Here is a 72,089-nt window from a genome sequence, read left to right on the forward strand (position 1 = left end):
ACCTTACGCTTTCCCACTTCCTAGAGATAGCATATTTATTCGCGTAATTAGTTATTTTAGTTGTAGTTCAATTCAAATAATTATTTCGTATAATAAAAAGTAGCTCCTGACACGTGATTATTGACGGCACGTTTTTGAAGGATGCTGCCGTTCCCTGTCAATGAGGCTTCATGTGCTTTCACAACAATACAACCGCTAATGGCTATCAGACACCATGGACCTCCCCCCAACAACCATGGGCATGTCAAAAGAAAGAACTACAGCAGCTCTGAATACTGAATAATGTAAGATAGCGGTCAAACTACTTGCTACCGAAGCACAGTGCATTCAGGAAGAACTGGCTCATCAGAATAGCAGACCGATGCAATAGCTCCGGCGCAGGAAAGAAAACTACGGCTCTCTGCTTTATTTCAGAGGCTAGAAAGGTGGATAAGAAATCAAAGATCACACTGAAGGTATCCAGATTCCCATACAGCTCACGTCGAAGATATTCGTAATGATGGCACCAATGCTTTTCTTACCAAAAGATGTTCACACTACAGCAATCGGACGTACAAATGTCGCAACAGACGCAACAGAATATGCATCACTGTTTACTACATACGAGCTACATGCTGTTATTAAATATACGACCCGAAAAACCACTAAGGATTCGTGGGGTTTATACGACCGCCTGGTTTATCTTTATGGAGGAAAAAGACAGCCTTTGATAACTTCAAACAAAAAGCTGTCGGTGTCTTTGGGCACGTAAATAGGGCACGGAAAATGGCCGAGCCATTTGCTCGAAGCTCTGCGCCTTGGTCGGGATACGAAAGGCTGGAAAATTGGCTTCCACCAGAATACAAAGATAAGAGCCTATTTCAATAAAATCCACGATTTGTCAATTTGGGGAACATACTTCGCACGTTCTCATCGTGGAGGCTAGAAAATCAGTAATATGTCATCCAGCAGTCACCTGTTTTGTTCCATCAAAAATAAGCCATTAGTACTCTGCTCGCTGCATATTATGAGGTCATATTTAATATTTCTCCTCTTAGCCATGTTGTAAGATCGGTAGTGCTTACGGACGCCGTGCCGGCACATGTGTGTCACACCCAATGTTTTCGAGAATGTAGATGAGGCCATTCGCATCCATATTATTTACGTAGTATTTATCTTCACCTTGGGTCGGTCTTCTATATCTCCTTCAATTAGAAAAAAAATTCCAAATGCACCCGAAATAGTAAAATATCATATTATTCAATTTAGATGATATCTTATTTAGCCTTCATCTCGTTTCTGACCACATTAGAAAAATATAGAATATGAACTTGCCTTGTTTTGCGTAGAGGCTGCTCGCAAACAGCCGCTGCTACATATTTAGAGATGCGACACTATCGTTCGCAAAAAGGCTTGCATGCACTCAAAAAGGATGCACGCGAAACAGTACTGAAATTGTTTGCTGTAAAAGTACCACTACAGTTTCTTGGATTTAAAAATAAGAAGTTATTTAACATGAAATATTTAAATTATTTTGTTAAATAACATTTAGCGTAGGAGAATAATCTTATCATCGATGAGCGTAAAGAGCAATTATAGAATAATTATTTAGCATCTAAATTCTAACTAAAACACTAGAAAGGGATTTTGCTGCTCTAGCAGTTGGGCTGTACATTTTGTTTTTTAAAGGCTTGGTTTTGAGCAAAAAAAGTTTTAAAAGTCTGCGACATCGCTAAGGAAAAGCCTTTGTTTCAGCTCACTGAAATTGTTAGGTTAGCTTATGTATCCTAAGAGGACAATGCGGTAGCATTGCGTACTGGATTCATAACCTACAGATGAATGTTAATAAGAGATTGAGATTCAAAAAAGAGCGCAACAAATTTTCAGATATATACGCAAAAAGTCTGGCGACGTCGTTTTTTAAAAAAGCCTTTTAACATATTTCCTCATGGTACGGCTAATTGCTGATTCCTTACACTTAAGCACCAACTAGAAAGGTTCGAAAGTTGTCTTTATGCGATTTTTTTTAAGTGACTGATAACACCAATTTTTTTTGTAGCACATGTTTTCTACGTCACATTGTAGCTTCTTTATAACAGAGATAGACAAATTGGCAACAGAATCCTTGCTTCCTGTGTCGCTGTATTGGCAGAGTTGTCGAGGGCAACTTGCCACAATGACAAAAGTATTTTGTAACTCGATAAATAGTATTGCATACCACGCACCAGAAAACTCGCGTGTCTAAAATTGCACACCTAAACTGAATTTAATGCATAGCTTGACACTGATGAGATCATTGTTTCTTTTGGACGCCAAATTCTCGCCTGCTAATACGCCGCATAATATAGATCGTTATTTATTCTGCGTTGTGACTCGTTCTTCTTTTTCGGAACTATAACACAAATACAGGCCTTAGAAAATCTCATAAAAACACAGCTTTACCCCTTAAGAATATATATTTTGCGGTTTTAGATAGTTATGTACTGCCGGTACTATTCAGTCTCTGCAAGGGCGGTATGATCCACCAACAAGCTTGCGTTACCGCAGTAATTATAGAAATTTGCTGTCAAAGAGGACAAGGCTGGGGCACGCAGCAGCCTCTGCGCTACGCGAGGAAAATTGTGTCACTGCCTGGTTTGCCTTGATATGTGCGCCCCAGATATATTGCATTACGATATACTGTATTGTATTTTGTACATCCAGCATTGTAGCAATGTGGAATAGTATTCTGCAGCCCGGTAATTTCAGGCGCGTTGCAATATTTGCGAACGTTGTAATGACCTGATGAGCGAAGCTAGTCTGTACACGCCACCACTGGCTCAAAGCTCATTAAGGGTGGATGGAGTGTTGTTTTAATTTATATTAGCGTTAGCTAAGGCTTTTCATCGTCCTGTAAATAGAGGCTAAGGAGTACACGATCATCGGTAAAATCAGTGAACTCGGTTTCTGATTCCCTGTCAAAAACTACGCAAAATAGCCAGGTTAAAATTGGCTAATCGATGAATCATGGCTGCAGTGTTGCACACTAAAATGCAAACGAAAGCAATTGGCAAGTTTGTCACTTACAAAAGGGGAAACCACATACCACAACAAGTACAACAGCTGTGTTTCCTTGTGATCAGGCGGACAAAAGCTTACTAAAGACGTTTAGTCTGCATACGGGTACCCGGAAAATTTAAAGCCGCATTGTTTCCTGAATGTTACGTGCAAATGTCTCGCAAGTAGTTTCAGTTTCATCATCTTTATTTCAAGGATCTATGGCAAGCGCAGTTACATTTTTGCACTTTATCATCCGGAAGCAGTGACAAGTATTATCAGGCTTATATTTACCACATGTCTATATCCTGTTATGTGCTTATGAGCAATACAAGCTGATGTCTTAAGCACAATATTATAAAAGATAGCAAGAAACATAGCTTATAGAACTAGAAGAAAAATCTAAGTGCGAAATTCATGATAGAGCACTAAATACTTACAGTTAAGAAATTTGTGCTAAATATTACACTGCACAAGCGAACTGTTTTCTTCATATTGTTACTTAGCGGTACTGGCTGATCGTGCGGCCGAGGATGACAAAGTGAAACCGACTGCCAGAAGACGACGACGCTGAGGGAGGTCGTCAACGTTAGTGGTGCGGACAGCTATCGGATTGTGGACCTTTCCCGTAACATTTTTTGGTGGAACTGAATGCATTTCAGCCCCTGTGACAAGCTGGATCTCTGTAGCGGCCGGAACGTCGGTACCACCTCAATGACTACAGACGCCGCACCCTCTACGGCCGCTGCAGCTGCTGTCGTCATGGCCCACCCCCGTGACCCCGGAACCTTCTGTGGGACGGACGATGTTGATGTATACGACCGGCTGGCCCTATAAGAACGCGTCAGCAAGCACCACAGGTGGGATCCGACACTTATGCTTGCGAATACCATCTTTTATGTGACTCGGACCATGCGGGTGTGGTTTGAAACTAATGAAGATGACCTGATATCTTGAGATATCGGCAAGCAAAAGCTCCATGACCTGTTTGAAAAGCCTGTAACCCACCACCTCGCCGCAAAGAGAGCGCTCGCCTCTCGCGCCCAAACATCTACAGAGTCGTACCTCATTTACATCCAGGACGTCCTATCTCTGTTCCGCAAAGTCGACCAAGCCATGCCTGAGGCGGATAAAGTCGTCCACATAGTAACAGGCATTGCCGACGATGACTTCAGCCTGCTGTTGTGCAGGGATGATTCCACTGTATACTTTGTACTGCAGAATAGCCGACGTTTTGATCAAGTGAAACAGAGGCGCATATCTCACCGTTTCGACCGGCTGCAAAACACGGCTGCTAGCTCCTCCTGTGTCGATCTTCTTGCTCATCTACCGTTTGCTAACATCACTTTGGCCCGCATCGTCCGTCATGAGGTTAAGGCACTATCTCCCGCAGCGTCAGTATCGCATACGCTCGAAAACACACTAGCAAGTATATCACTAATTCAGGCTATTGTTCGGAAGAGTTGCAAGTATGGGCCTCCCTTCTGCCACTGTCGCTGAGATTGTAGTTTCCGGACCTGTCCCTCCAGTGACTCCTTCTGCCTCATCCATCGCCCGTTTCTCAACCTGATATCGCTACCGCAATCCGAATTAATAGCGTACCCACGACAATCTCCCCATCTGCTTTAATTCAAGCGTTGGTCACATTCCCCGTCACTACCGTAGTCGTTGGTACACGTCATCTGGTCAGTTCACCTACGGAGGCTATGCCCTTCTTTATTCCTCGCCTCGGCCCGACAACCCGTGTTGAAACCGGCGCCACAATTCGCGTTGCCAGCCATATACCACCTCCTCAAACCCGACTCTAGCGTTCTCCTCTTCCTCGCCGCAGTTCGTCACAGTCCTATTCCGCCCACTTATTGGGCAACTAGAAAATGCAGCACCGGGAGCTGACGCTGCATTTGCGACCCGGACCGAAAAGCCTCTGCTGATACCTCACCTACAAAATAACCGCATCAACGTCCTTGTGGATGGAGTTCCCGTTTCTGCCCTCATCGGTACCGGCGCCCAACTGTCCGTTCTCAGCTCCTCATTTCACCTTCGCCTCAAGATACTCCTTACGCCAGACGTCTCGTCCACAGTTCAGTCGCCAATGGAAGCCCTGCTGCCATGGTTGGCAAGTGTACAGCGCGACTTACCATTGCTGGCCGTCATGCCCCAGTATTGCTCACTGTCCTACACGAATGCCCTTACGACGTTATTCTTGGCATTTAATTTTTAGCAGCCCACTCTGCCATCATTGACTGCTCTACCAGTATACTTCGCTTGGACCTTCCGCTCTGCTCTGATGACCCCTCCTGGTGACTCCACCGTCGATCAGCAAAATTTTGTTGCTTTCCTCCTGAGACTGCCATTTGCATCCCTATGTCACCATTGCCACACGTCCCAGACGGTGACTACCTTGCGTGTCCCACTCCTGAGAGATTCTGTGTATACTACCGCCATTTGAATAAGATAACCACAACAATGTCTATCCTGTTCCACGTATCGACGACGTGCTTGGTAGATTGCACAGAGCCAGCTACTATTCGTTCATCGACCTTCGTTCCGGCTACTGGCAGATCTCTGTCGCCGGGAGATATTGAGAAAAACCCGCGTTAATTAACCCTGACGGCCTCTATCAATTTAAGTCATGTCTTTTGGTCTTTGAAATTCCCCAGCAACATTTCAACACATGATGGACGTTTTTCTCCGAGGCTTCAAGTGGACAACTTGTTTGTGTTATCTTGACGTCGCAATTGGTTGGACCTCTACATTGGCCAGCCATCTCCTTCGCCTTTCTACAATTCTTGCGCTTTATCGCCGCTTCAACTTAACTCCAAGGGCCGCTTCGGTAAACGAGAAATCAACGTCCTTGGTCACTTGGTTAATGCTGCCGGCATGCAGCCTGACCTTGACAAGATTCGGGCCGTCAGATATTTTCCCATTCCATGTTCATCCAGCGATGTTCGAAGCTCTGCCTGTTATGTTCTTGTTTTCGATGAATCGTCCCGAAGCCCTTGCTGCGTCCTCTCACCCATCTATTCAAGAAAGGCGTTTTATTCTTTTGGGAGCCTGAAAACGTTGCAGCATTCTCGGAGCTTATTTCCGCTGTACTACTCCACCCGTCTTGGCAAATTTCAACCCATCCGCCAATACTCAACTCCGCACCGATGCAAGTGGCCATGGAATTGGAGGTATACTCGCTCTGTGACAACACAGCTGCACAAGGGTAATTTCGTATGACAGCCGCCTCCTATCTACGTCCGAAAAAAATTATTCTATCACTGCGCGAGAGTGCCTAGCGCGTTGCTATTAAGAAATTCCGTCAATTTGTTTGGCCGCGCTTTTACTGTTATAACAGATCATCATCCCTTGCGTTTGCTTTGCTCCCTCAAAGATTCTACTGGCCGTTTGGGACGATGAGCGCTATGACTGCAAGAATATTCCTTTTCAGTCATCTATAAGTCATGTCGGCTTCACCAAGTTGCGTTGCAGATTGCTTGCTCCGTCATTCCGTCCACTCCCCTAGTCTTACCGACTCTTCCGATGCATGTGACTTGTTTATTGGGGCCTTTTTTAACATTGCCGAAGAACAGCAATTGGATCCTTCGCTGCATTCCCTTATCATTCATCTTTCCTCAGACCGCCCTGACCTATTCCTCGCCCTATTTGTACCGCACGACTGCATCCTATACCGAGGTAATAAGCGACCAAAAGGCGCAGATCGTTTGCTCGTCGTCCCTCAACATCTACGTTCTACCATCATTGAACAGTTCCATGATGCTCCCACGGCTGGCCCCCTGGGTGTCTCTTGCCCATACGACATCCTGCGCCGACATTTTTATCGGCCGGGGCTCTACCGCTCCGTCCAGCAGTACATTTCCTCATGTGAACTGTCAGCGTCGGATTAAACCCACAATTGTGCCTTCAGGTCATTTCCAACCGATTTCTATACCCACTGACCCATTTAACCATGTAGGCGTTGACCTTTGGCCATTCCTCGTTTTCGCCTTCGGAAACAAATGGATCGCCGTCGCCACCGATTAAGCTACGCGGTACGCTATTACCCGAGCCGTCCCGACCAGGCGAGCCACAGTTGTCGCTGTCTTCCTTTTAAAAAACGTGATTCTCCATCATGGCGCCCCTAGTAAACTACTAACTGACCGTGGTCGCTGCTTCCTGTCGCGAGTGGTTGACGAAATTCTCCATTCGTGCTGCGTCCGCCGCAAATTCACCACCGCCTATCACCTCCAGACTATCGGCCTCACTGAACGTCTGCACCGCACACTCAGAGATATGCTGTTCATGTATGTGTCTGACGACCACCGCGATTGGGACGTTGATTTATCCCTTGTGACATTCGTCTACAACTCATCGGTCCATTCTACCGCTGGATACTCTCCATTTTATCTGTTATTTGGTCGACACCCGTTACTGCCCTTCGACACCTAACTACCCCCGGCAAACGCCACCTGCAGTTACGCCAGTGATGCTGTCGCCCGTGCTCATGATACCCGTCGAATTACTCGTGCCAGGCTCTCCATCTCCCAAGACACCTAAAGATGTGCCGCATTACACAAGTATTTATCGTGTTTTTCGGCCCGTGACCGACGATGCATACGAGGTTGAATCTGTGCATCTGAAGTCCTCGTCCACAGCGCCACCCTCCGAATTTGTGAAGTAATGCCTTGGTATACCTTACTAAGTCTCGACCAGAATTGAGTCATCTGAGGACGCACAGTCTCTTTGTTGTTTTGCGTTTCCTGTTTACTCCTGCTCTTGACATTGGGGAGGATGAATTATTCTATAAGACCAAAACATCATATTTCCATTCTACTTCGCAAGTGTATATGACCGGATGCGAAGTGAGAGTGGATGTTTTAGTGCTTCACCGAGAAACTCGATAAGTGAAGTCACTTTGACTTTTTTGAGGGACTGCAGGTGTCCACAGATACAAGTGTGACAGATGCTGTGCCTTTCTTGTTTTGTAAGCCACTTATAAACGCTGGTGGACATTGATGCGTTCAACGGAACTCACATTGCGTTCGAAAAGGGCGCCTGATGTACCCTGTGCAACAACAACGTTCAAGCTATCGGATTTCTGCACTTCAGATGGCTTCCTGATTAACGTAGCAAAATAACATTTAATAACTGAGACACAGCAAATACAATCCTGTAATAACTGAGTTAAGCCATCTGTATTTTCCCTGCTGCATACAGTACTCTGATCTTTCATCTTTTAGACTAGCTATTGCACAACGCTGATTGCCATACAAGCATTCAGGTGTTACATACTAACGAACACGGAAATTAGGCTTTTCATTACGTTTCGGGGCTATGCATTTTCGTGCGCATGTGTTTTTAATGCCAGAAGGCTAGTACTAAATTGCTACTTCATTCTTGTGTCCATATTCACTTGGTATCCAGGATAGAATGACATTAGGAGGATAGGTGTACAAAGTAAAGGGAGACTGAACAGGGGTTGAGCGGTAGCCTCAATCCATTAACCAACTTTCCAACAAGGGGAGTTGCCATCGTCTAAAGCAGATAAGCACTAAAAACAAACTGTCTTGCTACACATCACTGAACTGTGTAATCGAGCAAAATAAGCCTTTATTGCGAGTGGGCATCGTTTTAAATTTTATCCTTTCACACTCGTTGATATAGATTCTGCTTTTACGGATTGCCTATCATACAGAGGGTTTGGTGTGACCACAGGGGTCAAGGTTGCTGGAGGTGTTCAGGTCGTGAACGTTTGACATAACAGCTGGTCATTGCAAAGGAGCGCTTGAAGTCAGCAGGCATCAATCAAAAATAAATAAGGACTAAGTATTTTGTTTCGTCCCGATGTTTCATACCGTGGCAGTTGTTTCTTAACTTATGACAGCATTTCCCTCGTCAACAATATGAAACCTAACCTCAGAATGTGTCGCAATATGCTGTGCTAGTTTCACCAGATGCTACAGGTAGGTTGTGTCAAAGCACCAGCCCAGGAACAAGAGGGCCTTAACACGAACACATTTACGCCCGCACAGCTGCAACAACAAGGCCACACAAATTTAGACACACCACATGAACACAACAGGACGAACACACTGCCCTGAGCACAACAAACCGTACATACGAGATCGGGCACACTAGAACCATGAATGAATTTCCGCTCGGGTAAAAGCACCAGCTTGGGCTCGTGGATTTTTGTAAAAGCGCAAAATTTTAAACCTTCTTGAAAAGATCCTTTGTTGTTACACCGCATTGCCTAAATCAATATATCCGAACAGCACACCTCGGGACGAATGTAGTTTTTAGCTATTGTCAAAAGTAAAATTGCTAGTTTTCATTGGCTGTCAGAACTACAATAAAAGATGCTGCTGGCTAGTTGTTGATTTAGCAGTTTTAAAATGGCCACGAAACAATTTCACACAGCAGAGAAGACGAGACGACACAAAGAACCCTTCTTTGTGTCGTGACGTCCGCACTCATGCGTTCACCGTTTTTGTGCTGGCTTCTTTAAAAGACATAACCACGCCTTAAGAGCACAAGACAAGGGTAAGGAAAAAATGTTGCTATGTGTCGCATAGCGGACCGTTGTTTTCAACATATTCTGTAACAGTATCCCACAATATCGTATGCTGGGCTCACAATAACCGTCCTGAGCAAACCCCCCTTGCGCTGTGTGGCAGAGACGTGTGGCGCCATCGGGGGGAAAAGGTCCGAATTATTGTCCCTGCCTATTATTATTTCCTTGAAGGCATCGTAGCAGACTTGCAATAAAAGTTGCGTCAAAGAATTATACACTTCTAGGCAGCAGAGTATAAACAGCCAGAATGCTAAAAAGCGTTATAAGATTTAGAAGCGTTAATAGCAAAATACTTGGACCCTCATATACAGGTTTTATATGCGTGAAGGGCTTTATTTCGTGGCATGTAAAAATTCCGTATACTCAATGTTAACTGGTGAAAATGAAATAAGTTTGAGATTATATTGTTTACCAGGCAGTCTTTAAATCCTTGTGCTGATGCATTTCCCACCGTTTATAGACAAGAGGTGTGTGACTGAATGATTTCAACAGGAAACTGGACTGTCTTAGTGTATGAAAGAAAAGCTGACTAATTTAGCTTCGGACCCTAACGCCCAGACTGCACAATGGGAAACTACTATAGACCTTGTATACCAATGAGACCTTACCAAATCGTGATTTACACAGTGTCTGTAGATTTTACCCAGACATTTATGGCTAAAATGTATGTCTTTTCTCTACAAACACTTACTAAGTCGGTTAGGTAATACGTGCAGTGCCTATATAATGTTAATAGGCCGTTGTCTTGTTTAAAATAAAAGACGTTTGTTTGTTCTCGCATCAACTTTTTTACCGGAGAACGTTTATTATTCATCACCTCGCTAGGTAGTCCAGTTGAAAATTTTCTTATGTTTCTCAGTGCAGTCTCGACCATGAAAAATAGGATATTCTTGTTGGTTCAAGTGCATGGAGGTGAAAGGGAACGATAGCACGAAACCATAGATATCAATTTCATTCTCGTTTATTGACGTCCAATAGAGGATAGAGAAGGCAAACAATAAATAGAATCGAATATCACATGCTGCCACAATTTTGTCCTAATTTGTTAAGCAGCTATCATATAGACCGGCAGCTTCACACAATTCACAGTTCCACTTTGTTTTTCGCAAACTCCATTCACGCAAGTTCCAAGAGGGCAGCTGTACGTTAGATAGTTCTCCATCCGCTTAACGACATCAGGTTCAATAACCTGGAAAAAGATGAGAGGTTAGGAAGTAGAAATCAAACAATTAGCTCCAAAAATTACACCCGATTCCAAGCTTAAATATGCACCTTTTTTATCTCACCGCAGTAGGGTAGTAGTTAAGCAGTCGACAGCTGTACTGAAGGATGCAGGGTCGAGCCGTAGCAGCAGTGGAAATGAAAAGCAAGGTGGCCCTATACTGTGTGATGTCCGTGCATGTGAAAGAACACCAAAAAGTAGAAACTTCTTGCGTCCCTCAAAGCCTCAGTCGGTTTTCAACGTTAAACCCTAGAAGCCAAACCGAGCTACTTCTTTTAAGCTTTCGTCATTGCGTCTTGTGGCGTGCGGGTAAAGTAAGCTAAAAGCCGTAATATTAACCGCTTTGACCTCGCACCTTGCCTTCCTCAAGCTGACAAGCGCTTTAAGACATATATGTTGCGCTCGTACTCTGAGACACACTTACGGTGACTGTCACTGCGACTGGTCACAAAAGTGTCTTCCAGATGACACAGCAAGTCAGACAACAAAAATTGTATAAAGAAATTCATATCGTAATATCCTTTCCCATTACCGAGTCATCGCCCACACCAAAAGAATTGTAATTCACAGGTCTCACAATTTTCGAAAAACACCCCCACCCTCCCAACCTTTGAGAAAACAAAACAAAAGAAATACAAGGCGGTTTGGTTCACGCATCCCCTCGAATTTCCGATGGTTGGCTAAACACACGCATTCTTTATTTGTAGTGTACGGATGTCTCTTTGCCAAAATAGGTTAGAGGCGTTCCCTATTTCTCTTCAGTGTGATATGCACCACCAATACAGACGTTGCCGGAATCCGATTTCCTGGCCACCCTTTCATAGTTTTGTAGGATCTGGTTATGTAGGACTTGTATACAAAAGTGACGCTTTCTTTCGAAGGGGTTCTATTGATATTGCAGTTTTGTTATTCCTACCGCATCGTCTCGGTATCGGCCAGTGGTGTTGCTGACTACTTGTACGCAATCTGGAACAGCTCATGTGGAGCTGCCCTTGCATGATGCAAGCAGTAGATTTATTGGGATACACAAAACATTGTTGATGAGTCTTGCGAGCGATGTGACATCTTGTGATTAAGGATGAGGATATCTCATGTCAAACCAAGCAAGCAAAATAAACGTCTTATAGCGTTTATTTTTTCTTTTAGCCAACGCGACATAGTCCGCTCCAGTTTTTACGAATATCAGACGGCTAGAGGGAGGCCAAGGACTGAGATGTTATTTCCTTTTTTTTCCACACACACTCGCCTTATATCTGTTATTCACCGGATTCTACACATTGTTTTTAATATAACAGTTTCAAGGCGGAAGTGTTGCTGCGGGGCGAGTGCTGCGGCTACTGGGTCGGCGTCCATAGGGGACCACGTCAACAGACTGAGGCCAGTGCGGAGGACGTGACCAAGGCTTCGTTCAGCGTGGAGGGAAGAAAACACGCGGACAACCAACAGCCCAGCCGTTATCATCGCTCAGTGAGGAGGGCTTAACGATGGCAGAATATAATATTCCCGTCGTGAGCGACGAGGGTCTTCAGTTAAGGAATTAGGTATTAGAAGAACGGAACGCTGTGAGGACCCTGTGAATAATTCGCCAACCTAGAAAGGGGCGGATTTCACTGAGGAAAACCATATTACGCGATTCGCGGCCATTTAATAACTGCAACATCAGCTCTGACTCTCCGTCGATTGATGCCCGTCTGGATGCCCTAACAGAAGAGAACGGTATACATTCATTTCCAATGCTGCCAGATTGGTGACATGAGTTAAGGCCAGTTGCACCCCTCCTACATGAATAAAACGCGTTTTAATGACCTGCTAGGGCGGTACATAGAATGTGATCTCTTGTTTACTTCCAAATACAAGATTCTACAAGACGACAACAGCGTCGTGCGAAGATTAAAACACTCTGCTCTAGAGACATGCGCTCTATAAAATGATCTAAGAATTGTCCTTGGACTGGCAAAACAAGCACTTCACGAAACTATCTCCGCTCTATTGCAGATTTCAGCTGTTTGGCCATGTGGGTGAGGCTTGAACAAAACATCGATGTGTATAGGGCGGCGAAGCTAGTTATTTCAAGCATGCAAAGCCGACATTTATTGTGCTATCTGCATTGGATATCTTCCCGTGCGTTTCGCTGGCTACCCATCATGTGTTAGAGCAGTATACACCATCGATAGTCCCTAATCATTGGTTCCAGAGCCCCACTTGCTGTGCGGATTCAAGCCTGAAGGGACCGATTCCCTGCTTTGGAGACATGCGTTCGCGTCCCAAAAATAAAAATCGCTATTGAGCGATCTGATCCTAGTCTGTTGTTCGAGCTGCTTAAGCGAAACTCTGCATGTACCGTAGTGCCCACTTCGCAGCAAGATTAGATGCTAAGGAGGACTTTGCCATACCTCAAACCACACAAACAAATCAACTACCGCGACTAACCGAGCTAACCAACTGCTTTCCATTTTTCACCTTTTGCTGGCATTGTGCGTCCGTCGATTTCGCGAAATAAGCGGCTAAAATAGAAGATTATATATATCTTTTTGTGCTATTTTATTTCTCCTTCCTACATTTACATTTCTCAGCGATTCCACCTCATACTCTGTAAAATTTCATTCGCCTGTTGTCTCTCATCATTAAACTTTTCTGAGCAAAACTGTCGTCCTTCTGAATTTCGATTATTTACCTCACCGATCGTAAAACCATCACATACTCCCCCTTATAATCAATGAAATATAACTGCGATATTATTAAATGTCAACTGGGAGAACAAAAATTATTCCACACAAGGTATTTCGTGCTACGAATTTAATAACCTCGCTACGCAACCTCAAGAGCGTGTCAGGTTGATGAGGACAGAAATATCAAGACGTATAACTACTACAAGATGGATAGTGCGGAGGTAAATGCGAAGCTCTGTGAAAGATCCGACATATGCATTTTTCGGCTAAAAACTACACGTCGTGTGGGTTACCGAAAGCGTGAGAGGTGCGCGGAATCCTACTAGATGCAAGGCGCGGCGAGGCTTCAAGACATTACAGTGTACCGTTCTCTTCAATGAAGGAATGTAAGTGTTGGTATCGATGCATGAAGTCGTAGCTGCCCTTCATTTTGGTGGTTGTTTACACATCATGAGGTAACATTTCGCTAAGCTCCATTCACAATGCTTACTTTCAACGGCAAACTCTACGAAGGTGTTTTCATTGCCCGTGTTGTGTGCTAAAAATACAAAACATTGCATGTGCAGGTAATAATGCATTGCACTGCTCTGTTGGTGAGTAGTCTGATCCATCAATTACAGCAGCGCAAAAAACAAACGCGGAAATAGGGCGCATTCGGCACAAGCTACCAGCTTTTGTACCTGTTTGAGCCACGCATTGAGTTGGGAATCGAAATCGATGGCATCAAATTCCGAGGCAGATACGTGGCTTACACAAAACATGGCCCATTAGTATGATTTGGCTCAAGCGTGGCCTTGACGATTGTCTAAGATGTTTTAGGTTGTTGTTCCGACTCTAAGAAGACGGGAAACCAATGCACAGGCCTGCTACTGGCTCCGTAGCTGAGCCACCTCCGCTGCCTCGTGCGGACAGAGAAAATAGAGAAGAAGAGGGAGAAAAAGACGTGCATAAGCAAAAGCTGTTGTCCACCACTGAAACGGTTGCGGGTGAAATGAAGGCTCCCCGCCGTTTACGGCGGGTGCCTACCATTCCCAGTCCTGTATGGCCAGGAGCAGTCACCTACTCCCGTGGTAGCTTACGACTGCGTAAGAAACGGGTGTAAGAAACGAACACAACATAATTGACTAGTGACCGGCTCGGTTTATAGCATCTAACTCACCAAGTCGACTTAAGCTAGAACGGACGCATTTCGGCCAAACATGTACCTTATCATGAAGTGGCAGTTTTCATTTTTCTACCATCGAAAACCGGCTGCCGTCACTGTGATCAAACCTGATTTCCTCACGTCTGTAATTAAGCACCTTAACCAGTCATTAACCACTGCGGGCGAGTGACTATGCACAGGCATGGAAAGAGGAGTCCTGGTCAGAAGCTGTACATACAAGTGGTTAACCCATAAATGTATAAAAAGAGAGCCGTCATTTTCTTTCAAATAATGGTGGCTTCCAGCTAGGTGTTAAAGGTCCTGTTAGGCGGCCCGTGTACAGCTCTTTCGCGCACTGTTTACTCTCTGTATGCTGCCTACGCTACGCCAGTTTTTCAAAATATATTCTTTAAGGCTGAAGAACCTACAATTCCGCTGGTTCTTTTATGCCTATGGTACTCTTGTGCGACTTTATCCACACGGTTTCTTGGATTGATGGTGTTTTCTTACACATTTATTAAATATATAAACATATTAAGTACAGCTTCTAACCAATTGATCCTTCTAACATTGTCTTGCAAGTTGTACAGCATCTGTGCGTTCCCAATTAGGAAAAGCACTAAATCTTGTCATTTGTGACATGAACACCAACTTTCACGCTTTGGAGTGGCGCAGATTTCAACACATAGGTAATTGATAAATATCTTGTAATGACTATGAATGAACAAGCCCAGCTCGAAGTTTTGCTAATAAACATCTGAAACTGTTACTCATTAGCGTCCATTCGAGCGCGGTCAAGCAGCTACATAAGAAAGCTACACAGCTTTCACAGAAGATTCCACGTTTAAAAAAAAAAAAAGATTCTTGCTTGTCATCCATTGAAATCCTGGGTATTCGCCTGTCCGGGCAGTCGCGTTTTAAACTGACCTAATCCGGACGCCCAACAAATCAGATGATAAGGTGAGAGCAAAGTGATTAACACTTGGAAGTATAGGAATGGCGTTTCTTCAAAATTTTGTATCCCATCCTCCAAGCTAGAGTAAATGAACAATAATTAGGTATTTACTCAGCTTCCAGCCTAGCTCAGCCAAACGGCTATGAAATAAAGATGTACAGCTTTTTGTAAAAGTTCAAAAAAAGATAAATTCCTACTTGTGTGGGGTCGGAGAAAAGTTTTGCTTTACTACGAAGTTTTTTTGAAAAGAGTGTAGCTTTTCTTTGTAGCCCTACGGCTGCACTAGGAGGGACATTAATGTTGAATTACTCCCTAACACAAATGTAGTCCAACGTCGTAGATTCGCCTAAATTATTTGGTGTTCACAAATGCGCAATATACAAGACATACGCTCACAGAGTGAATAATATTTTAAGCGATAATGTATACAGCTTGTTTAGTCGCAAACTCGTCGCCGTGACATTGCATCATTCCGAACGTGTGGGAGAAATATGGACATGATTTATGATCACAATTTTGGCGCAACTATTTTGTGCGCAGCGCTCCAAATAATGTAATTCTATTTCGTTTCTTATTTAGCATGACTAGTTGAAGACATGAATTCGAACTGACTCCATATAAACCTCCAATTCTTCAGCATTGGTTGCAAGTACAAGTGTCCATCGAGGAGACAAATACAGTGCTTTTTACTTCTCAACAGTCACAACAAATAAGCTGTCTGACAATTTTACACCGTCTGTGATAGTATCGCAATGCACGCTATGTCAACCAAATTTTTCGCAAGTCAGATTTTGCTAAAACGCAGGTAAATTCCACCTAACTTTAATGTGACGCTGCAAAGCTTGAATATCCATCGTTAGCTCATGTTCTTTAGCAATTATGGCGTAGTGATCTCGTACCTGGGCCAGGGAAGCTTATATGTTGCTTGTGGCGCTGGCTAGGAACACAGCTTTAGCCCTTACTACCTTATATTTTCAAGGTCGCGCGTGTCTGATGCGAAGATCAAACTGAGGCGAGATGACAAAATATATTTCACGTGATGATTCTAACGCATAGCGTCACTGAGCGCTCGGATCTTCGGCTGATAGCCATACCTTCTATTTGTTTTATATTGCCACGGGCTAGGCTTGATCTATCGAATCGGTAAGCTGTGTCGAAGACGAAGTGGTCTCGTTTGCATGGCGAGTACTCAAGCTGCCTGTGGTCTCTGTGAATAAACCTCGCCGTTATATGATCTCCCTCGACGTTCACGACTGCGCTTCGTCTCGCCTATGACATCTGCTGGAGGTTGCTTGAGTATTCTAAGCTGATACTCCATCCTTCCTCGGACAACCATAGCACAAGCCCGGTGCCTCTTGTGAGAACCTCCATATACCGTGTCAGCCGCCGCCTCCACGGCTTTTCTCCGAAATTTAAACTTCTGCATAAAGAAAGCGCACCCATTGCTGTGCCCACGACAGCAAGCTCAGACGGCGTCCCTTGCATTCCTGCTTCTTTTGTGAGTCTGGAAAATCCCTGGATCCCAAAACCCTCGCACGGCGGTTACTCGGAGGATGCCCAAGACTGGCTTGATTAGTTCGAGCGTGTCGATTGTTTCAACGGCTGGGACGACAATGCTAAGATACGGAACGTCTCCTTCAGCTTAGAAGATGCCGCTCGTATCAGGTATGAAAACCCCTAGGGTGAGTCTTCCAACGTGGCAGGAATTTCGACGCCAGCTGTTGGAGACTTACACCAGCAGCGACCGCCATGAATGGGCTGAGCGTGAATTGACCACTCGCTTTCAGCTCCCAACAAACGTAGCGATGTGCGTGGAAGAAGTGACGCGCCTCGGCAACCGAGAGGACCCGACCATGACCAAGGGAAAAAATTAGACCCCTGATGAGAGGCGTAAAGGGCAGTTGTTAGGTGGTCTTGTGCGAAGCCCGCCCAGAACAGTCGCCGAGTTCCTCTTCGAGGCTGTGGTCATGAGGAGGGCGCTCCAGCAGCGCTCCAGTTTCTACGACTGACAGATAAATGCTATCTCAGCTCTGCACCCCCTGGATGCTGTTTCGGGGGCGAATATAAGCCCCATTCGGAACCTCGTGCGCTCTGTGGTGCGTGAGAAGCTACAGAAACTTTTTTGTGCACTCTCTGACCAGCGTCATTCTGGCGAAAGTACAGCAAGCGCTCAGACGACCCGCCACTCAAGAAAGGCAAACACCACAGTCAGCTCGTTTCCCGGCAGCGACTTATGTGGACATGTTGCACCGTCCTACGCCGCTCCTCTGCATGCCACCATATACCCCTTCGGTGGTCGCAATGCAAGCTGAGCTTCCGATTCCCATGCTGGTAGGCCCGATGTCAGGTGTCAAGGAAGACCAATATTTGGCGTGCGTCAAATCGACATCTGTGTTACCATTGTGGCGAGGCCTGTCACATCGCCCGGCAATGCCCTATCGGCCCCTGAGGTTCCGTAGCATTACTTCAGATAGTCCAAACCCACGGCTTGGCAAAGAGCCTCAGGAATTTGATGAACACGGCAACTTCACCATATTTCACCACCACCTCTGCGCTAACAGTCACGATCGCCTTCGTCGCGCCATTCATCGCCTCATCAGTCCGGTTATGGACATGGTGCACAGCGTGGGTCCTCGAGCCCGCAACGAGAAAACTAGAACAGGCGACCTTCGGAGACCAGGCCGCCCATCATCGTATTGCTGAAAAGCTTCCTACAACACGCCGACCAACCCTTACCGAATCGATGACGACGATGCTGATGACGACGACGACGACGACGAGGAAGATAACGCCGACGAACGAGACGTGACTGGGTCTGGTGAAATCGTGATCTCCCTTGACATACCCGTGCTGGTTAATTTTTGGAGGTTAGCGCGCTAGTGGCTATGGGTGCGGAATTTGCGATAATTAGTAGTACGATAACTAAGGGGCTGAAACAGTTATGATGCCGTGGACAGGGGAACAGATACGTACGGCTGGTGGCCACGTTGTTACGCTCCTCGGTATATATATGGTCAGTCACCGTGCGTGGATGCATGTTCGTGGCAATGTTCCTTATTCGGCCTGACTGCTCACGAGACGTCCTTCTCGGGCTTGACTTCCTCTGAGAAAATGTTGTGACAGTAGATCTTCAAAATAGATTTGTTACATTTTCACCTGAACTCGGTGCAACCAAACGTACCCGCAAGAACTGCAGCGCCGCCATGCATATTTTCCGCGTAACTTTAACGTGGCCTCCACGGGCGAGTATTCTGGCTAAGATCACCTGCAGATGCGCCACATTGCGGACAATGTGATGTTAAGCCAAATGTCTCTCTTTTGCTTACCATGTATGTTTCCGCAGCAAAAGGCCTCACCTTTTTTTGTGAAAGTTGAACTAACGTACTCGTGACCAATTTTATTAATGAACACCGTCTCCTATTTCGTCGCACAACCATAGCCCACGTCGCTCCATGTCCAAGAGGAGGCTGAGCGTTTCGCATGTCTAGAAAATACGCCTGGTGGAGTCAGCAATTGCAAGAATTGTTTCTGCAGTTTAAAGACAGCGTTACCTCGTCTAAGCTACTTCAGAAGCCCATTACTAAGCAACGGATAATAACGTACGGTGATGCACGCCCACCGGGAAACCATCCAAACTCAAGGCATAATCCAGCCATAGTCCCTAGTCGTCACCTAAGGGTTTTGTAAAAAAGAAGGATAGCACGCTGCCTTACTGTGTGGATTACAGAAAACTTAACAACTGAACAAAAAAGGGATGTTTATCCGTTACCACGTATAGATGACTCTGTCGACATACTGCGCCAACAAAGGCAATTTTCTTCAGTAGATCTACGCAGTGTATATGAAAATTACAAATTGACGGGAATAACCGGGAGAAAACTTCCTTTGTCACTCCTGAGGGTCGCTATGAATTTCATGTGATCCCCTTCGGACTCTGCAGTGCTCCAGCAACATTCCAGAAAATGATGAACACTTGGATAACCGGCCTTTAATGGCAAATACATCTGGCATACCTGGGCGATGTAATCATGTTTTTCAACAACCTTTTCGGAAGATCTTAAGAGGCACACAGTAGTGCTAGAAGCCGTCCGGTCAGCTCATCTTTCTCTGAAGCCGAAAAATTACCATTTTGGTTTGACTAAATTGGAAGTTCATGGGCAGGTTGCAGCGCCGAGGGGATCCGGCCGGACCCGGAGAAAATTTCTGCTGTAGCGGAGTTCCCGGTTCCCACGGATCAAAAAAAGCCGTCCGACGATTACTAGGCCTTTGTTCGTACTACCGGCGTTTTATCAAACACTTCGCTAACCTGGCCAGTCCTCTGACGCACGAACTGAGGAGCCATTTTTGTGGGGCACCGAGCAGCAAACTGTTTTTTGACGACCTATGACATCGGCTACATTCCCCACCAGTATTAGTTGATTTCGACAATGATGCCGCCACTGAAATTCACAGGAACGCCAGCAATATTTGTCTAGGAGTGGTTCTCAATCAGCGTCCGAACCGTGTCGAAAACGTGATCGTATGCTGGCCGTGAACTTTCACGTGCCGAGTGTAACTACTTTAAAAATGAGAAGCAATGTTACGCCGTAATGTTGGCCATCAGGAAATTCCGCCCCTATCTGTACGGCAGGTAGTCCCAGGTTATTACTGACCACCACTCGTTGTGCTGGTTGACGAACGGCTATCTCGTTGGGTCTTACGCTTACCGGTGTTTGACTTCATCATTGTTTACAAGTCTGGTCTCAGGCACACCGACGCTGACAGTTTGTCGCGTGTAGCCGTGCAACCTTATCAATACAGCGCTGATGACGATGCATTCTTTGGCGCAGTCACCGCGTCCGACATTATCGCAGAAAAACGTGCGGACGAAGAGTTGAAGCTACCCATCGAGCATCTAGGAGATCACCATCCAGCAATACTCTCCCATTTGGATAGTGGGCTGCCATCCCTCTGTCTTAACGCCGGAGTATTGTATTAGAAAACCTCCACCTCCATTGGTAACAGTTAACTCCTGGTAAAGCCAGCCGCCCTTCGCAATGAGATCCTCCTCGCCTTCCACGACGAGCCGACCACCGGGCACATTGAATTCATGCAAAACTTGCCACTGTGCGGCATTATTACAATTGGCCCACGCTTGCCTCGTGTGTCAAGTGATTTGACATGATGTGATTATACTCACTTCAGCTAATTTCTCTCTTACCCACCACTTTTATATCCACTCACCCTCTTCCCCCCGTTCAGGGTAGCAAACTGGTTTTTATTATCAGTTAACCTCCCTGCCATTCCTCCTCCAGATCTTCCTCCTACGTTTTGACGTGCTGGGATTGCGAGCGTAGGAAGACGCCGCCTCTGAAACCGCCTGCCACATTGCAGTCTATCCAGTCTCCCAAATCACCCTTCGAACAAGTCGGCATGGACATTCTCGGACATTTTTCTTTATCATCAGGAAGAAACAAATGAATGGCTGTTACGACAGATTATCTGACGCATTACACCGAAACACAGGCGCGTCCCCAAGGCACGGCGTTCGAAGTTGCGCAGTTCTTTATGCGTGCAATTCTGCTCCGACATGGCGCTCCATCCGTCGTCATTACAGATTGGGGCACGGCATTCACTGCTCTCCTTGTTCATGACATCTTCGAGCTCAGTCACACCAGCCATCGAACTACGACAACATACCATCTCCAAACAAACGGGCTCACAGAAAGCCTGAATAAAACACTGGCCGACATGATTTCAATGTACCGTCTGTTGCAGAAGTTTGCAGCCCAACGCGCCGGGCGGAGGAGCAGTATCGCTCCCGAGAGGCGGCGCTGCGCCCGCCGGCGCGGCCTGGTGACGCAGCTATAAAGAGTGAGGAGGTTTGTTCTCTTCCCCTCATCCCGCGGTTGTTATCGCACATCTTTGCTCTCAGCCGCGCGATGAGGGGAAGAGAATAAGCATCCTCACTCTTTATAGCTGCGTCACCAGGCCGCGCCGGCGGGCGCAGCGCCGCCTCTCGGGAGCGATACTGCTCCTCCGCCCGGCGCGTTGGGCTGCAAACTTCTGCAACAGACGGTACGTGTATGCTGAAGAAAAACCGTAGGACTAGGTACTCCCTTACGTCACATTCACGTACAAGACTGCGACTCTGGAAACAACTGATTTACACCATTCCTTCTAGTCTACGGAAGAGATGTGCAGATGATGCTGGACGCAATTCTCCTGTGCGCGGCAATGACTCTACATCAGACGAGAGCTCCTTCGTCCATTAGGCCGAGCAAGTTCTCCAATTTGCCCGCTCGCACGTCAGAGCTCTACAATGCACGGATTCGAGACGTTACAACCTGCACCATAGGGAAGTTATCTTACAATCCATGTGTCCGTGTGTCGGTTTGGACCCCGGTCCGCCCAAAAAGAACTATCCAAAAAACTACTAAAGCGATATTTAGGACTTTATGATGTTCTCCGTCGTGTTGGCAATGTAGAATATGAAGCCGTTCCTTGTGGAACTGTGGCCCTCGGTTTTCGGCAACCGCGGAGTGACATTGTGCATATAATGCGACTTAAGCAGTTGTTTCCAGGTGACACCAATGACGCCACACACAAACCTGTTCCGATTCTGTTTTTTATTTTGTTTTAATTCCACCATTTCCTTCGTACTTTTGCTCTTCATGCACTCCATGCCGTGGCATTCCTTTTTAACGTTCTACATTTTGTTAATTTTTTTGTGGCTGAGCCTATTTTCAACATATCCACGCATTTGAATGATGCTCTTCTTTTTCGGGGGACTAATGCCACAAGCCTGGCTCCAGCTATCGGCTTGCTAAGCCGTGTAAAAGACCATGTGGTCGCGTTTGCGTGACTTGTGCATGATATTACTGTGGTCTCGGTGATTAAAGCTCGCCGCTCTACGGCCTCCCTCGACATCTACGACTGCGCTTCGTCTGTCCTGTGACAATATATATATAGAGAGAGGAAATGAGGGTGCTCGTTATAATACGCCTTCATTTATCTGCTTGTGCTTACGGGGGTCTCGGTTCTGGCAGTCTTGAAGCCATAGGTAGCGTTAGAGGGTTCTAGCACAGCTTTCGCCCTCGCTCTTGATCACGTTCAACGTGACGCTGGCGGTAAAAACAGGACGTTCCACGTCCGCCGCTATGGTTGAGAGTGGCGCTGGTGAACACTCTCAAGGTTCGTATACAGACAACATAAATTCCCCAAGAAAGTAGCAGGTGGGCCAGCGGCCGATGTAGCTCAGTTGGAAGAGCACCGGAAGCAATATTCGGAGGTCGTGGGTTCGGTTCCCACCATCAGCACGTTGTTTTCCCTTCTACATTGTGTTTATTTATCTTTCCCTTAAATAGATTAGATTACTAATTTATGTGATTACCGAAGTGAAAAATTAAAGAAGAAAAAAAAACAAAGTACGATCTCTAGTGCTTTCCTCACCGACTGTTGGCTTCTTTCCTTCATATATATATATATATATATATATATATATATATATATATATATATATATATATATATATTTGTGCAAACTATAGTCGACGACGAAGCGGAGACAATCAGTGGCTAGTTGGCGTAGACGACGAAGTTGGTTGCCTGGAACCGCGCTCAGACCGCTCCTCAGACTTCGGCAGTCCTCTATAGGCTCAGCGCGTTGCTTGGACGTTTGGCACCATACCCGTTACAGTCTGATGGAGTGCGCTTGGTACGCTTTCCCACGTTTACACGCTTCACGACGGATCTGACTCCGTTCCACCAGCGACTCAGTCGCCGCCTCCGCGGACAGTCGCCTGAGGTTGGGCCCCTTTCTACCCCTACGAGGATCACGGAGTCGCAACTCTCGAGCCACCTCAACATGGCCACTGATCCCACGCTCTCAGCTCCGATCCTCTACCACCCGCCGCGAACACCACCATCTTGTCACGGCGACGTCTTCGAAGACGCTGAGAATTGGCTGGCGATCTTCGAGCGAGTGGCTCGGTACAACAGCTGGAGTGACGAGCGTAAGCTCAATAGTGTCTACTTTGCCCTAGAAGAGTCAGCGCTTACCACGAGCGCGCCCTTACCACCTGGCAAACGTTTTCACGTGAACTTCTGACCACCTTCCCCAACGCCGACCGCCGCGAGAAAGCGGAAGCTGCACTTCAGTTCAGAAACCAGCGGCCAAATGAAAGTGTGCGCATGTACTGTGAAGACATGACCCGTCTTTTCCAGCGCGCAGACCCCAATATGACAGAGAAGCTTCACCACCTCAAGCGTGGAGTTAAGCAGGAGCTGTTTGCGGGCCTCGTTCGCAGTCCACCGCCTACTGTTGCTGAATTCCTCGCGGAGGCAACGATCATGGAAACGACGCTCCAACAACGGGCCCGGCAGTACAACCGAGATGTCAGCAGCCTGGCCGCAGATGTTTTTTCGTCGTGCCATGGAGGTGGTGCGGACGCCTTACGTGACATCATTCGGTCGGTTCTTTGGGAGGAATTCCAACGTTTCCCAGTGACATCACTGACCGAAGTCGTCAGAGATGAAGTACGCCAGGCTGCTCATGAATTCCCGGTAAACAACGTAATGCAGCGCATCGATGAAATGCCCACACGCACATCCGTTGATCATCAAGCAGCTGCCCACGATTATGTCGCTACCATGCCTCCACGGGTCGACGACAAACGAACGTACGCGTCCGTTGCACGTCAAGCAGCTGCCTGTGGTCCTATTGACGCCACACCGGTGGTTAGCCACATCGATATGAAGCATCGACTCAAGCTGTGGCGCCTGTTCCACGCCCTCGCAAGTCGGACGTGTGGCGTACGCGGGACCGCAGGCCAATCTGCTACCACTGCGGGGAGGCCGGTCACCCTTACCGCGCATGCCCGTATCGCCGAGTGGGACTACGCGGCTTCGGACCCGATGTACCCTGTCCACGGAACGGCGAACGGCTACTCGAAATTGAAGTTCATCTATCGGCCCGTCAGAAGCCTGGGAGATACAGACGCTATGACTCAGGATCGTCATCTCCGCTGCAGTACCGTTCCCCAAGCCCTCGCAGAGACGCCAGCTATACTGAGCGGCGTTCTCCCAGTCCACGCCGGAAAAACTCATTCTAGCGGTCTCCGGAGGCAAGACCGCTGCTGTCGGAAAAAAGTGAAGATCCTCCGCCGCCTATACACCGATACGCTGATTTTTCACAGGGGCAGCGTAGCGACAGCATCCGACACGCTACTTCTGATTTGTGCGTGACACGTGACGGAACTGACACGATCGCTTTACTTGACACCGGTGCAGACTGTTCAATGTTGAGCCACGCCGTCGCCCAGGAATTGAGCAAAGTTGTGACGCCATGGTTGGGCCCTAGCATTCGCACGGCTGGAGGTCACCTCATTAGCCCGGCCGAAAGGTGCACAGCCCGAATTGGCATCCGCGGTTTCGTCTACGTCGGGGAATTCGTCGTCTTGCGCGACTGTTTGAGAGATTTGATCCTGGGGCTCGACTTTATGCAGGCACACGGTGCTGTGACCGACCTACACGACGCACGAGTCACATTCTCGACTAAACGGGCAGTGGCACGCTTCGACATCCGCCATCCCTGTAGCCATGCTCTCCGTATTGGGGAGGATGATGTCACGGTGCCATCACGGTGCAGTGTCGTAATGCGCGTGCAGAAGGACCTATTTCATGACTTTTAGGGCATGGCGGAGGGTCATAGCCCGTTGCTGCTTGAGAAGGGTCTCACTGTTTCCCGAGGTCTCGTCCACCTACGGGATGGCTGAGCTACCGTTCTGCTCACCAACTTTTCGAACGAATTTCAGCACCTCGTCAAAAGCACGGTGATCTCTTTCCTCCAAGACGTCGCGGAGTGTCCACATTTGTGCACCGTGGGAGGAGCCCTTCAAGACGATGCTGGACCTTGTCACGTTCTGCCACCTATAGAAATAAACACCGAGTTATCTTCGCCTCAGAAGAATCTGCTTTCGGCTGTCTTGGCAGCTTTTTCAGACTGTTTCGCCACGTCTTCCAAAGTGGGCCGACCTCCGGTCGCGAAGCACCGTATAATAACAGACGAGACCACGCGCCCCGTATACCAACGGCCATACCGCGTTTCACCAGCGGAACGAGCAACAATTCAGAGACAGGTCACCGAAATGCTTGTCGACGATGTCATTCAGCCGTCTACAAACCTGTGGGCTTCGCCGGTTGTTCTCGTCAGAAAGAAGGACAACACTGCGGTTCTGTGTCGATTACAGAAAACTTAATCTCACCACTAAAAAGGACGTTTACCCACTTCCCCGCATAGAAAACGCACTCGATCGACTGCGAGATACCCGATACTTCTCGTCGCTAGACTTAAAAAGTGGATACTGGCAAATAGAGGTGGATGAGAGAGACCGGTAGAAGAAGGCTTTCGTAACACCCGATGGCTTGTATGAGTTTAAGGCGCTACCGTTCGGCCTATGCTCGGCACCGGCCACGTTCCAACGCATGATGGATATCGTTCTGTCCGGTTTGAAATGGCAGTCGTGTTTGATTTACCTGGACGACGTCGTCATATTTTCGACCACCTTCGACCAACACCGAGAAAGGTTACGCCTTGCATTAAAAGCTCTCCGAGACGCCAACCTGACAATCAAACCGGAGAAATGTCACTTCGGCTTTGAGGAACTGCGCTTCCTTGGTCACGTGGTCAGCGCAAAAGGTGTTTGCCTGGACCCTGAAAAGACAGCTGCAGTTTCTGGTTTTCTGCGCCCAACTGACAAGAAAGCTGTTTGACGGTTCTGAGGTTTACGCTCATATTACAGACGCTTTGTACGAGACTTTTCGCACATCGCGGAACCGTTAACCACACTGACTCGAGATCACACGCCGTTCCTGTGGGGAAGTGAACAAGAGGCCGCTTTCCTTGAGCTTTGCAGCCGCCTACAGAATCGGCCGATACTAGGCCATTTTGATGAAAGCGTAGCATCCGCGTGGACTTCAGTTGCACCGCTAACTGAAGTCCACGTGGATGCCAGCAACGTTGGGGTTGCTGCAGTACTAATACAGAGGCAAGACGGCGCAGAACGGGTCATCGCTTAAGCGAGCCGAACACTTACCCGCTCCGAAACCAACTATTCAACAACTGAAAAACAAATGTCTGGCGGTAATATTGGCCCTCACCAAGTTCCGACCATACCTCTACGGCCGACCTTTCCGCGTTATAAGCGACCACCATTCATTACGCTGGCTCGCGAGCCTCAGAGACCCCTCAGGACGATTGGCTAGATGGAACCTTAGATTACAAGAGTATGACGTAACAGTCGTATACAAATCAGGACAGAAGCATCAGGATGCTTACTGTCTGTCGCGCTCGCCCATCGCCATATGTCCAGAAGAAACGGCCGATGATTTTCCCTTTCTGGGGGCTATTAGTACAACCCAAATGGCGCAGCTGCAGAGATTGGACTCAGAGTTAGCGCCACTCGTCGACTGCCTGCAGGGCGTCGACGTCCGTATTTCCCGTGATTTTCATCGTGGGCTTCAAACATTCACTCTGCGTGGTAACGCGCTCTACAAGCGAAATTTTGCTAACAGTGAAGAGGCGTTTCTCCTTGTTGTGCCCTCCGAGTTTCGCCAAGATGTATTGAGTGCCTGTCATGATGAACACACCGCCGGCCACCTGGGGGTGAGCCGTACATTTGCACGTATTCGTCAAACGTATTATTGGCCCAGGTTACTCCCATCGGTGCGGGCCTATGTACGCTCATGTCATGACTGCCAACGTTGGAAGTCTCCGCCATCCAGCCTATTGCTCCGCCGAAGACCCCTTTCCATCAAGTTGGCATGGATCTACTTGGTCCTTTTCCGAAGTCCTCGTCTGGCAACCGTTGGGTAGTCGTCGCGACAGACTACCTAACACGGTACGCAGAGATCGCGTGCCTTGTGAAAGGTACGGCAACCAACGTTGCTATATTTTTTGTTCATAACATTGTCCTACGTCATGGCGCCCGCGCCGTGGTGATCACTGAAACTGGAAGAGCTTTTATGGCTCGCCTAATCTGGTTGGTCATGACTCTGACTCACACTAGCCATCGACGTGCGACGGCGTATTACCCTCAGACCAACGGGCTGGTGCAGCGCCTCAATCGTACCCTCACCGACATGATTTCTATCTATGTGGACGCAGAACATCGCACCTGGGAGGCGATTTTGCCCTATATAACTTTCGCGTACAATACCGCCACTCAAGAGACGACGCAACTGACCCCGTTCCAGCTTGTCTTCGGTCGCCAAGTGAGCACGCCGTTGGATGTCATGATGTCAGTTGGTCGTTCTTGCGGCTCTGATGCCGAACTTGACGCCGACATCTTTGTTCAGCGTGCTGAGGAAGCGCGGCAGCTAGCACGCTTCAGAATCCACCGACAAGAGGGGAATGACGCTGCTCGGTATAACCGCGGCCGAAGAATCGTCACTTACGAGCCGGCCGACTTCGTGTGGGTGTGGACACCTGTTCGTCTTTGCGGCCTATCTGAAAAGTTACTACGCCGATACTTCGGCCCTTGCGAGATTGTTCGCCGTATCAATGACATCACCTACGCCATTGTTTCCGTAGCTTCAGCTCCATCCCGAACACCACAGCGTCCTGAAGTCGTGCACGTGGTTCGGCTGAAGCCCTATCATGATCGTGCATGACTGATCCTTTCGTCAACACCGCTGGGTCCTTGTGACACTTTTGTGCACCCTTTCGCTAACTTCTTCCTAGTAGCACCGCGTCGCATCGAGTCGATGCTACAGAGGAGGTGGGTAGTGATACAAACTACAGTCGTCCACGAAGCGGAGTCAATCAGTGGCTAGTTGGCGTAGAGGATGAAGTGGTTGCTGGTTGGCGTAGACTACGAAGTTAGTTGCCTGGAACCGCGCTCAGACCGGTCTCGGACTTCGGCAGTCCTCTAGGCTCAGGGCGTTGCCTGAACGTTCGGCGCAATACCCATTACAATATATATATATATATATGAAGGAAAGAAACCAACAGTCGGCGAGGCTAAGGAAAACATTGGGGATTATGTTTTATGTCTTTTCTTTTTAATTTTAACTTCGATAATCACATATTTTAATGTAATATATATATATATATATATATATATGTGTGTGTGTGTGTGTGTGTGTGTGTGTGTGTGTGTGTGTGTTTATTTTATCTAGTAACTTGTTTTCTTTACTTATTGATTTCAAAATAGAGAGCCTAATTCATACTCAGTCCTAAAGGGCCTTATGATCAAAGATAACTAGATTGCTACCTTTACAGTTATTAATTGTTTCAATATTATTTCAAAATATTCTTGGGTGTCAAGAATAACTGACTCGTGGTATATTAAAGGTGTGCTTTAAAATTACTCTTCTATTAATGAGCAACTTACGAGGCATTGCTTTCCATTTTGGACGTACTCAGTCGTGTTGTCCATACATACGGTTTTACATCCTGCAGTCCGCTGAAATTAGAAATATATGCTTTAAGAAGTACACAGCAAAAAAGAATAATTCTTCCTTTTAAGAGCAAAGAAAAACTGAAGAAAGGAGGTGATTTATAGTAACCCGTGTTCAACTTTTATACAAGTTTATAAAACTGATTCCTTGCTGGTCCTATTGGTAGTTGATGAATAAAGGTCGCAAGCATAAATAGAATACTGCTCATCTCCCTATCAGTAGACAAGATTGAAAACCATGCAATGATTCAAATACAGGCGTAGGTTAGTGAGAAGATTGCATAGATTTGTCATTTGTTTTCTTTGCTATTTCGTTTTCGGGGTCAGTTATTTAGCTCGCGAAAAAAAAAACACATTTTAATATTTTGCCAGGGCTTCACAGAAATTCATAATTATGTCCTGCGATAAATTTCAGTACGATTATATCTTTCCTCTCTTTCAAGCCCTCTCTTCGGTGTTTAGGATCTATACACGGTAGCTAATATGGGCCCAACCCAGGACAGAAATGCATGAGTACTCTTCGACGTTCTGACATTCATAAACAAGAACACAAGCACTGTTGTAGCTCAAACAAATATATATATATATATATATATATATATATATATATATATATATATATATATATATATATATATATATTTCTATCACATTTTTGCACTAGAAGAGAAGACAAGCTCGACGACGCGTGTTATTCGAGCCTCAGGGCATGAATATTGTTATCTGGGTCTCGGGGCATGACAAGTAAACGCCATACGCACTTATCATGGTCATATCGAGAAAAGGCGTTAACTACACGTATGTTGAAACGCGGAAAACTTTAGATGTGCTGAAGACTTCGAACATGATTTTGACCGCTACAAAGAAAGTTTCAGAGGAGTACTTACTAATTAGCATCCACCCGAGTGCAAGTATGGAGCTTCAAAGAAACTCGCGGCAACCATCAGACCATTTCTTTCTCCTACATGGTATTTATTAATTCGCTGTCACTATATTATCTACTAGTCTTCCTGGCTAGCTCAGTTTTCAGAGGTGTAGTTGATAGATGGTAGCTCCAGGCTTCAACTCGAAACCAGGACGAAGTTTTGCTTAGGCTACGAAGCTTCAGAGAAAATCGCATAGTCTTCCTTTGAGTTGAATGGCAGCACACGGGTAGGATTCAATGAGTAAATTCTCTGCAGTTAAAATCTACTCTACTTTTGGGAGTTTACGTAAACACAAAAACAACAGAAAGGACACTGTGTGTTGAAACGCATAAACGTAACAAGCTGCAATATTTGCAAGGGTTTTCTTTTTGGACGTCTGGGAGATTTTACCTTTACAACCGTAATAAACCTATCAATCGCACAATGCCCTCTATATAAATTGTTATATCCCTGTGAGTGAAACACGGGGAGGAACGCGTGGCCTATTTCCGTCCTAGCTAATTCGACGAACCTACTCAGCCTTGCAGGCCGAGGTGTACGCGCTAGGACAAAATTCTCGACTTCTTTTCTCTCGATCTATCTATCTCTTTCCGTAATTTCTGCTTATCCATTTTGAATTTTGGACTGCCGCGCCGCCACCCCATGACCGTTGCAGCGCACTTCGCTGGCGTGATTTGAAGGGTGTGTGTGTGCGTTTCGAGCGCTCCAACAGCCGCTTTACCGGCGCTGCCTTGGGTTAGCAGACTGCGTCTCCGGTCGCTTTCTCGTGTTAGTCCTTCACGGGCTCGTATTTTCATCATACCAGGCAACTAAAACTACGGCAGTGTTTGGTTTTGTGTCCGGGGCGTTAGAAATTTATTCCTATCTCGGCATACCGCTCCAGTTAGGCTTCGCTTTTGTTTTCTTGTGCAGATCGTTTAGCACCGTGAATCATTTGTGTGTCGACTCATTATAGTCGCAGTGGGGATTACTATTTTTGTTCGCAACCTTCGCATGTGGTTGGGCTCGCTTGCCGCTGCGTGTGAAGGTCGCAACGATGAAAGAGAGCGCCGGTGCGTGCGATTTAAGGTTTATAGGATCCACTGAAAAGCAGCGATTAACCTTGTACGACGAGGCTCATGAGCCTTGGCTTCTGAAAATTGTTCGAATACAGCTCGGATCGATACGCACAAGAGCCTGTGGACGAGCACAGCAAATTAAGTGCACACTGTGATCATTCGCCTGTATGTTGTGTAGGTGTGTAGTTTATGTACGTTGCGTTTTCACGAATTTCACGCCGTTTTAGAGCGCAGCTCTTTGGCGTCCGTTCCTGGGTTTCGCGTCGGCGTCGGCGTCGTCATCGGCCTCGTAACCAGCTCCGCCCCCCTTTCATCCCCCCAGCGCTAGCAGCGACCGACTGATACCGCTAGATGCCGCTGACGCCGCTAGAGTCAAGATAACGTGACTGCATATAACACCGTTGCCGCCATGCAGAAAGAGGAGGGGAGGGTCCCCCCGCCCCCTCTGTTCCTGTGTGGCGGATAGGGTGCTCTTCAGTTGCCGACGCGCCGGTTATTTCACGTAGGCCCCGGCACGTCGACGAATACGTGACCACCTTCCCACGGCTAGACCTTGTTCTTGGCGCTGCGGAAGCGAGGGTATCATATTGTTTGCGTCGGCATCGGCGGCGTTGTCCCTGAAACCAACTCCGCAGCTGGGGTTGACTCACTATCGGCGTCAGCAGCATCAGCCAGTCGCTGATATCTCTTCCCTCCTCCCTTTATCGCTTTGTCCGCTTGCTGCGCGCGCTTCTGCCCCCATCGTTTGCCGCTGGGTGTACACGCCGCCCCCCTCCCCCCTCTTCCTGCGAGTCTCCGGTTGTCAAAGCGCCGGCTCGAACTTAATTCCTTTCTTCGCTCCTCCTCCAATGCAACCCCTGTGTGTGGCAATCAGAGAGCCAGATCGGTGGCGGCGGATTTGCCTCAATCTATCGAAAAGGTGAAACAGCTTATTTGCTGCGCTCAAATTTCGCATTAGGAAGTAACGTAATCGTCGGTAATTTTTCTTTTTTAGAAATGCAATTCTGTTCAAGCGCCTATTTTAAATAAAAGGCGTTTATATGTTCAGTCGTGTATTTGCGCACATTCGTATCGCTTCGGTGAACGCAATATGCTCACCATAAAGATCGCATGCACCGCACACGTATGCAGAAGAGATCTCTCAAGCTTCCTTTAATGGAGTTGTTACTTAATTTGTCATCGCTGCATCGATCAGATTGCACTGGACGTGGTGTTGGTTACTGTGTGCTCTCCGGAGATCGCATTTTGTTCTCGCGTATGTGCGCGAGCGAGCTGCCAATGCATTTCGTGTATTTTGCCATTGCTGCTGCGAGCCGGTCGCGCAAGACGTTGAGCTGCGACCAGCTCCCAACAGCTGTGGCAAAGTAGGAAAACGTGCAGTGAAGGCAGCAACTCGCGCGCGTATACGCGCGTATGGTGTGCGACCTCCATAGAGTACACATCAACCACCCCCTCCCCCTTTCAGAGCGCGTGTGGAGGCGCCAGGATATACGAAAGACCCCTCCCCCCGTGCCAATGATTGTTTGGTCCGTAGTTGGGCCTTCATACTGTAGACCGCAACTGAAGGAGCAACTGACGCTGCCGCTGTAATTCATGATTGCTGGGAGATGCTGGAAGTTTAAGTCCGGTGAACGAAATTCGGGCCTGTTTTAAGCAATGCTGATGGGAATCACTAACTGCTGGCACGGTAACAGCTACACGAGCCCACGACGTCTGCACGTGTTTCATTTACTTGCATATAAACATACCGCAGAGATATAAAGCTTTTGACGCGGTTAAGGTCACTTAAGAGCAATTAGGCTGTATTATTTGGGACTGGTTCTACTGTAGGGTTTATTTGACAGAACCCTGCCGATCACACAGCGGCTTCCATGCCGGGACTAGCTCCACTCGGTGGGGACGGTATTCCGTCGCTCCGCCAGTTTCTTTTATAGCTGGCGGCGGATGGCGTGCCCCATGCTCCGCCTGGAGACCGGGGTAAAGACATCTTTGTCACACTCCTGTGCAGACATGGAGACCGAAAGAACGCTAGACAAGGAGAACTAAGATATTCTTCACGCTCCCGGATAACGTAGTCGGTTAAAGCGCTCGGCTGATGACCGGACGTGTAGGACTTCGATTACCTGAGGAGGATGACGTTTTCGTTCTTTAAGGCTAGCAGAACCCCTTCAATATGCTGTGGGATCTAGCCGATAAATCTTGCGGACCCATTTCGCAGACTGATCTCTCTCAAGTGATATTTTTACCATGAACCAAGTAAGGCACTCGCCTGAGAGGTACGCCCTACCTAAACAATTCTTTTTGGCGGATGTTGTTGCTGTGACGCGCGTGTTCATTCAATCTTTTCTTTCGCGTCTATGCTTGTCAACACTCACCTTTCGCACGCGGCGATAATTGTCGCTTAGTATACGATAGCATGTGCTATTTTCACATAGACTGAAAGGAGGAAAGAAGCCGCCAAATGCTAGACATTACATACTGTCCCGTAAGAAACACACCCCTTAAATAAAGAACCTTTGCACCGCTAAAAATGAAACTGGTCCTCTGCTGCATCCTCGGAGTTGTAGTCAGGGAAATCCTACATACCGGGCCGTTTGTTGTGTTCAGTCCAGGAATAAGACAGGGTTCTAGACATGAAACGGGAAAGAGAAAACGAGGTTAAGGAAGCCATGCAGAAGCAACATATTTCTGCACTGCATCCTTTTAAGCGGTTACCTTTGCCGCGTACAAATATAGTTATTCATGCATTACCATAGCGTTAGGAACGCCAGTCTGCTAAGACACAAGTTGGCTTAAGAAAGATAAACGCCTCATCTTTTTCCTCATCCTTGCTACTTATTTGTGTTCAGTTTTGGCCATTCGTTTGATTCATGACAGCGCCAATCTGTTTAGTACTTCAGCCTTGCCAAGATGATATTTTATTGCCTCCGTTGCCTCACATCCAGTGGTCAATATCTGCATCTGCCTCCAGGGCACCATTAGGCACCGTGTTATTTCCGCATCATGAAACCGCGAAACAGATTGAATTTTGATCGTTACCTAAATTATAGGTAGCAATTTGTGCTCTATTTAGTCAATTAGTTTGTTTTAAGGGTACATTTATCTAAACACTACCATTATTAACATTCAGACACTTTTATTAGCGCTTTGCTAAGTTGTGCTACATGTTTTCAAGCACATATGTTCTGCTACATACGGCAAATTCATTAGATTTCATTCACTAAATGCATCATTTATCACATTCTGTTCGCTTCTGGGCACTTTATGCACGAAGTGAAGCAACAAATATTTGTGCGAATGTGAAAGCAATAATGTCTGATCTCGTCATGAGGCGAGTAATCAAGTGTTTAAAAAGCGAAGTGTTATCAACACTTTACCAGGAATGAAAGCAGTATTTCTGAAGTACCATAAAATCTAAGCACAAAATAAAAGGTTCATGCACCAAAAAACGACCATGTCTTGTGCAAAAACCAAATACTTCAAGCTGAGGAGCAGGTGTGAATAAGGCAAGCTCTTCGTCTTGAAGTCTTCTCACTACTTCATCATATTAAGGCAAATTGTCAAATACTTTATTATATTTAAAACGTATTAAAATACCAGCCGCTCTTCATTTGCCATGCGTTACTCCAGTCACAGAACAATGAAAATAATTATTTAGTTCCTGGTGATCATGGGTGTTATATAGGCCTAACTTCACTGCGGTATCAAAAATAGCATTTGTCACATCATTAATGAAAATTATAAATAATACAGAGCCAAGCGCCGACCATTATGGCACATCTGAATTGAGAGTCACTGACGGTATGACTGTGCATGACGATATGACTGTGTGTTGTGTACCATGGATGCTTCGGGTTCTTGTTCAAACATTTGTGGGAACGAACTGACGCACACTGCTATGTACTAAATTATGAAACTGCTCTACCAAAGAATCAACACCGCACGTTTCACTGCCTACAACAATATTCATCGAAAGACGACTCTCTCTGTTCAACAATAGCAGGTCTTTAGCCCGGGTAAAATATGTTAAGATATTGAAATTCGGCTTAGGGGTTGACAAACCACGTTAAAATACATGAAAACACCCTTGCGATCTGACAGACCGTCGACTACGCCACACTAAAACCTGTACTGTAGCAAATGCTGGTTAATAAAGGCAAGGTCGAGAACTAAGTTATACTCGAGTTGGACATTCAACCACTTGTGTTCAATCAAATGATATAGCCATATTAATTAGGAATTCACAGACAACCTTGTCACGACGTGTTGAAATTAACAAGGTCCAATCGATATAAGGAGTATGAAATCGCCTGCAATAATCATTTTAAACTTGCGGAACGTGTGTTCCGGTATGTATGCTGTAATATACGAGAAAACGTTTCCCGATCCGGGTGGACGGTATACAGCACACACAACTGCCATGTAACTAGAAATGTTTCTCCGGTACCAAACAGACCCAGTATGGAAAATATATGGCAATACAAGCATTTCAATATCATTTCTGATAAACAGAGCTTTTAACAAACCCTTGTAAAGAACTGCCTGCTGTTTCTGATAACAGAGTAATCTCGAGGCGAAAATTCTACATCTGATATGGAGCTGTCCGATAACGTTTCTGTTACGCAAAACTAGACGGACTGTTGCACTCTACACGCCAATTGAAATCTTCAACCTTATTAAGCAAACTGCGAGCATTCATATTGAAAACAGTCGCTGGTCATCAACGAATCAGTCTGTCTCTAGACTCTACGGCACGGGTAGCCTTGACAATCTTTTACCAATATCATCGCAAGGATAAGGAACACTGTCGACTATCAGAGAAGCGTACTGCTAAATATACTTATCCGCTTGTTTGCAGACATCAACCTAGCTGTCCCAGAGGTCCTTTAGAATTTTCCGTACACGCTCAGAAATCTCTTCGCTAATGTACATATAAAATCTATTTAGTTTCCTGGCGTTTTTAAGCATGGAAAGCTTGGTTCTAAATTCTAACAGTTTAAAAATTACAGGTCGCATCTTTGCCTTTCTTTGCGTGCCAAGCCTCAGAGAGCGTTCAGTTTCTTCACAATGGATTCAAAGTTTGGAAGACAGCAACTCAGATGCAGAATCTAATAGCTGGTCAGAAATTTCCTTTGATGGTTTCTTCGATTCCTAGATGATTACGTTATTTCTACAAGGTCTGTTTTCCAGGTCATCGTGTTTATGGTTAGGTTTGGTATTGACATCTTTATGGTTCCCAACAGTTTTCTCAAGATAATGAACGCGCTGAAGAGCGTCCTGTGCAGCTGAAGCCAACGCCTGTGTGTAATAAGCTCTTTACAAGACGCAATTCTAGACTGTAGAGCAGAACGTTCTGCCCTGATCTGTGCTTGTGTGGCTAGCAGTTCTGTTAGCGTTTTCTCTTACTTAGAGTCTGGATTAGTCTCGACATGACCGGCCAGTGGCAACAAAATTCTTAAGGAATGCAGTATGCCAGAAAAAATACACATATTGTGCTGAAGATGTGGCACCAGCAAAAAGAAACGGTTATCTCTCTTAAAACATTTCGAACTATATTTGTGGCCTACATGCAAAATTAAACAAATATATTTCCAAGGACCGTTTGTCATGCCGCTGCTAGACTACTGAGGAGGATTGGCCGGTGCATCGCTTTTATGTCCCGTCAGGTCCATGTCCAAGACGTTCCGGTGTTGTGCCATGCGTGGTCGAGGCATGCGAGATCGACAGGAGTTTAGGTGCATCTGTAGGCTGGCATTAAATAATAAACGGAAGGGCAGTGAGTGGGCAGTTTCCGTGAAGGAAGCTTGAAGAAGAAACATTGCATGCCCCTATGTGGGCACCGATCAATAGGTATGTCGGAGTACAAGGCGTTATATTAGACTAAATCTATATTACAGAAGAAGGAGCATGCAGGGCTTTCCCTTCAAAAGCAATATTCTTGTAAACGAGGCTCTATAGGTGGTATTGAAAGTGCGCAAAGCTTTGAACAACTCAAAAGTGCAAGTATGAATATCATTACTGAAAAACAGGACAGCGCAAAACGGACGGGACAAGAAAGGAACATAGCACGAGCATAGTCTTACAACTGGTTCGTTGCCCCAACACCTCTTTTCTTTATTAACAAAGAGCATGCGCGCCAACAAACAAAGCCTATACGCAGAATCAGCTGTTCAGCCAAAGAAAGTATTGTTCTTTTCTGTAGAAGTGAATGTAAGCTTCGATTACACATTAACAAGCCCTAATCTAGCCTTAATGCCTCAAGACCTTCTCGCTCTTATCTTTAACGCAGGAATGGTTATTCTTGGTTAGGCCAGAAAGCGGGGTACATTCCTATTCATCATACATGCAGGCACTGCAAAATTTAGGTAGATGCTGTCCACGTGCTTATCTAAGGAATTAGCGTGCTCCAAAAACCTTTTTTTAATACATCGAGCCGTCTGGCCGACATACACCTCGCCACAGCTGATCGAAACCTCATATATAACTTCTGATTTCCAAGGCACAAACTAATTCTTGTGGGTAATGCCACAGCCAATATTCGTATGTTTGTCTTTACGGGCTAAAGTGTATCAACTACTGGGAGTACATGCCCCAGTCAAAAATGGCAGTCCTGCCGGTTGACTCCTGCGATTCGAAACTTATTAAGAAGGGATTGCGCCTGCTTGCTTAATGGCTTCGAGCCAAGTATTGTTTCCATAAAGTTCAGGTCAGCATCCATGCTCAAAATTATTCGCCTACAACATCCGAGGTTTCCGCTTCGTCTTCTTCAAGCAGTAGCTGAGACCCTGTTTAATGCCTTACGCGCTAGACTAAACCGCTGGAGACGAATAAACAATAGAGGAGGAAGATCGAAGGGGTCCTCTATGTTTAGAAAGCCTAGCAAAGCTTGAAAAAGGTTGGCGGATAATTTGCGGTTTATGTTCTCTTTTTTTTTGCATGGAAGCTCTCTTGTTTACGCAGTTTATCAAGTAAAGGCAATCATAGGAAGGTTAGGTGTGGCATAAACCACATGAATGAGTTTGTGCTTTCTAAATCAGGAGTTATATATTAAATTTCTAGCAGCTCTGGCTAGGTGTATGTCGGCCAGGCAGGCCGATAAATTGACACAGGATTGTTGGAGCACGCTAATTCCTTAAATCCAGCAGGTTGACATCTACCCAAATATTGCAGGGCCTGCAAGCATAATGAACAAGAATGTAATGTGCTTTTCGGCCGGACTAATGTTATAAGATATGCGCAGGAAGGAAAACGTCAGGAAGTTCTTGAAGCCATTGAAATCGCGATATTAGGACCTGATAAATGTGTAAGCGAAGCTTGCATTCGCTTATACCGCGAAGAGCTGTGGTGGTGAAAACTTTAACTGCCAATAATTGTGGAGGGGCAAAGCCGACTGCTTTACATGGCACGAGGCAGCACTTAGAAGCCGCCCTTAAGCGGCAAAAGACAGCTCTTAAAGGTGTAATCGATTCAGGGCGTTGGTGATGCCCCAGCGCTGCTCTGTAACAGTGGAGCTGACCAGGAGAGTCTCCCAGTACGACTCTGCTGAATTTGGGAATGGAGGTGAGAAGTTACGGCATGCGAGGAGGACGTAAAGGAAGTCGCCCTGTTTGCCGCAGAGCTTACAGGACAGGAATTTATTGGGGTATCAGGGTATCAGGGTACCAATGGAGGCCTCGATAAGGGTTAGGGAGGGAGCCGGCGTTGCGTAAACACGCCGACTATCTCGGTAGTAGGTAAGAATATCTCGGGAGGTAAGCAGCCGCTTCGGGACTAGCGTAGAAGATCCCACTCCTGTCCATAAAAGTAAGACCTCGGGCGATGGAGTGGACCTCCTCCTTACCCGGGAGACCTACATGCGCTGGGGTCCAGATGAGGGTTACAGGGTGTATGGGATGCCAAGACCATAGAAGCCGAGCAGCGGTGCGGGATACCAGGTCATTGGTGAAATTTGATAGTGCTTACTTTAAGTCGCACACAATTTTGGTGGCAAAGGTCGAGATGAGGGCGAGCTCAATAGCTGCCTCCTCTGCAATTTCGGAGGAGTGTGTGGTAGAACATGTCAAGCTGTGAGATGATTTTGCGTTTTAGCTTTGTGTGTTGTTACGCATGAGCTCTGCTGAAGAAGGAAAAAGGCGTTGGTGAAATAAACCAGTTGTTAGCCTGCGCTCCTCCTGCGTTCTTCTTTTGTCTCGTCCTTTATGCGCAGTTCTGTTTTTCAGTAATTACTTACCAGCTAGCCCCCTATTGGACTCGATTAAATATGAATATCTGCGTAAAAAATTCAACAGTACTTTTACAGATAGCATGGACTGCGAGGGCTTTAATGAGAAGACTGCTATATGTTTACTGGATCACGTCTGACGCTGTGTTGGATTATTCGGTATCCAAAATGTAACAGTTCATATGCTGCAGCCCTCCTGCTCAAGAGGCGCGAAAATGTAGTCCCCTACTACACAGGCTCATTTAACGCATTCTTTAATTAGCGGGAGAGCTTCCAGCAGCCTCTTCGATTGCCTTGAAAGAAGGCCCTGACTATGGCCGCTTTCGTGGCACGTCATGACCCTTGTCCGGGAAAGACGTGCGCAGAGAAAGGAAATTTCTCCCCTTCCATTTGGTGTAGAGAGAGGCTACAGGAGCGTCTGGTGTGTGATTTGTTGATGGGTTATCTGTTTCCTTTGGACGCGGTACTTTCATGTTCCAAGCCTTGCTCACATCTGTCAATGGCAGCGGACAGAGCCACAGGCAGCATGCGTAGCCGGAGCCGCTACTTTGCATGCGCCATACCCTTAGCATCCATACTGCAGCTGCGTCGTTCCGCAGGTGTCTCGGCGATAGTGCCGCTAGAGAGTAGAGGAGGAGGGTGACGTTACAACTGAAGATGCGCACGTGGGCATAGAAATAAGGGTGGGTTCTGCACTGCGCATGCCCGCGCCGCAACGTTTGCTGCCCGAGTGAAGCAAGATAGTGTCTACAGGCATCACACGAGCAGGACATGAAAGTGTATTCTACCTAGAACGCCGGTGAAGTTTGATACATTCAATGGAACTGTTGTGTTCGATGGAACACTCGGTAGCCCACAACCAAAGCTCTTGCTCCAAATTCAGGCCAACTGCACTGACCTTTTCGAAATGCTTCGAACGCAGCAAAATGGTAAATGGTATCTAAAAAACGTACACCTAAATTACAATGACTTGTTAATGTGAACGGATGAATTGCTTGTGAATTCTGCGGAATAAAATCCTTGAGTCTCTTGAATGTGACAAGTGCATCACAAAGGCCGAAAAACATCGCAATCAATTTATAAATGCAATTGGCTAAATAAAAGCAGTTGGCTTTTTGTCTGCTAGATGCATACGAATTTCCGAAAAGCTCGATTCGACGTTAACAGAAAGCCACCAGGAGTCACAAAAGGATACAGTCGATGACAACGTTGTTACCAAGAAAGGGTTATACGTTTTTCCTAGTGACTGCATTAGGCCACTGTACCCAACGTAATGACGCCATGTTGCGTACTTGTGTCCGACATCATGAGAATTAATGAGGCATACCGGGAAATCGACATATCTTGAACATTCCTCGTAGCATCTAATTCACTTCCTCATCTATCATTTTGCGCTCAGGTGGTGACAATATTGAAGCTTCTACCAGTAAGGATTTGAGAAACCAGGTTCCTAGGTTCGGAATGTTGAACGTGGGCTGCCTTTATAGGAAAAGGACAGCTTGGGTGCCTATCCGCAGAGAATAGACAAAGGCATGGCGCACGAATCCATCATGTGAAGTAACAGGGATTTTTAGTATCACGTTGTTTGTATTATAGATGGCGAGAGTAACTAATGCGTTAGCTATTGGCTGGTAAGCGCTCTAGCTGCTTAGGTTTCCAATCTTAGGCAAGAACGACAAGTTCATTAAAACATTTCACTGTTATTAGTGTCATTTCACGATAGATTCCAATACATAAAGAATAAGTGCTTTATTAAGGTGATATAATTGGCATCAGCTGACATACCAAATATGCCAAGGGCATTGCAGGGCATGGAAACTGATAAGTATGGAGCTGAATAATGTGGCACAACATTACATTTGTAAATTCAGAACATACTCAAGTTACTGCCAAGTCTTCATTCGGATAAACTTCTTCAAAAACTTGAGCCGAAAAGTGACATCATCACCACGCAGCGAAACTACGGACTGCACTAAGAGAGAACGCAACTTTTGGCCACTCTATCATGAATCTACACACATTTGTCCATCTAAACCACAGCTTTTTTCGAAGCAGCACCTAAAAGCAGCACTCAATGAATTCAGTGGCGCCGGAATCATTCAGTGCCGTGATAAGGACACCCGGGATTGAAACGGGTACCTTAGTTGTTCTTCTTTAACATAGCTACAAACAGGGGTATCTCTTCTCGCAGTGTACGTCATGCAGCCTCACCTTATCGGTCGCACCGACAGTTATACGGTGGAGAGAAGAGCTGTCAGGACGATGAATAATGGCCCATGTGGAGAGCTGAAGGTCGTATAAGGCGCCCTTTTGATCCTCGTGAACGGTCCCGCAATATTGAAAGGCGAGGGTTCCCAGACTCAGAAGCCTAGGTCGGGTGACGAGAAGTACGAGGGTGGTAATCTCGCCGCGGATAGGTGGACAAAGCCTAACACAATTTTGACACCGAGGAGAAAATGCAATGTGGCCTGCGTAGGCGCAGCACGAGCACTCTAGGGAAGTGTGGCGCGTATAAGTCATTCCCGCACAAATTCCCGCGTCGAAATTTTCTGTCTCATAAGACCGATTCCCGCTGGTCGCACTGGCTTCGCTGCCTCGGGCAGTGATCATGGCGCGTTGCTCGGCAGCGAACGCTGGGGTTCCAAGTACTCCTCAAATTCCACAGCCGTAAAGGCTGGTAGAGACGTTCGCAGCAGATACGACTCTGCGTGCGCAGTCGACCGGGTTTTTTACGCAAACGATCGGGGAGAAAATATATGTCAAGTCTCAAGATATGTCACCAGCATCAACCTCTGCCATGAATGACACATCAGCTGGCCCTGTGAGCGCGGGGGATTATCGGCCGCATTCCGACAACTTGTATCTGCTACCGTGCTCTATTCCGTCAAAAATAGAGTCGAGGCTTGCTTTAAAACGCGGAAGGTATATGACGAATTAGAGTAGGCTATAACGCCAGGTTTCCGCCGTTACACGGTGACATTGGATTGCATCATTCAGTGCTGCAATATGAACTGTGAATTTTCCGGGAGGCATCAAATGTCGCGAGAGAAACCTTAGCTCTCAACCTTGCCGACCTTTGAAAACTTGTCATCAAAATAAAAATGCGCGGAGTAACAGGCATTAACTTGACCTCTACGAACTCCTAGCAAACGTATTCAAAGAAAAAAATGAGGGGAAGCCGTGACACGTGAGCGGAACGTCTCTTGCTGTTTGCTTTTTCGCGAACACTTACCCTTTTCGTTGACTTGATAGTCACCCAATATTTCTTGGAGTTCTGTCAACAAATAACAGCATCACGTTGAAATGAGCAATGTCGAAGGAATTCAACAGAAAATGATCATTAAATACAATTTATTCATCCATAAATTGAGTTAGATAAAATATTTTGTATGGCTTAGCTTGTAGCTATTAACAAATTATTGTGCACTATCAAGGCTCGCCATTATTTTACTTGCTTTATCGTGGCATTCCGTTGTTTTGCTTGCTTTGAAGTCACTTACCTCTTTTTACATATTATATAATGTACGCGGCCCATCTTGACAGGAAATAAAAATATAAATGCGTGTTTTAACCAAGAAGTATGAACGTTCCTGCATGGTATAAAAGCATCGTGCTTGATAAGGTTAAGATGAGTTCGGTTTATATTTTTAAACAGCGGGCAATAGAGAGGCTCCTGCCAATTCAGCCTTTGCTCCAACATGTGAGGCCTCAAGAATCAACAACTAGCCGGAGCATGGATATGCTGCCTGTCCATACCACCCGCCAGGGCTGTTCTCGGGAGGAGTGCATGATGACAACTTTTCAATACGGAGCCTAAGGACTAATGCAAACGCACTTAAAAGGGGAAGAGGTTAATCAGAAAAATAAGCAAAATGTTATTGCATAAGTCAGGTCCACCTCTAACGTTATGATGATATAGCATTATGTGCAGTTGTCTGCGAATCCTTCAAAGGTGGTTGGTTTGTGTGCATTCGCTTTGGCACTGGCCTAATCAGTGACCGTTTAATGTGAATCTCCATCTCGCGCATAGCTATTTGAGCCCCGTCGTAAGCTAAACCAATGTATGCAAGAATACTAAGCCCTTACGGCTAAAAGGTCTGCTTTTCCTAAGCCGTAGTGACCTGCGTGCCTGGCCTTAGAGCAATATGTTTTACTCCACGTTCTAGTCCTGAAAGGCTCGATTGCGATCTCACCTCCCCTTTTGGCAAATGGACAACCCAAGTTAGTACCACGTCCCATGCCTTGTAGCCCCGTGCGTGCACAAAACACCGCGGCCGGACAACAGCCGACCGAGTCACTTCTCACCAGCTTAAGCCATGGTGGTCATTTTAGCTCAGGACACTTAATGTTCTGCAAAACTGAACATTTTAGCGCTGTAGCGCCAAAACACTTCTTTCTTTCGTTATTGGTGCTTTTATGCCTTTATTCATAAATATCGAAGCAACAACTTAAACTGGAGTTTGGGGAGAGGAATATAAATATTGAAACCAACCGGAACAGAGATCCCCTCGGGTAGATTTCTGGTATATGCACTTCAAAGCTACTTCCCAGATTACGCATTTTTTAGGACCTGGCTAAAGACAGAAAAATAGCAAAAGCACTCTGACGAAGTTAAGCCAACATTCGGTCGCATTATATTGCCCATTGTGATGAAATCGCCTACGACATGTAATGTTTTCTATCAAGAGAATTTATGCGCCGCAAGCTGCAGTCAGCTTAACTAAAGTAAAAACTTTAATTTAGAGTTCGACGGTGTTTACATGAACGTTCCTTCTACAGACCATTATTGTACATTGAATACTCGCTAATACTAACGATGAATGATTTCTTACTGCGGCTGGCGGGCTATTCTCCGGAGAGCTAATTTCTTAATCCAATCTTTTCGACATTAAAACACATATCCTAAAATTATGTTTAAACCAAGGGTTAAAAACATAAGAAAGAAATATTGCGTCACGCTATGGAGAAAGAAAACATGTATGGTTTCCTATTATCCCCTATTACTACTTCGCCTATACCTGAAATAGCATACATCCATTTAGCTTATGTACATGCGCGTCTCTTTCAGTTGACTAGCAAACTTCGTTAGCACTGCAAGAATCTTTCGTATAAATTTTCGTTTCATTCTGTACGATAAAATTTGACTGAGGTTTTTCACGAAAACTAGGCAACGTTCTCACTTCTTACCGTCGTATCACGCTACCGATTCTCATCTTGTTGGTGCACAAAAAACCTCTTTTCCGAGCTACGTCTACATAAATGTAGATTGGTGCATGTTTATGTTTGTCCAGAGTTTTATACCAAATGCGACATATATACCCTAGCATATATGTTTAATCACATATATTGTCACGCCACTGACGACGAGGAAGAATTGGGCTGGTCTGGGAGAAGAAGTGCAGAAAGCGTTGGTGCATGGGGGCAAGTAAGCTTCACCTTATCCGACTGCCATATCACTGTAAATAAACACCCTTTTTCTATTTCACCGTAACAACTGTCACGCCACTGACGACGAGGAAGAATTGTGCTGGTCTGGGAGAAGAAGAGGAGAAAGCGTTGGTGCCTGAGGGCTAGTTGGCTTCACCTTATCCCACTGCCATATCACTGTAAATAAACACCCCTTTTCTATTTTACCGTAACAGCTTGGTGGAGGTGCGGGGTAAGACTACGAATTCGGCTTGAAAATTGCACCACCCACAGACACTTGCGCACTACACGCACCCAGTGGCCGCAACGCCTCTCCACTCACACCACAAAACGTTGAAGCACGGTCATATTCAAACATCACTTTGCGTCCCAACAAGCGCCTAAACTGATTACTCATCACAGCCACAGTCGCACCCGTATCCACCAAAGCTACTGTATACACACCATCAATGAGCACACGAATTTTGTTTTTGAGCATTATAGTTGGAGGGATGTTGGCACACAACACATTTCCAGCGGCCTCACCCCCATTGGTCGCGCTGGTTAGTTTTCCTGCTGAGGCGACATGGAGCGCCGCCATGGTGATGGAGAACGACGCGCACGGAAGGCGGGTGGAGGAGTAACACTTCTATCAGATGCAGGGGAGTGGTCGTGGAGATTCTGGTTATGAATGTTGCGGTAATACCCACGCTGAGTATTTGATTGCTGAAAAACTGAACTGTATTGCCGATTGTTGGGTACTGTTGGAGGCGTCGGACGGTTGTAGCGAGGTGGGAACCTACTGCGGCAGTACCTGGCGATGTGACCTTCGACGCCGCAGCGGTAGCATATCGGCGGGGAAGGTAGAAAATGCTGTTGTGGATAAGAGCAAGGAACAGCTGGGCGCGTCGTAGGTCTGGCTGAATGCTCTCACCACTCAGGAATCCTGGTAGATCGAATGGAAGATCTATGTGCACTTGGGGCGACGTCATACCTTGGGGCGTCAGTCATCGACGCATTCCGATTGGCGAAATGTATAGGAGGATAGTCAATAGAAGCTGCAACTTCAGGAGCTTGTGCGAAAGGCTGCACTGTAATCGCTTGTGGTGGTGAAGCCGGCCGTTTAGATACCCTCTGGACAGAGACCTCAGCAGATTCGTACAGGGGAAGTGGGTTGAGCCGCAGGAGTTCTTCCCGCACGATTTGTCGGATCGTCGACGGAAGATCTAGTTGGGCATGGTCATCAAGGCTGTCCACGGTAGGCACGTTGGCCAAGTTGGTCTTGCTGCGCCGTACTTAGGGATCGAACGGAGCACCTTCCACCAAGGCCTACATCAAAAACTCTTCACCCACTATGACGGCCCTTATGTGGTTGTCAAACGCATTAACGATTTAACTTATGCAATAGCCCGCCTGACAGCATCGGGTCGTCGGTCTGCCAAAACCGAACTATGTCATGTTGCCCGCTTGAAGCCGTGTCAGCCTCGCACGACTCACGAACACGCCCAGAGGGCTTAGGCTGAGTAGGGGGGAAATGTCACGCCACTGACGACGACGAAGAATTGTGCTGGTCTGGGAGAAGAAGAGGAGAAAGCGTTGGTGCCTGGGGGCTAGTAGGCTTCACCTTATCCCACTGCCATATCACTGTAAATAAACACCCCTTTTCTCTTTGACCGTAACAATATATATATATATATATATATATATATATATATATATATATATATATATATATATATATATATATATATATATATATATATATATATATATATATATATATATATATTTATATTACGTGTACATAAATGTAGATTGGTGCGTGTTTATGTTTGTCCAGAGTTTTAAACTAAATGCGGCATATATATACCTTAGGATATAATTTTAATCATATATATATATATATATATATATATATATATATATTGGGATATCAAAGATATCAAACGTTTTCAAGGCAACTGATTGAAAGTAGTACATTCGGAGTAGCAAATTCAAAAACTTAAAATATTTCTATTTAGACTTATAGGTCCTAGCCCGAACTTATGTATGTATGTATGTATCTGTGTATATATATATAGCCTTGAAAAAAGCCAGCTTTTGGCCGAAACGACAATGTAATAAATGTTTCGCTATGAAGCAATCTAATCTTTCAACTTACCTATTCAATAGCAATCGAGCAAGTTCTTTTTACAAACTCAAGCATACATACATATCGATTCTCTGAAAACCGGCTCCTGTCGCTTGTGTAAATTGTTCATGGTTTTTCGTGTACCTCTTTCTGATTACAGCTTTTTTGTTTGTATTGGTAATTTGTTAATTATTTGTGTTTATTTGATGAATCCCCCTAGGTCATGCGCGCAAGGGCTCTCAAGGTATTTGAAATCAATATATATATATATATATATATATATATATATATATATATATATATATATATATATATATATATATATATTGTTACGATACGGCAAGCCGATGAAAACAGAACAGAGGACAGAGAGATGGTCGATGACAGTGAGGTGACGTTTAATGAAAATGTTGCCGGCCCTAGCGCGACCGCTCCTGTCCGCGCCACTGCCCGCTTCTTCTTCCTTGATGTCGTCCGTAACATGACCTGGGGCCACCGAGCGATCGTCCCGATCGTGGACGAGGAAATGCATGATGTTGATGATTCCATGGCAGGATGATGGGCGTGTCTAGATGCTTGAAAAAGAAGCGGAAGAAGGAAGAATAGAATGGCTTGCCGGCACGATGATTCGCGCTGAACCTTGGCAGGACACTCTCGGGCCACACGTTGCCACGACTCGATGGCGGAGGCCAAGGCACGCACCGCATGGCATAGGCAGGGGAGAATGTCTTCAGGTGTAGCGGTGTCTTGGGGCGTAGGGTCCTTGGTCGGCACATCAGGTCAGTGGGGTCACATTAGGTCATTCGCGTCTCTCCTTGTGTCTTGTGGGCTTGTGTGGCGTCTCGGGTCAGTCTCTCCTTCGTCGTGTCTTGTGGTCGTGGCGGGGGGGACGGGGCGGAGGAACGGCAAGGTCTTGCTGGGTCCGGCAGGCTGGGGAACAGCCATGCAGTGCCTCCTAACCTTTCGCCGACAGCGGCGCAAGAAGTCGCAGGGCGCTGATGCTCCGGACCAGGATGGGGGGGGGAGGGGTGATGATGAAGTACCCAGCACCTCCACCAAATGTTACGATACGGCAAGCCGATGAAAACAGGAGAACAGAGGACAGAGAGATGGTCGATGACAGTGAGATGACGTTTAATGAAAATGTTGCCGGGCCTAGCGCGAGCGCTCCTGTCCGCGCCACTGCCCGCTTCTTCTTCCTTGATGTCGTCCGTAACAATATATATATATATATATATATATATATATATATATAGTTATAACGAAGACCAATGTTGTTCCACAGCTGGAACGTAAATAAATTGCTTCAACCGTTCGTGTTCGTTTTTACTGCAATCAACCGTGTCCAATATTTCAATTCTGACTTAAGTATGTATATATATATATATATATACACCGACGCGACTTCCCAAGCGACGAGGGCTTAGGAGGTCACGTCGGGGTGCAGGACGACGTAATGCAGTAGCATAGTTCATCGCTGCTGATTCATGCACTGGAGCCGTCGGAGTCGTCGCTTTAGAAACGCCCAGCGCCTGCTAGACTTCTTCACGGACGACGTCCGCGAGCATCGCCACCTGGGGTTGTGTTGATGGCAGCAATCGGCGGAGCTCCTCTCGCACGATCTCCCGGATGTGGTCCCGAAGGTTCTCTCTGCTTGCAGATTCGCCGGGGTAGTGGCATGAGTAGTCTGATTGAAGTGGTCGCTCGTAGGGGCCCATCCGGTTGTCCAAAGTCTTCTCGATGGGCGATGCTTCACTTTCAAATTGTTCCACAGTTTTCGGTGGGTTCCGGACAAGCCCTGCAAAAAGCGACTCTTTAACGCCTCGCATTAGGAATTCCACTCTCTCACCTTCGGTCATGTTAGGGTTGGGGCGGCGAAACAGGCACTTCATCTCCTCTATGTAGACCAGGACGGGCTCGTTAGGTAGTTGAATTCTTGATTGGAGGAGGGCCTGAGCTCTTTCTTTTCGGACAGAACTTGCAAAGGCCATCAAAAACTGTGCTTTGAATATCTCGCAATCCTTGAAAGTAGTCTCGTGATTTTCGAACCAAACTCGGGCATGTTCTTGAAGAACAAAGTAGACGAGCCTGAGTTTCGCAGCGTCGTTCCAGCCGTTGAATTCTGCCACACGGTCGAAAAGGTCCATTCAATCTCCCGCATCTTCATCCGGTCGTCCATGGAAGCAGGGGGCTCACGGGATTGGACGAAAACAGCCGGTGCTGTAGGCTGGGCCATTGTCAGCGTCGATGCCTTCCGAGATCGAATGGGGTCAGGTAGCAGACCATGTTCGGGTTGTCGGCCTTGTAGTCGGCTGGCTCGGTGACCTGTAGGCTGGTCTTCCAGGGTGAGAGGAATAAGGCTGAGGTCTTCGCTTGAAGGATCAAGACCAGCACCTCCACCAGATTTCACGTGGGGGTGACAAGGTCGATGACACAAATGAAGAGTCGATGATTGCCCTGAAGATACTCTTTATTGGGCTGAATTGCGCCCGCAACAGAACTAAGCGACTCGGTGGCGGCGATAGCAACAAACGTGCTCGTCGATCGTCGAACAAAGTATACCCCTCGCACTCGTCAATGCTCAATTTAAAGGCTGCTCAGAACAATCTAGATAACGTCGCAAACTGCTATCAGCACAAGCTGGAACATTCTAGAAAGACACACGAGTGGCCGGAATCTTCGAGACAGATCTCGGTGCATCTTGCGCTCCAACGAAACTGATAAAGGTGCGACTGGCGACATCGAGCATTAACAAACAAAAAATACAGAACTGATATGCGATCCAGAATCAGAGTGATAAGGCCGTATGCCGGCGGCTGTTAAAAAAAACAAATACAGTTTTGAAGGCTTCGCGGCATTATACACATATATGTAAGTAGCCAGCATTCTAGGGGCTACGAGGATAATATTGCTACATTAGGTGGTGCATGCACTGGTATATGCATAAGGACGGAAGAAGAAGCTCGTGAGTTTTGGTGAAGACGAGTAGCGAGCAGTGTCGGTTAGTGTTAACGCTGCTGTGTTTCTGTGTGTTGTGTGCGAAGTCATCTTGGACTAATCTCTTGGCCTTACCTTGCCACGTATCATCCTGATGGAGGTGCGGGGTAGTGCGCCCTTGCCGGCCTTTTGCGGTCATACAGCGAAATTTTTTGATTTCGGTCACGGATCCCTGGGTCAAACGTCCGTCGTCACACATCGCATCGATACAGGAGATGCCCGCCCTATTCACAGACGGCCTTACAGAGTTGCTGTTTCCGAACGACGGGTCATTCAGGAAGAAGTGGAGAAAATGGTGGCCTACAACATTATTGAGCCATCAAGCAGCCCCTGGGTGTCTCCGGTAGTACTCGTTAAAAATAAAGACAGCTGGAGGTTTTGCGTAGATTATCGACACCTAAATAAGATAACCAAGAAAGACGTGTACCTTCTTCCAAGGATCGATGACGTTCTCGACTGCCTGCAAGGTGCCAACTACTTCTCCTCCATCGATCTCCGTTCTGGATATTGGCAGATCTTTGTTAATAAAAGAGATCGTAAAAAGACGGCTTTTTCACCCCAGATGACCTCTACCAATTCAAGGTGATGCCTTTCGGCTTATGTAATGCTCCTGCGACCTTCGAGCGCATGGTGGACTCTTTACTACGCGGGTTCAAATGGATCACAAGTCTGTGCTACCTCAATGACGTAATCGTATTTTCATCAACCTTTGAGGGCCACCTCCATCACGTTTCGGCTATTCTTGGCGTCTTCCGAGAGCTGGCCTTCAGTTGAACTCCAAGAAGTATAGCTTTGGTCGCCGGGAACTCAAGGTCCTATTACACTTGGTCAACACCCATAGCATCCAGCCGGACCCCGACAAAATTCGCGCTGTAAGTTATTTTCCTTTACCGAAATCTAGCAGCGACGTGCGTAGCTTCATCTGACTTTGCTCATTTTCCGGCGATTTGTACCAAACTTTGGGGAAATCACCCCTCCACTCACGCAGCTTCTGAAATAAGAGGTCTCCTTTTCCTGGCGCCACGAACAATCGGCCGCCTTCGTCGCTCTTATTGCCCACCTCACTGGTCCGCCAGTGTTGGCTCACTTCAATCCGTCAGCGCCCACAGAAGTACGCACCGACGCAAGTGGTCATGGAATTGGTGCCGTTCTCGCACAACGTCAGCTCGGTTCCCCTCACGTCATCGCCTATGCAAGCCGACTCCTCTCTGCTTCCGAACAGAATTATTCCATCACTGAACGTGAGTGCTTAGCCCTAGTTTGGGCCACAACGAAGTTCCGCCCTTACTTGTATGGGCGGCCATTCACAGTAGTCACTGACCACCATGCATTGTGTTGGCTTTCCACACTCAAAGACCCTACTGGTCGCCTTAGACGTTGGGCCTTGCGCCTTCAGGAGTACAATTTTTCAGTAGTTTATAAGTCTGGCCAGTTGCATCGAGATGCCGATTGCCTGTCCCGTCATCCAGTCTACCCACCAAGCCAACTTGAATCTGGCAATGACGCTTGCGTGCTCTCTATTTCTGACTTTTCCAACATTCGCCGGGAGCAACGCCAGGACCCTCAGCCTCGCAAAATTATAAATCGCCTCAGCGCCGATTGCCATGACCCTTCCCTTCGTTTGTTTGTACTGCACGACGGCACCTTATACCGGCACAATATGCGACCTGATGGCCCCGACCTTCTACTAGTAGTCCCTCAGCACCTACGCACAGCCGTCCTTGAAAAGCTTCACGACGTTCCCACAGCAGGTCATCTAGGCGTCTCTCGCACATACGACAGTGTGCGCCGTCGGTTCTTTTCGCCAGGCCTATATCGCGCAGTCCGCCGCTAGGTGGCTGCTTGTAACCGCTGTCAACGCCGGAAAAAGCCATCAGTTTTACCGGCTAGACTACTGCAGCCGATCGACATCCCCATAGCCCCATTTTCTCGAGTGGGTCTGGATCTTCTAGGACTTTTTCCACTGTCCGCATCGGGGAACAAATGGATTACGGTGGCTACTGATTACACTACACGTTACGCAGTCACACGAGCAATAGCAACTAGTTGTGCAACATATGTCACTGCTTTCCTCCTAAACGACGTTATACTCGTCCACGGAACGCCCCTCCAACTGCTCACCGACCGTGGCCGTTGCTTTCTTGCGCGTATAGTCGACGAGATCCTACGATTGTGCTACATTCGTCATTCTTTCACGACTGCCTACCAGCCACAGACGAACAAGCTTGCTGAACGCCTTAACCGGACATTAACTGACATGCTGTCTATGTATGTTTCTGATTACTGCGACTGGGACATAACGCTGCCATTTGTGACATTCGCATACAATTCGTCGCGTCACGACACTACCGGCTACTCCCCTTTCTATCTTCTATACGGCCGTGAACCTCTGCTTCCTTTTGACAGCCTGCTCCCTTCGGCCGCCACAGCCAGCTCATATGCTCGTGGCGCCATAGCCCGAGCTGACGCTGCTCGCATTGTTGCTCGCAACCGACTCGCAGTCTCCCAGCACTCCCACAAACGTCGCTATGATTCCTGTCATCGCAACACAGAGTATTCTTGCGGCTCTCGTGCTGCTTTGGATCCCAGCTCGCCGCGTTGGCCTCTCGGAATTATACAGGGCCCTACCGCATTCTACGAGAAGTGACTCCAGTGACATAAAATTGAGCCCTTGCACCCCGCAACGCATACCTCTACACCACGCACCGAGACGGTCCATGTTTCACGCCTCAAGCCCTACTACACGGACTCTGGTTTGGACGCTAGTACGCACCGGGACGGTGCTTTTCAGCCGGCGGGGTAGAGCTACATTAGGCGGTGCATGCACTGGTATATGCATAAGGACGGAAGAAGAAAAAGCTCGTGAGTTTTGGTGAAGCCGTGCGAGCAGTGTCGGTTAGTGCCCGGTTAACGCTGCTGTGTTTCTGTGTGCTGTGTGCGGAGTCATCTTGGACTAATCTCTTGGCCTTACCTCGCCACGTATCAATATTTTTTAGTGGTTTGTAGCTTATCTTGACGAGAATTAGGTCTGGGATGATTTTAGAGAGAAGTAATATAAATTCACAGCCAAAAAATAATCAACGCGATGGGGGAGTCGAATCACCGACCTCCGAATATTGCGCCCAGTGCTTTACCAACTGAGCTACAACGGCTTTCTTTTTTTTATTGCCGATCAACAAGGTATACATGCAGGCATAGAAGTCACTAGCCTATCTTTGATTTAGGCGATGTATTCAAACTTTTTATTTTGATCAATCCGTCAATTACATCTATCCACTCAGGCTGCTCAGGCTGACTTCGGAGAATATCTCTGAGAAATGTGACACTTTTAATGAAGTTGTCCCTGATCGATCATACATTTTCTTTGTGGTGTCTAAATGCCATCCGCGTTTTCCAAATGCTGTGGAGGCGAAGCACCATAATCATGTGTATGGGACCTCAGCACTTTGTACGGGTAGAAACCAGATGCCGTAAGGATGTTTAAATGAACACTCTCAGGTTTCGGTTACAGTCAACATAAATACACAAGAAAGCGGAAGGTTGGACAGCCACCGTTATGGCTCATGTTTTTGCTGAGGTATATTACACAGAGATTTATTAATGAGCTACAGCAGCGGCTGTCTAACTTCCGCTTTCTTGGGTATTTATGCTGACTGTATACCGAAACATTACCGTGTTCACCAGTGTTCACCTCATCCTTAGCGGTGGATGTGGAACATCCTGTTATACCGCAAGCGTCACGTAGCACGTGATCGTTATGGAGGGCAGCAGCTGTGCGAGAACCATCTTACGCCACTTTCTTGGCCTCAAGACTGCCAGAGCCGATACCCTCGCAAGCTATTACCCAGAAAATTGAAAGGAAGTCGAGGGGCTCGTTGCGATACAATTATATGAGCAAGCAGTCTACGAGTCAAAGGTAAAATTATCGGGATATTACGTTTTTCTAGTTTTTTGTAGTTGATCCTGACCAGAATTAGTCCCGTAATTACTTTAGAAAGAAAGAATATATATGTAAAGCTGAAGGAAAAATAACGCGCCGATATTGGGAGTCGAACCCACGATCTCCGAATATCGCGTCCAGTGTTCTACCAACTGAGCAAAAACGACGACTGTCCAACTTTCCACTTTCTTGGGTATTTATGTTGACTGTAACCGAAACCTAAGAATGCATAGCGGCGGATGTAGAACATCCTGTTATCACGTGATCGGTACGTGATCAGTAGGGAGGGCGACAACTGTGCAGGAATCCTCTTACGCCACCTCTTTGTCTTCAAAACTACCAGTATATATTACCAGTATCAGTATATATTAAATATTGGCGCTGCAGCGTCTAGAGGATGCATACTACCGTCCTCTTCATAGTTCTGCAACATCGTCCTCACGACATCATTCTTGACCTCGACTTTCTTTCTGACCATGCAGCCATCATAGACTGTGCTACAAGTGTCGTTGAACTTGGCCTCCCCTCTCCTTTCGACCCACCCTCTCCTGTTCGCAACCGCCGTTGTAGTGTCGACTTTGTGCGCCTGCCACCTGAAGCCGCAACTTATGCTACATTGTGCTCTGTACTCTCTATTTCCGATGAACACTATGTCGTTACCCCAACCCTTGATGCTCCCCTAATCCGAAGCGTTGCCCTTGCTCATACCGTCGTCACAGTGACCGCGAACCAAACATGCCTACCTGTTCTAACTTTGCGTCGCAAATCCAGCCCCTCCCGCAAGGTAACTCGCTCGCCACTCTGTATCTTGTAAATGAATGTGATCTCGCTGCTGTGACCACCAGTTTACCGCCCTACTCTGACTGCTCTTTATCTGAAGATTCCAGTCTCCAAGACTAGGCCAAGATGATCGCTTCGGACCTTTCTCCTCCACAAGTTCATGCACTCGGTCGTCTGCTGGCATTTTTCAAATACAATTTTGATTTTCATCAGCGCCCATTGTTTCGAACTGCTCTTTTGCAGCATCGCATACACAACGGCGACGTTGCTCCTATTCTTCGCCGTCCTTATCTCGTATCCGGTGCTGAACGCCAGGCAATCCAAAAGGAGGTTAACAAGATGGTCGCTCAAGACATCATCGAACCCTCGACGAGCCCGTGGGCATCCCCAGTCGCTCTGGTTAAAAAGAAAGACGTCAGCTGGCGCTTTTGCGACGATTATCGCCCTCTCAACAGTATCACTAAAAAAGATGTGTACCTTATACCCAGAATCGATGATGCCCTAGATTGCCTCCATGGAGCTAGGTACTTTTCTTCCATTGATTTACCGTCCGGGAATTAGCAGATCGCTGTTGACGAGCAGGACTGTGAAAAAACAGCCTTTGTCACCCCATACGGCTTGTACCACTTCAATGTCATTCCGTTTGCCTCTGCAATGCACCGGCGACCTTTGAACGAATAATGGACTCCCTTTCTCGCGGATTTACATCAACAACCTGCCCGTGCTACCTCGACGACATCGTCGTTTTTTCCGACCTTTTCTTCGCACCATGAACGCTTTACCAGTATACTCAATATATTCTGTCTAGCTCAATTGATCGAAATGCCAGTTTGGTGGCAGCCAACTCACCATTCTTGAACACATGGTTGACGCCTCCGGAGAACAACCTGATCCGACTGAAATTCAAGCCGTCAAAGACTTTCCGCGTCCCCAGTCTTCAAACGATGTGCGCAGCTTTGTCGGTCTCTGCTCTTATTTTGCCGCTTTATCCAAGCTTTTGCCCATTGAAATGCCAGTCTTGTTGCAGCCAGTTGATTCACCATTCTTGGACACATGGTTGACGCCTCCGGAGTACTACCTGATCCGGCTGAAATTCAAGCCGTAAAAAACTGTCCGCGTCTCCAGTCTTCGGAGGATGTGCGCAGCTTTGTTGGCCTCTGCTCTTACTTTCGCCGCTTTATTCAAGATTTTGCCCGTATCGCGGGTCCTCTCACCGACCTACCTAAGAAAGGCACCGCTTTCACGTGGGGCGCTGACCAAGGCTTAGAAGCTTACTGACGTCTCCCTCCGTCTTGGCTCATTTCGATCCCTCAGCTTCCACTGAAGTTCCAACAGACGCCTGCAGATATGGGAACGGTGCAGTGCTGGCTCAAGGCCAACATGGCAATGACCGCGTCATCGCATATTGTCAAGTCTCGGTAGAACACCAAGGAGAACCTAGCGATAGATGGCTTGAATGGTCGACCAGAACAAGTCTTGCGTTCAAGCTTCTTTCACTTCCAGGCTCGCGCTTGTCGTCTCAGATGTCATCTTTTGCGTCGTCTTCTATGCGCGTCATTTGCCCCCCTCCTCAGGAAGCATCGTCTCGATGAGGTCAGTCCGAGTTGTACGGCTTCATACGCACAACGTGGACGACGTCTGCTTGTTGCTGGCGTCGCTTTGATGTCGACACCTTGTCTGGCACCACCTCATAAGTGACGTCGGTTAAACGTCGCTGAACAACATAGGGCCCGAAGTATCGCCGCAATAGTTTTTCGGAGAGTCCACGGCGGCGAATAGGAGTCCAGACCCATACTTTGTCGCCAGGTTCGTACATGACATGTCGGTGTCTCTGATTGTAGCGTCGTGCATCATGCTCTTGCTGATTTTTGATCCGCACACGCGCTAGTTGTCGAGCTTCCTCTGCACGTTGAGCGAATTCTTCGGCGTCCTGATTGAGATCATCGGTGTCAGCATTCGGGAGCAACATTGCATCCAGCATAGTTGTTACTGGTCGCCCGTGAAGGAGGCTGAATGGTGTCATACGAGTGGTGTCTTGGCGTGCCGTATTGTAGGCGAACGTGACGTAGGGAAGAATTTCGTCCCAATTCTTGTGGTTAACGTCGACGTACATGGAAAGCATGTCTGCGATGGTCTTATTGAGACGTTCCGTCAACCCATTGGTTTGGGGGTGATAGGCTGTAGTTTTACGATGACTGGTGCCACTGAGGCGGAGAACGGTCTCCAAAAGTTCGGCCGTAAATGCAGTTCCTCGGTCTGTTATAATGAGTGCCGGAGCGCCATGTCTCAGAACAATGTTCTCAACGAAGAACCGAGCTGCTTCAGCGGCGGTACCCCTTGGCAGAGCCTTGGTCTCCGCGTAGCGGGTTAGATAATCGGTGGCGACAATTATCCATTTATTCCCGGCTGTGGACGTCGGAAATGGTCCCAGGAGGTCCATACCGATTTGTTTAAAAGGTGTCGTTGGCACTTGAAGAGGGTGGAGTAGGCCAGCTGGTTTTACAGGGGGTGATTTACGGCGCTGGCAGTCTATGCACGCACGTACATAGTGTTTCACTGTCGCCGGCAGTTTTGGCCAGTAGTATCCATGCTGTACTCTAGCCAAAGTGCGGGTGTAGCCTAGGTGACCGGCGGTTGGCTCGTCGTGACAGGCTTGCAAAACTTCACTGCGTAGAGCTGATGGGACGACGAGTAAATGACTGTTTCCCCCTGGGCGGAAGTTCTTCTTGTAAAGCACGTTGTTGCGAATAAAGAACGAAGGCATTACTCGGGCGAAAATCTTAGGCACAACCGTAGTTCGCTTTTCCAAGAAATCAATAAGAGGGAGCAATTGCTGGTCTTCTCGCTGCTTTTGGGAAAGCGTTGCGTCATCTATGCCACCTAAAAACGCAGTGCCTTCATCGGTCATAGCGGAAGGTTCGACCGGCGCTCGGGAAAGGCAATCAGCATCCGTGTGCTTCCTTCCAGATTTGTAAATAATCGTCATGTCAAATTCTTGTAATCGAAGACTCCAGCGCGCGAGTCTCCCTGAAGGGTCCTTTAGGTTCGTCAGCCAACAGAGAGAGTGATGGTCGCTGACGACTTCAAAGGGGCGAGCGTACAAATAAGGGCGGAACTTCATAACCGCCCATACCACTGCAAGGCATTCTTTTTCGGTTGTCGAGTAGTTCGCTTCCGCTTTAGATAGTGTCCTGCTGGCGTAAGCAATTACTTTTTCCACACCATCCTGGCGCTGCACCAGCACAGCACCTAAGCCCACGTTGCTGGCATCCGTATGAAGCAGTGTAGGGGCGTCGTCATCAAAGTGTGCCAGAACAGGTGGTGTCTGTAAGCGCCTCCGCAGCTCATTAAAAGCTTGTTGCTGTTCTTCACCCCAGCTAAAGACAGCGTTGTCACGCGTCAACGATGTTAATGGCCAGGCAATTCGTGAGAAGCCAGCAATAAACCGACGGTAATAGGCGCAAAGACCCAGGAAGCGCCGCAATGTCTTTTTGTCCGTAGGTGTTGGGAACTTGGCGACTGCGGAGAGCTTTTCAGGATCAGGCCGGACACCTTCTTGGCTAACCACGTGGCCTAAGAACTGCAGCTCCTCGTAACCGAAGTGACACTTCTCGGGTTTTAGGGTGAGGCCTGCAGATCGTATGGCCTGAAACACAGCTAGCAAACGGCGTAGATGCTCTTCAAATGTGGCCGAAAACACAATCACGTCGTCAAGATACACCAGGCATGTTTGCCACTTAAGTCCCGAGAGCACAGTGTCCATGAGCCTCTGAAATGTTGCTGGTGCCGAGCACAAACCGAACGGAAGCACCTTGAACTCATACAATCCGTCGGGAGTGACGAATGCTGTCTTCTCCCGATCCCTTTCATCTACTTCTATCTGCCAATATCCACTTTTCAAGTCCATTGATGAGAAGTATCGTGCATTTCGTAGGCGATCAAGGGAATCGTCGATGCGAGGAAGAGGGTACACGTCTTTTTTAGTCACTTGGTTGAGCTTGCGGTAGTCTATGCAAAATCGTAAGCTGCCGTCCTTCTTTTTAACAAGCACCACGGGGGAAGCCCAGGGGCTCTGTGACGGCTGGATAACGTCGTCTCTAAGCATTTCGGCCACCTGGCGCTGAATGGCTTCACGTTCTTTCGGAGCCACACGGTAAGGATTTTGTCGAATCGGGCGAATCGAGTCATCCGTAATGATTCGATGTTTTGTCAAGGGCGTTTGGCCGACCCGTGATTCGGAAGCAAAGCAGTCTCGAAATTGATCAATGAGATCCAAAAGGTGGCCCCGTTCTGAAGAAGACAAATTTGGACTCACATCGACGATGGTTACGGGCGTCTTGCACATTGACCCTTCCTGTTGCAGTGAGAGGCAGTGCTGCGCATTTAGGATGCTGTCGAAAAAGGCCACAGTTGTGCCTTTCGGAATTTGCTGACGCTCGTCGCTGAAGTTTGTCAACAGCACTTCGGTCTGTCCATCGGTCAAGTTGACTAGCCCCCGAGCTATAGAAACACCTCGGCTTAGTACCAGGGTGACTGCCCTTTCGGCGATTCCATCGCCGGTATGCGCCACGTCGCACTTCACTTGAACAAGAGAGCATGATCGCGGAGGTAATGTCACCGTCTCCTTGGCGACGCGTAAGGGCATCAGTGGTACTTCCGCATAACCAAGGTCTCCATGATTCTTGGTGAAGGCAACGACGCTATCTCGAATGCTTATTACAGCCCGCATTTCCGCATTTCCTATTCCTATCCGGGCAGTGCACTTCCCTGTCGGTGCCAGTAGCTGACCCCCAGCACTTCTAATTACTGGCCCAGTCCATTCGGTTCTTACTTTACGCAGCGTATCAGCCAGTTTCTGGCTAATAATTGAAAAATCCGCTCCAGTATCCACTAGAGCATGTACCTCCAGCCCGTCAATAGAAACGGCGAGGTCAGCACTAACAATTTCATCCAGGTTGCTCGTCTTTTTCGGCATTTGCGGCGGAAGTGCAGCAAGGTCGGCGCTGTCAGCTTCGTCGTCGGGGCTGCTCATCTGGTGCGGCATTTTCGGCGGTAATGTAGGCGGCATTTTCGGCGGTAGTGCGGCGATGTCAATGTTAATGTTAACAGCGGCGTCAGAAGCACATGTTGTCGGCGGTTGCGGCGTTGGTGAGGGGTTTGGCACTTTTCGACTGGTTGCAACCTCCCCTCGCGAGGTTGCGGCTGTTAGTTTCCGCGGTGAGGGCTCGGAGACCGCTGTCCGCTAACGTCAGCAATGCTACGGCGCATCGGCGAAGGATAACGCTGTGGTGATGGGGAGGAGCGGCGGCGGAAGCCCCGGGATTTGTTTTCCCTGCTGACCGGAGGGTCGTCCTCGACTTGAGCAGTGTCGGCACTGAAGTGTTGGCGAGCAGAAGCAGACGGAAAGGCTTGCCCTTCTTCGCGGTAGCGGCAATACCGATACACGTGGCCAGGCTGTCCGCAGTAGAAACAGAGTGGCCGGCTATCATAACTGCGCCACCTGTCAGTTCGGCGTGGTTGAAAGCGCCTGGAAGGCGCGCACTGAGCTCCATGGAAGAGTCGCGTCTCCTGACGGCTCGATGAGCTCGGTGGGGCGTGGTCTGGAGGCGGGCGACGAAGGACTGCGGCATAGCTCTCATGTTGCGGCTCGTGGTAAGGTGCAGGAACGTCGGCCGTGAAGCTGACCGGTTGTGGAGCGTGGTATGGCTCCGAAATAGCTGCCGCGTTGTCGACGGGGTGAGACTGGTTACATGGTGCAGACGGTGATAAGGCATACCGAATTTCATTCCTGACGGTTTCCACGGGGGCCTGTGATGACTGAGCTTTCGTAGCCGTGATTCGCTGGAGCTCCTCAAGAACAATTTCCCTAATGAGGTCTCGAAGAGCGGTCCTATCGGTTGCATTCAGCGCCGCCGCAGTCGTCGAAGCACAGTTAACGGGTCGGTTGTACTGGCGGCACCGGTCTTGTAGGGCTCGCTCTATAGCAGTAGCGTCCTTAACGAACTCTCTCACCGTTTTAGGTGGGTTGCGTACCAAGCCGGCAAACACTTGTTCTTTGACACCATGCATGAGATGCCGTAGCTTCCTTGGCTCACTCATATCAGGGTCGGCACGGCGAAAAAGGCGAGCCATGTCTTCCGCAAACATAGCCACGCTCTCATTTGGCTTCTGGATGCGCACTTCAAGCAGGCGCAGCGCATTGTCCCGTCGGTCAGTTCTCGCGAAAGTGTCGACCAGCTGGCAGCGGAAGTCGTCCCATGTGGATAAGCTGACCTCGTGGTTTCCAAACCACGTCCTAGCATTATCCTGAAGGGCAAAATAAACATTACAAAGCTTCTGGTCTGCGCTCCACTGGTTTATCTTGGCCACTCGCTCGAACTGGTCGAGCCAGTCCTCCACATCTTCAAAAGCTTCCCCGCGAAAGCACTCTGGCACCTTGGTGTTCTGTAGAGTCACCGGCGTAGGGTTGGTATGTGCCATGGCTTGGGAGGTCTGAGGAACTTGGGCGTTTGAGGAGTCGTTCGGCAAATGGCTGTACTCCGGCGCTAGGCCTAGAAGGCGGCGGCTAGCACGATGGACAGGCGTGTCGATGTTTGGGATCCGCTGTGGACTGCCGGAAGGAGTCCTATGCATACCCAGCACCTCCACCAGTGTCAAGTCTCGGTAGAACACCAAGGAGAACCTAGCGATAGATGGCTTGAATGGTCGACCAGAACAAGTCTTGCGTTCAAGCTTCTTTCACTTCCAGGCTCGCGCTTGTCGTCTCAGATGTCATCTTTTGCGTCGTCTTCTATGCGCGTCAATATGCTAGCTGCCTTCTCTCCAACACCAAACGCAATTGTTCGATTACTCAGCGCGAGTGTGTCACCCTTGTAAGGGCTGTCGCTAAATTCTGACCTTACGTATTCGACCCTTCTTTCTCAGTTGTCACCGACCATCACGCGTTTTGTTGGTTGTCATCTCTGAGAGATCCCTCCGGCCGTCTTGGTCGCTGGGCTTTGCGCCTTCACGAATACTCCTATGACGTCGTTTACAAGTCGGGACGCCTTCATCAAGATGCCGATTGTTTGTCTCGCTATCCTGTAGAGCCCCCTGATCTCGGGGACGTAGAGGCAATTCCCTGTGTCTTCACCCTCTCCAATCTCGTCAACATAGCAGACGAGCAGCACAACTACCCATCTTTAAGAGCCATCATTGAAGGCCTAGCATCTGGAAGAACAGATTCTTCTCTGCAGCTCTTTGTTGTACAGGAGGGTGTCCTCTACTGTCGTAGCTTTCCTAATAACGGTTCTCCCCTCCTATTGGTGATTCCAAAAATGTTCCGCTGCTCTGTTATTGATGAACTCCATGACCTGCCCACAGCTGGCTATCTCGATGTGTCTCGCAATTACGACTGGGTACGGCGTGGTTTTTTTTTTTGGGCCGGGACTATTCCGCAGCATCCGGCACTACATTGCAGCCTGCGACACGTGCCAAAATAGGAAAAAACCATCGCGGTCACCAGCTGACCTTCTCCAACATATTGACGTGCCAATCTTGGAACCATTTATCCTGTTGGGCTTGACCTTGGCACCTTTCCGATGTCACAGTCGGGTCACAAATGGACCGCAGTGGCAACGAATTATGTAATACACTATGCAATCACATGAGCTTTATCCACGAGCTGCGCTACGAATGTCGCTGACTTTCTTCTACACAGCGTCATTCTCCATCATGGCGCTCGTCGTCAATTAATCACCGACTATGGTCGCTACTTTTTGTCCCGAGTTGTTGAAGACAGCCTGCGTTCATGTTCAACGAAGCATAAGATTGCGACCGCGTACCACCCCCAAACCAACGGCCTTACCGAGCGCTTCAACCGCATGCTTACGGATGTGATATCTATGTATGTATCACCTGATCAGCACAACTGGGACCTCGTGCTGCCATATGTGACCGTTGCTTACAATCCTTCCAAGCACGACACGACGGGTTATTCATCCTTCTTCCTGCGCTTTAGCAGGCACCCCGCTTTACCTTAGGACACGCTGCTTCCGCCTGCTGGCTGCCCCGTACCTGCCTATGCACGTGACGCCATTACGCAGGCCACTGAAGCGCGCCATGTAGCCTGTCGTCGGCTCCTCGCCTCTCAGACTTGTCAGACGTCGGCCTATGATAGCCGACATCGCCACGTAACATATGACACTGGGTCCTCGGTTCTTTTATGCTCTCCTTCAAGCCGCATTGATCTCTCAGGGAACCTCTGTCACCCTATAGTGGCCCTTATTGGGTGGTGCGCCAAGTCACTGATGTGACGTATGAACTTGTCCCTCTTGTTCCGGCGTCCTCTTCCTCTCGCCTCACTACTGACATTGTCCATGTTTCGAGCCTGAAGCCATACCAACTCATGCCTTCTTTGCCAGTTTAGCGCTGGGACGACGTTTACACCACCGGGGGGATCATGTTACACAACGACTAGGACGAAGTGTTTCCTTCTCTTGCCTCGCGGCAAGAGAAGGAAATACTAGTTTCCACGTAATAATATAATTCTGTGTGTGTGTGTGTGTGTGTGTGTGTGTGTGTGTGTGTGTGTGTGTGTGTGTGTGTGTGTGTGTGTGTGTGTGTGTGTGTGTGTGTGTGTGTGTGTGTGTGTGTGTGTGTGTGTGTGTGTGTGTGTGTGTGTGTGTGTGTGTGTGTGTGTGTGTGTGTGTGTGTGTGTGTGTGTGTGTGTGTGTGTGTGTGTGTGTGTGTGTGTGTGCGTGTGTGTGTGTGTGTGTGTGTGTGTGTGTGTTGATAATGGCCAATTATACTGTTTTGCTTGGCTAGCTGTTGAATTTAGGGCAGTCGGCATATATGATGGGGAAGAAATACGAAGCATAAGCGTGCTTAAATACAGATTTGTGTCAAATACGAGCCTCTTAAAGGTTTTCTTTCAATCAAAAACACTTATTCTATGCTAGTTTGCCGGTATATTCCAGGCTTTCTTCGTGCCAACTCGTACCCTGCAAGACGAAAGTGGATTACTCCCTCTATTTCGGCATCGGACAAACGTGGCATGTGGTAGCTTAATTATTAGCTTAATCATCTACTCTGAGATATTCTTTCACCCTGAGGCCTCATCTCCAGACTTGCACTGTTTCTTTCTTATGTTCACTGCGCTAAAATCATATAAACCAAGCTATGTTATAAATAATAAATTCGCTGAAAGCCTTACCCTTCCCAATTTTTAATGACTGTCTTCTTCCTAATAGTTCACTTAATTTCATTTTACCGCTTCTATGGCACTAGGTAAGCTTAGCTCTTTTTTAGCATGCCTTAACATGACAATTTATAAAACCTGTAATTTGCACGAATCATATGAGTCGGTTCTTAAGATAGGCTTCCGCTGAAAAACTCGTGACTTTATATTGCATCCTCCAGTCCTCTAATATGACCATTCATCATTCCGGGGGCATCAACTGTAGCGAGGAAGAAGTTAAGTCTCAACGTTACTGACTTTTGAACCTTTCTTCTGAACTTGAAAAATGAACAAATTACCAGAATAGGAATTTACCTTCCCTAACATCTAACAAGCTCATCCATAGCACAAAATGAGGGGCAGCCGCTTCACGTAAGCGCTACGTCTCTTGCTATTTGTTTTTTCGGAAACACTTACCCTTTTGGTCCAACGTATAGCCGCTCGACATCGCCCAGTGTCCTGCCAAAAAATACCAACGTAGCGTAAAAATCAGCGATCTATAAAGCATCCAACACAGCTAGTGATTAAGAACAATTTATTCATTATTTAAAGAGAGCTATATAAAAATGAATTGGATGTGTTTTGGCTTGTAGCTTGTAAGGAATTATTGTGCACTAGCAAAATTCGCCCTTATTTTTCTCGATTTATTTGGACCTTACGTTGTTTTGCTTGCTTGCAAGTTGCTTACCTCTTTTACATATAATATAGGCGGCCCAGGGTGACAAGAATGACACATGTATATATATATATATATATATATATATATATATATATATATATATATATATATATATATATATATATATATATATATATATATATATATATATGTCTTTCTCTAAGCAAGCAATATAAACGTGAATACATGGCATGGCGTAGATGCAGCGCGTCTGAAGAGGTTCAGATGAACTCGGTTTATATCGCGAAGCAGCCGGTCAATAGAAATTCTGTTGCTAAATCTGCTTTTCCTTGGACCTGTGAGGTCCCAAAAAGGTACGACCATGAAGCATGGTCATGCCGCCTGCTCATACGACCCGCCAGTGCCGTGCTCGTGAAGTTGTGTGGACAAATGAGGTCTTTTCAATAGAATGCAATTCCTAATGCTAGCACACTAGAAAGGTGAAATGGTTAATCTGCAAAATGCGCATGTTTGCTACTGGCATTGCGGCAAACCTTGCAGGGATATTCAGCCGGAGGGTAAAACAATAGCCAAAAAATAATAAAAGACGTACACTTAACTTGTGCCTTCAATAGCACTAAGTAAGGCCATTTTTTGCGGCCGTGTGTGGCAGCCCTTGCGGTTCACTGTCGCACATATGCAGTCCTTGGTTTCGCTTGATTTATGAGGTTTAGCTACCAAGGCACCTCAAGCGATGAGGTATTCCGTAGTTCAGGGCTAGGGGATTTCGGCCACTTGAGGCGCTAACATCCCCCGCGCACCGGAGCCGTGCTCTTCGCCTCCATTGAAAGGCGTTCGCCGAAACCTGTCTTCTATCCCGCATCCTTGGGCAGAACGGTTTAACGCCCTAACCACTTCACAGCAGAAGTGGGTCTATGTAATCTTTGCTCAGGTAATTACCAAATACTAATGTTTACTTCTAGTTTGTCGCACATTCCTTTTGCCATAGAGGCCTAAGTTGCCACCTGATCCAGAAGTATAAACCGACATATGTATAAAGTCACGCTCTAACTAAGCTGTATGAACATCACTGCTTTCCTAGAAATAGTGTTCCCAAAACGGCATTCAGGCAACTTGGAAGGCGTCTTCTTATTACAACTTCTTACCTCGAATTAGCAGCTAAGGTTTTATCCCCCTTCTAACTTTACGCGTTAAACGCCCAATAAAGACAAAATATTGCCAGTGACGCTCTGAGTAAAATACGCTGAAGTGGATTGGCCCCATACTCGTAATACGGATTGTAAAACTGTGACCGCACATTACCAGCTGTACTGACTCTATTCAGCTACCTCCAATCACCAACACCGTGAAGCATCAAGTAGAGGGACTGGGTGCGAGGAGGCCTGGAGACTTTGATTACGGAACCTTCTGGCGCTGATATTGCCGACAACTTAACAAAAGCAGGTTGGGCCAGTAGAATGTCTGTCGTATTCTAGCATGCGTGTGAGTATAGCGTAAGTGGCCAGAACTTGGGTCAGCGGCAAGGATGTCTTCTCTCTAACCTGTGGGTACCACAAGGAGTAGGTTCTCGACTTGGAGCTAGAGATATGCTTATAGAGCACACCACTTTTCAGGCAAAATGTTGAGAGGCTGCAAGAAACGCACTTAGGTATGGTGGCTGGCTGACCTTCTGAATTATCAATTAGGGGCGGCAACACTGGATCGGCACGCGGCTTGTTAGGCATAACAGAAGCATCAGCAGCTCTGAGGAAGCTGTCAGCGTCATCCGTGTCGGGTGAAGCTAGGTCGACAGGCGCACGAGAAAGCGTGTCAGTGTCTTCATGCTTATGTACGGACATAAAGACCATAGTGAGGTCGAACGCCTGCAGAAGAAGGCTCCATTGCGCCAGGCGCGGCATGGGTTACGCAGGTTGACCAGCCAACACAAGGATTGGTGGTCAATGACCGCTGAAACGACTACCATAAAAGTAGGGGCGAAATTTCGCAGCAGCCCAAATACTGACGAGGCATTCCTTTTCAGTCGTTGAATTGTTCATCTCTGCGCCCGACAAAGTGCAGCTGACATAGACGATGACTCGTTCAACATCTTTTTGTTGCACGAGAACCGCTCCGAGTCTAGTGTTACTGGCGTCAGTGTGTATTTCTGTCTGACCCTCTCCATCGCAATGGGCAAAAACAGGCGGCGATTGGAGACGGAGACGTAGCTCGGCTAAAATCCCTTCTTGCTCGTGTGAAGCCGAATCAATGGTTCATCGAGATTAGCGAAGGTATTGATAAACCGCCGGTAGTAACTGCGCAAGTCGAGAAAGCGGCTGACAACTTTCTTGTCGCGTGGAATCAAAAATTCCGCAACAGCTTGAGATTTATCAGAGTCGGGCTTCACGCCGGTGGCGCTGATGACATGGCTTGTGAATGTGAGTTCTCGGTAGCCAAAGTGGCATTTCTGTGGATTCTTTATGAGGTTAGCAGATCGAAGGGCTTTGAGTACTGACCGCAAGCACTCAAGATGTTAGGCAGACGATGCTGCGAAGACAACCACGTCACCTAGGTAGACTTGGCAGCACTGCCATTTAAGGCCGGCGAGGACAGTGTTCATGATCCGTTGAAAAGTAGCAGGCGCGGAACAAAGTCCGAAAGTATTTTGACTTCATAAATAGCGTCGCGAGTGCCAAAAGCTGTCTCCTCACCATCTCGCTCATCTACTTCAATCTACCACTAGCCACTTCTTAGCTTAATGTACGAACAATACTCAGCATGGCAAAGGCGGCTGAGGAAGTCGCCAATCAGCGGCAAGGGGTAAGCGTCCGTTTAGGTTATGGCGTGTAGCTTGAGGTAATCGACGCAAAAACGTAACGGGCCGTCTTTCTTTTTATTGCGGACGACCGCGGAGGACCACTGTCCATTTTAAGGCTAACATCACCTTCGACCATCTCGTTAACTTGCGACTTCATAACTTCGCGCTCGGCCGAAGAGACGTGGTAGAGGTGCTGGCGGATTGGGCGCACGTCATCGTACGTCATGATCTGGTGCTTGACGTTGATACTGTGATGCACTTTTGATTAGGATGAAAAATACTCTCTGCATTGTAGTAACAAAGAACGCAGTTGTTCACGCTCGCTGACTGATATCTCGGAGCTGAGATCGAGATTGTCGAGGGATGTTGGCGCCGGATGGTTTCTGAGGAGAAGCAGTCGGAGACATCAGAGATAATTTCGGCGAAGGCTACGAAAGTGTCGTGAAAAATTGCCGATACTCCTGCGTAAATTAAGTTACAAGTACTGTGACTGCGTTAAAAGTACAAGTTCTTATTAAAAGGAAGAAAGCAGCTGAAGAAGATCAGGTAACTACAGATTTGTTGAAGGACGCGGGGAATATCGTGCTAGGTAAACTTGCCAGCTTGTATACGCAGTGCCTGGTGTCATCGACGGTACCGCAAGAATGCAGTACTGAAAACATTATCTTAATTCATACGAATGGTATGCTAAGGAGCTCAAAATTACAGAACAGTCAGCTTACTTTCTGTTGCGTTAAATGTATTTACTAAGGTAATCGCTACTAGAATCAGGGCAACCTTAGATTGCAATCAAGAAAAATATCAAGCAGATTTTCAGAAAGAGTACTCTACTATCGATCATAACCATACCATCAACCTGGTGATAGAAAAATGCTCGGAATACAATCAGCCCTTATACATAGCATTCATGGATCACGAAAAACCACTTTACTCAGTCGAAACCGTGGCAGTCATGCAGGCACTGCGAAATCAGGATATATTGAGCCGTACGTTAAAGTAAAAGATGATATATATGTATATATATATATATATATATATATATATATATATATATATATATACCCACGTCCGCCACTATGGTTGAGGGTGGCGCTGGTGAACACTCTCAAGGTTCGTATACAGACAACATAAATACCCAAGCAAGTAGCAGGGGGGACAGCGGCCAATGTAGGTCAGTTGGAAGAGCAGCGGACGCGATATTCGGAGGTCGTGGGTTCGGTTCCCACCATCGGCACGTTGTATTTTCTTCTACTTTGTGTTCAATTATCTTTCCCCTAAACAGATTACATTACTAATTTCTGTGATTATCCCAGGAAACAATAAAAAAAAGACATAAAGTACCATCCCCAACGCTTTCCTTGGCCTCGCCGACTGCTGGCTTCTTTCCTTCATGTATTATACCGAGGACCCTCATTTCCCCTTAATTGATCTGCTTGTAGCTTACGGGGGTCTCGGTTCTGGCAGTCTTGAAGCCATAGGTAGCGTAAGAGGGTTCTAGCACAGCTTTCGCCCTCGCTTTTGATCACGTTCTACGTGACGCTGGCGGTAACAAAAGACGTTCCACGTCCGCCGCTATGGTTGAGGGTGGCGCTGGTGAACACTCTCAAGGTTCGTATACAGACAACATAAATACCCAAGCAAGTAGCAGGGGGGACAGCGGCCGATGTAGCTCATTTGGAAGAGCAGCGGACGCGATATTCGGAGGTCGTGGGTTCGGTTGCCACCATCGGCACGTTGTTTTTTCTTCTACTTTGTGTTTAATTATCTTTCCCCTAAACAGATTACATTACTAATTTCTGTGATTATCCCAGTAAACATTAAAAAAACATAAAGTACCATCCCCAACGCTTTCCTTGGCCTCGCCGACTGTTGGCTGCTTTCTTTCATGTATTATACCGAGCACCCTCATTTCCCCTTAATTGATCTGCTTGTAGCTTACGGGGGTCTCGGTTCTGGCAGTCTTGAAGCCATAGGTAGCGTAAGAGGGTTCTAACACAGCTTTCGCCCTCGCTCTTGATCACGTTCTACGTGACGCTGGCGGTAATAAAGGACGTTCCACGTCCGCCGCTATGGTTGAGGGTGGCTCTGGTGAACACTCTCAAGGTTCGTATACAGACAACATAAATACCCAAACAAGTAGCAGGGGGGACAGCGGCCGATGTAGCTCAGTTGGAAGAGCACCGGACGCGATATTCGGAGGTCGTGGGTTCGGTTCCCACCATCGGCACGTTGTTTTTTCTTCTACTTTGTGTTTGATTATCTTTCCCCTAAACAGATTACATTATTAATTTCTGTGATTATCCCAGTAAACATTAAAAAAAAGACAAAGTACCATCCCCAACGCTTTCCTTGGCCTCGCCGACTGTTGGCTTCTTTCCTTCATGTATTATACCGAGCACCCTCATTTCCCCTTAATTGATCTGCACATATATATATATATATATATATATATATATATATATATATATATTGTGGCTGCACAGCAACAATCAGTTCTGCTTAAAGAAAGTATCAAAATTCCTATAAAGCCATGTATTAGGCAAGGACACATGATCTCCCCCGTACTGTTTGCAGCTTGCTTAGAGGAATTATTTTAAAATTTTGAAGGGAAGCAGTTAGGGATAAGGGTAGATGGAGAATACCTCAGAAATCCGCGATTTTTTGAGGCCATTTCCTTGCTAAGTAACTCAGGAAAAAAACTGCAAAGGATGATATATGACCTAGACAGGAAACGTAGAAAGATAGGCTTGAAAATCAGTATGCAAAAGAGGAAGGTAAGGTTCAGCAGCCTCGGCCTCGGAGAGGAACAGTAGTTTACGTTAGGTAGCGAAGCAATGAAAGTAGGAGGCGGACATGCCAACTTAGCACCGATAGTAGCCGCCGCAGATCCGGCCCAAGAAAGGAAAATAAGGAGAATAAAATTGGGACGGAGCTCATTTGGCAAGTACTGGCAGATTATGAGTAGCAGCTTACTGGTATTTCTCAAGAGAAAAGTATACAACAGTTGCATCTTACCGGTACTCACCTATGGGGCTGAAACGTGGAGTCTAACCAAGAGAGTTCTACTTGAGTTGAGGACAACTCAGAGGGCTATGGAACGAAAAATGGTAGGGGTAGCATGAAGAGATAGGAAGCGTGCAGAGTGGGTCAGAGAAATAACACAAGTTACTGACCTTCTAGTGGAAACCAAGAAGAATAAATGGGCATGGCAGGACATGTAGTGCGAAGAGAGGATAGCCAATGGTCGCTTAGGGTAGGAAACTAAATTCTATCGGAAGGATGCAGATAGCATGCAGTGGATGCAGATAGCACAGGACCGGGTTAACTGTAGAAATATGGGAAATGCCTTCGCCCTGTAATGGGTATAGTCAGACTGATGATGGTGATGATGACCTTGACGGGCCACAGTGAGTGTGGATCAGACTGCGGACCATGTAGATTCCTGGGGCCATAGTAATAAGACAGTTTCGGCTATTGCGGCCCGATCGTGAAGTGCAGTTCATTTGAAATTAACGACGACGCTTGTTCGGGATGGCAGCCTGACACTTTCCGTGGAAGCTCGAAGCACATTTAGTGGTATTGTACTACTGAGGATCAACGCTATCTCAGTAGAAAACGAGACCTTAAAATCTCGGAGGTCAATAATCCCTCCATATTCAAGAAGAAAATCTACCCAGAATCAAGTCGCGCGAACAGCTTTTCAGGACAAGGCAGCATACCGAAAATTTTGACTGCTGAATTTCAACTCTGACCGTGCATAACCTTACAGGAGTAATTAGACAGCCACCCGCAGTCCGAACGTGTGTGCCAGCCCACGGAGTCAGAACTTTCTTGAGAACTGCTGCAAACTGACAGCTCAAAATATTATCAGAGCCAGTATCCAATAAATCTCGAACGTTGCGACGTCGAGTATTACGGGTATGTAATATGCTCCGTCGACGGCGAAGAGTGACAACGTTGCCGCATTTACGCCACAGCGCCGATGAAGATGCGACTAGAGCTCAAATTGAAAAGCCGACCAGCGAGGCCCGGACGGCGTTCCCTGGCCGAGACCTCAGCATACGACGATAGACGAATCGAATGCCGAAACCAACATGCATGCGAGGACACGAACAAGGGACCTTGATGTTGCTTGACGTGACTGCATGCGAGGAGTGATTTTGTGTAAGTATTTCTCGGTTAATATGAGGCGATCATCAACATTAGAACAAAGATCATCAAGCTCTCGGCTTACGATGTCAAGCCTACTACAACGATAAGGACTTGTCATGTCTCTGGAAACGTCGTGGGCGAAAGGTTGACCGTGCCGCTCCGATCAAGCGTAGTCTTCTGCGTAGAAAACGCCGACATCGAAACCGCCGCAAGCGTCATCAAAAGAAACACCCAGCTGCTCTTGCAATGAGCGCTCGGCATCGCAAGAGCCGTCATCCACCTCCTTGGAGTGCAAGCAGAGATACTGGTGATGAACTTCACTGCAGATTGCTGGCCTCTCAACAATGGCACGGCCATCGCTCTCCATTGCGAATTAGCAGAGACTTTATGCAATCACTCTTCATTAACCTCTGGAAGATGCATTTCATGACGTCCATCAGCCTATGTTTGACCTCAAAACGGCATTTTGGCCACCTGCGTTTCTTTAACATGCACTTACACCTTCACTTTGACTGAGGGCAGAGCATAGATGCAAAAGCACAACGTCGCACCTAGACCTCAGAGAAGCAAGGCGCACGCAGAAGAAGATTCAGCGCCGAATTCAAGCCCAACAGACACACCACTGGAGGTCTCTTTATGAAATGTTGGATCAACGCAAATCATTGCCGCGCGTTTCGAGGGTCATTCGTGGCCTTCGCACGCCCCCTCAACAGCGTCTCCATTTCAAATCTCTCGAGCTCCACCAAAAACACAGTGAGGTGGAAGGAGCCGAAAATTTCTGCGCAAGAATAACAGTCGCACAGAATCCATTCACAACGCTGCATT

General features: G+C 47.1%; 1 protein-coding gene across 1 annotated transcript; it reads right to left on the reverse strand.

Annotated features, from left to right (window-relative positions):
* Window positions 1-10,614: 10,614 nt before the first annotated feature.
* Window positions 10,615-42,476, reverse strand: LOC146195836 (evasin P546-like). Its single transcript, XM_084596291.1, has 4 exons — window positions 42,440-42,476; window positions 33,573-33,613; window positions 28,937-29,008; window positions 10,615-10,763 (listed from the first exon to the last, which is right to left on the reverse strand). Exons 3-4 carry the CDS (start codon window positions 28,979-28,981, stop codon window positions 10,620-10,622), a joined length of 189 nt encoding a protein of 62 aa, XP_084452417.1. The 5' UTR covers window positions 28,982-29,008; window positions 33,573-33,613; window positions 42,440-42,476; the 3' UTR covers window positions 10,615-10,619.
* Window positions 42,477-72,089: the final 29,613 nt, after the last annotated feature.

This window comes from Amblyomma maculatum, chromosome 3 (genome assembly GCF_055883805.1).
Source record: "Amblyomma maculatum isolate TAMU_Amacu chromosome 3, ASM5588380v1, whole genome shotgun sequence".
Lineage (NCBI taxonomy): Eukaryota > Metazoa > Arthropoda > Arachnida > Ixodida > Ixodidae > Amblyomma > Amblyomma maculatum.

What these genes read in the sequence shown, in the direction of transcription:
- LOC146195836 (XM_084596291.1), bottom strand. Translation starts at nt 28,981, where the DNA reads ATGGACAACACGACTGAGTACGTCCAAAATGGAAAGCAATGCCTC. An exon ending in AAAATGGAAAGCAATGCCTC is followed by an intron (nt 10,764 to 28,936) that starts GTAAGTTGCTCA and finishes ATCTTTTTCCAG; the next exon opens with GTTATTGAACCTGATGTCGT.